General features: G+C 46.8%; 3 protein-coding genes and 1 long non-coding RNA gene across 4 annotated transcripts; all 4 read left to right on the plus strand.

The window, feature by feature from the left end:
- Window positions 1–27,131: 27,131 nt before the first annotated feature.
- LOC133883165 (protein ENHANCED DISEASE RESISTANCE 2-like) lies at window positions 27,132–31,049 on the plus strand. Its single transcript, XM_062322392.1, has 3 exons — window positions 27,132–27,672; window positions 27,769–28,357; window positions 30,756–31,049. The coding sequence occupies exons 1-3, from the start codon at window positions 27,301–27,303 to the stop codon at window positions 30,761–30,763; spliced, it is 969 nt and encodes a 322-aa protein (XP_062178376.1). The 5' UTR covers window positions 27,132–27,300; the 3' UTR covers window positions 30,764–31,049.
- A 20,035-nt stretch (window positions 31,050–51,084) lies between these two features.
- LOC133883243 (uncharacterized) lies at window positions 51,085–52,654 on the plus strand. Its single transcript, XR_009902843.1, has 2 exons — window positions 51,085–51,306; window positions 51,641–52,654. It is a non-coding gene; the product is annotated as an uncharacterized LOC133883243 (long non-coding RNA).
- A 6,625-nt stretch (window positions 52,655–59,279) lies between these two features.
- LOC133931312 (homeobox-leucine zipper protein HOX18-like) lies at window positions 59,280–60,574 on the plus strand. The gene is made up of 3 exons (XM_062378166.1): window positions 59,280–59,755; window positions 59,903–59,982; window positions 60,074–60,574. Exons 1-3 carry the CDS (start codon window positions 59,396–59,398, stop codon window positions 60,318–60,320), a joined length of 687 nt encoding a protein of 228 aa, XP_062234150.1. The 5' UTR covers window positions 59,280–59,395; the 3' UTR covers window positions 60,321–60,574.
- Window positions 60,575–66,080: 5,506 nt separating this feature from the next.
- Window positions 66,081–67,968, plus strand: LOC133883240 (AAA-ATPase At3g28580-like). The gene has a single exon (XM_062322498.1). It carries the CDS (start codon window positions 66,212–66,214, stop codon window positions 67,748–67,750), a length of 1,539 nt encoding a protein of 512 aa, XP_062178482.1. The 5' UTR covers window positions 66,081–66,211; the 3' UTR covers window positions 67,751–67,968.
- Window positions 67,969–72,089: the final 4,121 nt, after the last annotated feature.

A 72,089-nucleotide genomic window follows, 5' to 3' on the forward strand; every position in this document is an offset into this window, starting at 1 on the left:
TTCTCTTAAGTCACAGGCTGGCGATCACGAGCAGCTCGGCCGCGAGGGCTTCAATGCCCCAGTCTCTGGTCGGCTCCAGGGTCCTCGGGCGGTCCTACCACTTAGGCATGAGTGGTCGAGATCACCCGACCCTAGGAGCCTCGTATGCCTCTGGGCACTCAGGCGCTCCGTTAAAAGAATCGAGTCCCCGGGCACCCGAGCTCGGAAGCACATCCCTCCTGGATCGATGAGCCGGAAGGCCGACAGCTGTCCAGTGAGTGGTTATATTCAGACAAGTCTGCTTTAAGTAAATTTATGTCCTCGAGTCACTCTCGGGGGCTCTCGCGGTTTAATCTGTTCGGCGAGGTGGCCTCCTCGCACGCAAAACCCTGCCGCGTGACTACTTTTTCCCAGAACGACAGAACGGTCTGCAGAAAAGAGTAGCGTGCTTGCGATAACGTCTGACCGAAGCCCTTCGTGGTGGTCGTGGTGTTCGGTCCGCTTTTAAGGACCCCGAGCACTACCGAGTCCTCGGGTGCCCTGGGTAATCCTATCGCTCGAGCTGCTCGGGTAGTCCGGAGCTCAGGTCTTGGGGGCGGGCTGTCAGTGCTCGGCCTGGCCCGTTTAAAGCCCGGGCACCACCGGACCGCGAGGACTCTTGGTCACATTCTCGCCCGCACGCGTCTCCCTTCTACTAACTGAGTGGTCGCAAAGTGAAAAAGTGTTCATCAGGCACGGCGTGTTCCGAGCAAGATCAATCCATCCCCCGGGCAAGGAAGTCTGTGTCTTTGTTCTTAACTTAGGCGATGCGGATTCGTGAGAGCTTGAAGGCCGACTGTGCCAGTAACAGCGATCAAGACAACTTCATCCTCGGGGACGGGAAGGTCGGGAACGGCCCGACTGAGTACTCCCCGGGACTTCGAAGTAAAACATCGGAAGAAGCATCGAACACACAGAGAAACTGGAGTTGCGAGCCTAGGGAAAAACAGCCATTTAATATTCACAGGATATTTCCAAGGCATTTTCTAAGGGTTCACTCCTACATCTACAACAAAAGAAAAGAGGCTACAAAAGATCTAGTCGGCGGCAGAGGCGTCGGCTGAATCCTCTGAGTCATCCCCGGGGACTGGCGGCGGCGGCACCTCTCGCCTGAAGCCGGCCGCCACCTCAGCGGCGGTACTCCGGACCGCTGCCCGGGCAGCCTCCCCCTCAACCTCGACCACTCCCTCCCGCGCCGGCTCCAGTGGGAAGTTCGGGTCCCTGCTTCGGTAGCAGGCCAGGACGTGCTCGGCCACTGCATGCGCCAAGCCACGTCCCTCCCGGGCGGCGAGTTCCTGGACCGCCCAAGGCAGGGCCTCGAGGCGCTCGCAGACCTGCTGCAGCCCCAACACTTGCCGTGCGGGGCCGTCGCCCTTCGTGTCGTCGACAAGCCGTCCAAGACCACCCTTCTCCACGGCCCATCGCATCCGCCGGAGTATGTCCTCCAGCATATGCTCAAGGTTGACCCGCGAGACAAAAGAGGTCTCGAGCTTCTCCTTGGCGGCCCGCAGCTGTGCCTCGAGTCCCTGGTCCCCGGCCGGACCGGAAGAACCGCCAGCCGCGGTGGGGGCGGCAGCCTGCTTCGCCTTGGCCACCATCTCGGACAAGGCGCGTTCGCGCGCGGCCAGTTCCGCCTCATGCTTCGCGTTCTCCTCCGCACTGGTAGCCGCGGCGGCCAACGCAGCAGCAGCTTCGCCCTCTCGGCGACTCAGTTCGCCTTCTCGGCAACTCAGTTCGCCTTCTCGGCGACTCAGCTCATTCTCCCACCGGGCCAACACATCCTCCTGCTGGGCCACCGAATCCTCCCGGGCACCGAGACCCGACGCCGATAGCTCATTGTCCACTTCCCGGATGGAGACGTCCTCCTCCCAGCGCTTGAATTCTTCTCTGATCTTCCGGAGATCGTCTTCCCAGCGCTGGAGGTCGGCGCGCGTCTTCTCGGCCGCGCCCTCCCGGCGGGCCAGCTCGGCTTGCCGCTCCTCCGCAGCCTGCTCCCGGGCTGCGACAGCCACCTCCCTCTCCTGCGCCTGCCCCATCCTGGCAAGGGCCTCGGCAGCTTGCTGCCTCGACGCCTCGGCCAAGCGGGCGGCGTCTTCTCGTTCCCGCGCGGCGTCTTCAGAGTTTCTCGTTCCCGTGCGGCTTCCGCGCGGATGTCTTTTAGGAGCTTCTGCTCCCGCGCGGCTGCCGCACGGGCCTCCTCCTGGGCGCCCGCCAGCTGCGCCTTCTCCAGTGCCAGGCGGGCGCGCCCGGCCTCGAGCTCCCCCTCCTTGGCGTTCACCACTACGCCCAGCCGCCCAACCGCTACTTGGACACCTTCAATGGCGGCCAGGAAAGGATCGGCGGGCTGGCCGGGCACCGGTGGGGCCCAGGCTTCTCCGCAGAGTGCCTCCAGGGGGGCCGAGCTCTCCGCAGGGCATTGCACCACCATCCGCCCCGGGCTCTGCCTGCCCGGGGTAGGCTCCGCCGGAGCCAAGGTCTCGGACGGCGGCCGCATTCCCGCATCGGCCGCCCTGTCCACCGGCCCCGGCAGAACATCCACCTCCACCGTTATCCGCCCCCGGGGTAGGTTCCGCCGGCGCCCTTCTCTTGGCCGCCGCCTCCGCCTCTCTTCCAAGGGCCGCCACGTCAATTGGCGCCTCCGCCGTTCCTATGCTGGCCTCCGTCGGCGCAGTAGGCGGGCTCGGCTCTGGCCCCGGTGCCTGTTCTCTCTCCGTCGCAGCAGCGCCTGCGGCCGGCCTACGGGAGACAAGTGAAAATTGTCAAAACTTAGTTCGGGCCGAAAATGCCCATGGAAAAGCAAGAAAGAAGACTCACCGATACCGCCATTTGGCCGCTGGGAGCCTGATGTCCGGGTCCGGCGCCGTCGGTCCGGACTCCTCCCGCCGCCTCTTCCGCTGAGGGCTCGGCTGAGCCACTACGCGGGCCACGGGCGCCGTCGTGCGGGCCTCGGGTGCCGCCGCACGGGTCTCGGTCTCCGCCGTGCAGGTCGCGGGCGCCGATGCAGGCCCCATCCGCACCAGGCGCGGCTCCAGCACCGGAAATGCCGCCGCTGCCGTCGGCGACGGCGGAGAATACGGCACTAGGATCAAGGCCCGGGGACGCTTTCCCCGATCTCCCGGCGCCAACTCCTCAACAACTTCAGTGGCGCCCTCCTCTCTGGCACGGCGGCTGCCGCCTGCGGCGACCCCTTCACCAGCCTGCGCCGAACTACCAGCAACCTCATCGCCAAGTAGTTCCTCCAGCCCGGGGAGTTCGGAGGCCTCAGGACTCCGGCTTCTTGGCCGGTCCACGGGCCCCTGGGCATCGAACTCCGGCAGCCCCGCCATAATGGCCACCCGGCTGGGGTTGGCACAGAGCGCCATCTCCGGCCACGGGAGTTCCGCCCGGCTCATATCCTCCGTTTCGGTGATCACCCTTGTCATCCCCCGCAGTTCCGCAGCCCCCAGATCCCAGCTCGTGCCAATCTGGGTCCTGGTGATGTCCTCCGGCCCGGTGTAGAACCAGCTCGGCCGGGCCCGCTCTCGCAAGGGCGCCAACCGACGGCGAAGAAAGTCCACAACCACCATGACTGAGGTCAGCCCGCCCTCGCGCAGTTCCAGAATGCGCTCCAGCACCGGCTTCAGTCTCGCATCTTCTGGTGGCGGCACCTCCCACGTTGATCGCCGAGGTTCCGCCGCCTTCTCTGGCAATTCAAGGCGCTCGTGGGGGTCGATGTCGACGAAGAACCAGTCCCGTCGCCATTCCTCCCACTTGCTGCGCATCACCTGGGGAATGTAATGATCCCCCAGGCCTTCCCGGAGCCGAAGGTTGCAGCACCCCGCGACGTCCGCCGTGGAGTACCCCCTCTTCTTCCCCACCGGCCGAAGGACGAAGAAGTGGCGAAGCAGCGTCGCCGACGGCATCACCCCCACGAACATTTCGCAGAGATGCGCGAAGACCGCCAACGCCACGACGGAATTGGGGCTTAGGTGCACCATTTGAATGCCGTACGTCTCCAGCACTTGCAGAAAGAAGTCGGAGAACGGCGGCACTAGCCCCGCTGCCACGAAGGAGGTGAAGAGGATGGTCCGCCCAGGGACGGTCGTCGCCGGCGTCAGAGTCGCCGGCTTCACCGCCACAGCACCCTCCTGACCCTCCGGCACCAGCAGCTTCCTAATCTTATCCGCCGCCTCCTCGTTCCTCAGACGAGACTCCAGCAAAATGCTGTCCGAAGTCTTGTCCCGGCGACCTCCTCCAACCCTCGTCATCTCGACAGGATGGGAGGTGTGTTTTTTGGTGGTGAAGAAAGAGAGAAGGAAGAATGCTCCGGTTGCCTGAGAATCCCCTAAAGGCTTCGGAGCACGAAGAAGGCAAGAGCACAAGTGCAAGAGAGCGTAAAAAGGGGAACGGACTGATCCGTTCCCCCCTTTTATATCTCAAAATTCGAAAACTGCCGCCCGAACGGTTCGCTCGGCGAAGCGTCGCCTCGATCGGCGCAACTGTCAGGCGAATCTCCCGCCGATCGTGCGATGTCAGCGGTTGCCAGGCGTATTTTCCTCGATCTGCGCGGCAACCGCGCGTGCCGCCCGTATGGTTATCATACCCTTCGGAAGTTGTGTGGACACGCGTCCACTCATTTTCCCGTTGGAACGTACTTGAGGTCTAGGTCCGCAAGGGCCACCCCTCGAAAGCTTGAAATATGGCGTCCGCGCCAGCCTTGGCCTCGGTCGCGACGAAGGGCCCATTCGCAGTCTCCGTCCCATCGGCTACCAACGGGCCCGGGGGCTACTGTCGGTGTATTCAGAACCAGGGGTCCCTAAGTCCCGAGGCCAGGCCGGCCATCCACCACATGTCACCACCCTGCAAGGTAAGAAGAAGCTAAGTCCCGGGAGAAGGTGCTCGGGGCCGCCGCCTCTGGTTCCCGAGCACCCTAGTTCCCCGATGATCCGCAGAGCCCAAATACCAAGAAGGAAGTGCTCGGGAGAGAGTGCTCGGGGCTGCACGTGGCAGCCCCTGAGGACTCGGTGCCCCGAAGGCCCCACCGAAGTGCTCGGGAGAGAGTGCTCGGGGCTGCACGTGGCAGCCCCCGAGGACTCGGTGCCCCGAAGGCCCCACCGAAGTGCTCGGGAGAGAGTGCTCGGGGCTGCACGTGGCAGCCCCCGAGGACTCGGTGCCCTGAAGGTCCCACCGAAGTGCTCGGGAGAGAGTACTCGGGGCTGCACGTGGCAGCCCCCGAGGACTCGGTGCCCCGAAGGTCCCACCGAAGTGCTCGGGAGAGAGTGCTCGGGGCTGCACGTGGCAGCCCCCGAGGACTCGGTCCCCGAAGGTCTCACTCAAGTACTCGGGGGAGAGTGCTCGGGGCTGCACGTGGCAGCCCCCGAGGACTCGGTTCCCCGAAGGTTCACGCAAGATCATTCAACGACCCGAAGGGTCCCGTCGTCAGGGTGTCATCCAGTCAAAGGCCCAATGCCGCATTTAATAGGCACGCGCGGTCTGACATCCTGACATCCTGACATTCTCAGCTGCCCACGCCCCAGTGTCAGACCCTGCCATGCACTGGCAGGGGGGCGTGGGTCCATTAAATGCACGGGTCCCATCCCGTTTCATCCAGGTGCCTCGGGATAACGTTGCCAGAATCGAAGCGCTCCGCCTGCCACCCTGCCCTGGCAGAAGAACAAGACAGGGTGGGCGCACCGGGCACCTCTGAGGCTGCCCGGTGGGCCCCCTTTATGGCGCTCGAGGGCTTCCACAGTGGCGGGTGGTCGGATGCGCGCCGCATTTCTCCACCGCCCCTGTCACTTCGCCAAGACGAAATGATTGCGCCTTTCTCCGTGGCACCTTGGCATTCGCATCCCCTCTTTCCCATTCAGGATATGTTGAGGTCGGTGCGCCTATAAAAGGAAAGGATGGAGAACACGTAAAAGAGGACCCCCCGACGAAGAAGACCGAAGAAACCGAAAGTGTGTGAAGAAGAGGACGCAGACGCTCGAACCAGCTCTAGCTAAGCTAGAACACGAGAGCCTCAAGCTCTTTGTAAACGGCTCTCCCCTTAGAATCAGATACATCCTTGAAGAATTCCCTTCAAGGATAAATATAGCGCTCACACAGGAGTAGGGTGTTACACCTCCGTGCGGCCCGAACCTGTCTAAACCCCGGTGCACCCATCTTTTCCTCGCATTAGGGCAATCATCTCCTGCCAGCCATCGCATTTGTTTCCGTTCCCGCTTATTTCCCAAACAAGCTTTTCCAGGATCATCCCCCCGGCCGAATCTCTAAAAAGGGGTCTCTCGGGATCACTGCGACAGGAGTTCACCCTCCGACACGATCCGACTACGAACGAACAGGTCGTGGCGCCTTAGCAATCGTTGAACCAACTCCAAATGGTTATTGACCTTGCTGGTGGCAAGATCAACCTGAACACGAGATTCTATTCCTGCAAGCAATCGAAGAACAAGCAAGAACAAGATGAAGGCAAAACTGAATATCAATCGCTCACGAATTGGGGTTCACAATGGCTGTCCACAGGTGGCCGCTGAGCACAACTGCAGCACAGGACGTTTGCACAATGGCTAAACTTATCAAAGAAAACCCAAGCAAAAAAGGGGGCGCAGCCCCTGGCTAAATAGGGGGAGGAGGCGTGAGGAAGGTAGGCGCCCAGCCTGCCCACAAGGCAGGGAATAGGCGCCCAAACAGCCACACGCCATCTCCTTGATCCCCTTTCCTGATTTAGGTGGCGCAGCACCTTCCTGGTTATTTCTTGACAAAACTAAAAACACATAGGTGGCCAGCACCTAGACATTATTCTGGGCAGGTTCATCATGAGCATAGATGGCGCATGCACTTAGGAAACTTCTGGTCCTTCATTCTTCAAAATCATCACGAAGTTTAATTCACGTGCACGAGCTCGAGTGAGTGGTCCTGGTGGCGCCTGTGCTGGTTCAGTTGGAGTAGCCATTCCCGTGTCGGGGTTGATGTCCTCATCATCCTCCCCTTCTTGAATCGAAGTCATCCTCGACGGCAGCTCCTCATCCTCGCCCGCATATGGTTTCAAATCTGCAACATTAAAACTAGAGGAAACACCATATTCTGCAGGCAGGTCAAGTATATAAGCATTATCATTAATTTTCTTTAACACCTTGAAGGGACCAGCAGCACGTGGCATCAGCTTAGACCTGCGCAAAGTAGGAAAGCGATCCTTGCGCAAATGCAACCAAACCAAGTCACCGGGTTCAAAAGTAACAAGTTTACGTCCTTTACTACCAACAGCCTGATTTTAAGCATTAGTGTGCGCAATGTTCTGCTGCGTTTGCTCATGGATGTCCAACATTTGTTTAACACGTGCAACAGCATCTACATGTTGGGCGTCCAAAGGATCAAAGGACAGCAAGTCAATTGGCGCCCGTGGAATGTAACCATAGACAACCTGAAAAGGGCACATTTTCGTGGAGGAATGTGTAGCACGATTGTAAGCAAACTCGACATGGGGCAAGCAATCCTCCCAAAGTTTCAGATTCTTGTCTAACACAGCCCTAAGCATGGTAGATAAGGTTCTGTTCACAACCTCAGTTTGCCCATCTGTTTGTGGGTAACAAGTGGTGCTGAAAAGCAATTTAGTTCCTAGTTTATTCCAAAGAGATCTCCAAAAATGACTTAGGAACTTAGCATCGCGATCTGAGACTATTGTATTTGGAACACCATGTAAACGAATAATCTCATGAAAGAACAATTCAGCAACGCTGCTAGCATCATCAGTTTTATGACATGGTATGAAGTGAGCCATTTTAGAGAATCGATCAACAACCACAAAGATACTATCCCTCCCCTTCTTAGTTCGAGGTAAGCCCAAAACAAAATCCATAGAAATATCGAGCCAAGGAGAAGTAGGGATAGGTAACGGCATATACAAACCGTGGTTGTTCAGGTGTGACTTAGCTTTCTGGCACGTGGTGCAGCGTGCAACAAAGCGCTCCACGTCGCGGCGCATCTGGGGCCAAAAGAAGTGTGCGGCCAGAATCTCCTGTGTCTTGTAAACGCCAAAGTGTCCCATGAGGCCGCCACCATGCGCTTCCTGCAACAGCAAAAGACGAACCGAGCTTGCTGGAATACATAGCTTGTTAGCGCGGAACAAGAACCCATCGTTTACATGGAATTTACCCCATGGTTTACCATCCTTGCAATGCATCATGATGGCCTTAAAATCAGGATCGTCGGCGTATTGTTCTTTCACAGTTTGTAAGCCAAAAATTTTAAAGTCTAACTGGGACAGCATGGTGTATCTACGCGACAAAGCATCAGCAATAATGTTGTCTTTCCCGTTCTTGTGTTTGATGATGTAAGGAAAAGACTCTATGAATTCTACCCACTTAGCATGCCGACGGTTCAGATTGGTTTGGCTACGAATATGTTTTAAAGCCTCATGATCAGAATGAATAATAAACTCGCGAGGCCATAAATAATGCTGCCAAGTTTGTAGAGTGCGAACCAAAGCAAAAAGTTCTTTGTCATAAGTTGAATAATTCAGACTAGCACCGCTTAATTTTTCGCTAAAGTAAGCCACTGGTTTTCCCTCTTGAAGCAAAACACCGCCCAACCCAATACCACTAGCATCGCATTCAAGTTCAAACATCTTATTGAAATCAGGAAGCTGTAGTAAGGGGGCATGTGTCAACTTATCTTTTAGGATGGTGAATGCCTCTTCTTGTGCTGTACCCCAGGAGAAAGGAATGCCCTTTTTGGTGAGCTCATGCAACGGGGCGGCAATGGAGCTGAAATCACGCACAAACCGTCGGTAGAATCCTGCAAGCCCAAGAAAACTCCGAATCTGCGTAACTGTCGTCGGCGTGGGCCAGCTCTGGATGGCGTCAATCTTGCTGCTGTCCACCTCAATGCCCTGTGGAGTAACAACATAGCCAAGAAACGACACACGTTGTGTGCAGAAGTTGCACTTTTCCAAGTTACCAAATAAACGGGCAGCGCGCAAAGCATCAAAAACAGCACGCAAATGTTCCAAATGCTCTTCCATAGACTTGCTGTAAATCAGAATATCGTCGAAATAAACAACCACAAACAGTCCTATGAACGGCCTCAAAACTTCATTCATTAAGCGCATAAATGTGCTGGGAGCATTAGTCAATCCAAACGGCATAACTAACCATTCATATAAGCCAAATTTTGTTTTAAATGCCGTTTTCCATTCATCCCCAAGTTTCATTCTAATCTGGTGGTACCCGCTACGCAAATCGACCTTGGAGAATATAACAGCACCGCTAAGCTCATCAAGCATATCATCAAGGCGAGGTATAGGATAGCGATAACGAATCGTGATATTGTTAATCGCGCGACAATCTACGCACATGCGCCAGGTACCATCCTTCTTTGGAACAAGTAAAACAGGAACAGAGCAAGGGCTAAGAGACTCACGAATGTAGCCCTTATCAAGTAACGCTTGGACTTGGCGCTGAATCTCCTTTGTTTCAGCGGGATTGGTACGGTACGGGGCGCGGTTGGGAAGCTGGGCGCCTAGGATGAGGTCGATCTGGTGCTCAATGCCGCGAATGGGAGGAAGACCTGGTGGTAACTCCTTCGGAAACACATCGGCATAGTCCTGCAAAAGCTTAGTAACAGCAGGGGGTATGTCCAAAGATGGCGCATCATCTAGTGAAAACAGCACATGAGAGCATACAAGCGCATAGCATGGCAGATTATCATCACGTACTTCATCGAAATCAGATTTAGTGGCTAGCAAAACAGGAGCTTTCAGTTTAATCTCGTTTTGTATGTGCGGTTGCTGCTGGTGTTGTTTAGCTCTAGCGATGTCATCTTTTACAATCTGTTCAGGGGTCATTGGATGAAGAATTATTTTCTTGCCCTTAAACATCAAAGAGTAATGGTTTGTGCGACCATGATGTAAGCTATCCGTATCATATTGCCAAGGCCTACCGAGCAGCAACGAACAGGCTTCCATGGGAACAACATCGCAATCGGCATAATCATGATAGGACCCCATAGAGAAATGAACACGTACCGAGCGTGTTACCTTGAGTTTGCTGCCCTGGTTTAGCCATTGAATATGGTAGGGGTGTGGGTGTGGGCGCGTTGAGAGAAACAACTTCTCCACCAGATCCGTGCTTGCCAAGTTGTTGCAGCTGCCGCCGTCAATAATGATGCGAACAGATCGTTCTTGCACAACGCCTTTGGTGTGGAACAAGGTGTGGCGCTGGTTCTGCTCTGGTTGTGCAACCTGCGTGCTGAGAACGCGCTGCACAACAAGACTCTCATACTTGTCGGCGTCAGTGGCAGCCACATGTTCTTCTTCGGTTCCTGCAACGTCAGTGGCAAGCATAGCATATATGGTTTCTTCGGAATCACTAGCTGAAGAATACTCACCATTGTCACGTATAATCAGCGTGCGCTTGTTGGGGCAGTCCCGTATCACATGACCAAAACCTTTGCAGCGATGGCATTGAATGTCCTTGGTGCGTCCAGAGGAAGAGGCGCCCTTTGTTGCTTGATGTGGCGCTGGAGTTTTTGCTGCTGCCTTGTCACTCGGAGTGCCGCTAGGTGGAGATGGCGCTGCTGGGTGTGACACGGCCACAAGCTTAGGGGCTGAGTGGAATGACGTGGTGCGACCTGCAAAAGAGTTAGCATGTGTCCTCGCGTGTCGTCCCTGCACTTCACGTTCAGCTTTGCAAGCAAGATGGAACAAACGAGTAATATTATTGTACTCCTTATAATCAAGCACATCCTGAATTTCACGGTTTAAACCACCCAAAAAACGTGCCATAGCAGCATCATTGTTCTCAACTAAACCACAACGAAGCATACCAGTTTGCAGCTCCTGATAGTACTCTTCAACAGAGTTTGTACCTTGCCTTAAACGCTGTAGTTTATTAAGCATATCGCGAGCATAATATGAGGGAACAAATCTGTGGCGCATGAGAACTTTTAAAGCATCCCAAGTGGTAGGAATTTTAGTGGGATGTTTGCTGCCATGTTCGCGCCACCAAATAGAAGCAAAATGGGTAAACTCACTAGTAGCAGCTCTAACTTGATGTTGTGCAGGAAAAGCATGACATGCAAATTTTTGATCAACAGCAAGTTCCCACTCAAGATAAGCATCAGGATCATATTTACCATTGAATTCAGGTATAGTGAGTTTAATTTTAGAGAAAGAATCATCCTGGTTACGTACCACACGACGAGGTCCTCGCCGGCGACGACGGTCCTGAGCGTCATGCTCGGTGTCGCCACCATAATCAGTGTCGCCCTGTACCTCACCAAGCTGCTGGGACAACTCCTCAAGCCGTGTCATGATGGTGTCGAGGCTGGTGTTGGTGGTGGCTTGGGCGGTTTTTAATTCCTGGAGCGCCGAACCGGCTTCAATTTGTGCTGTTTCAAGCTGACCAAGGCGCTCGTTGGTGACGTGAATGTCTTCAGCGAGGCCATCAACTTGGAGGCGCATTTGTCGCTCAAAATGCTGTATGATGCGCTTGGTACGAGGGGACTGTGGCATGGCGATCGCATCAGCTTGATCCCCCGAGGATCCTGCCATTGTTAGTGCAAAGAACAAGAGAACAAGGAACAAAATAGTATGTCCTACAGCTAGTGGAATGGGTTGCTGAACAGGGCGCTCAAACTAAAACCGTTATCAAGTTCTTACCCGTTCTTACCAAGCCAGCAGGGGTGACCTGCAACCAGCGGTGCAACCGATGAAGCTTGGATAGAGCGATTGCCAGAGGACACAACCTGCACGCTGTAGGGATTTGTGGAGCTATAGGAAAGTTTTACGTGGGAGCAAGGATTAGCACAATCAATCAGCAAATGCAAAGTTGAATAAGAGTGCAAACACGTAGCAAATGCTGCTGGAACCAAGTGAAAAAACGAACAGAATAGAGGCAAAGGAGGCGCGCAAAGGTGGAGAGGGCGCACCAAATCCCTGAACTAGGAAGGGGGCGCACAAGCTAGGATGTTGCTGCCTTCCAAAATCGAAGAGCCTGAATTAGAAAGCTGGGGCGCACCAAATATGGAGGTTCTGCTTGCCAAAAACAAAGATGCTGGATGAAGATATGGGGCGCACCAAATCGATTGCACTTCTTACACTTTCCCTCTTTTTTTTTGATTCTGCACCGTGCCTTTTCTTCTGTCCTTTTTTTTTTTTGATAACCAGATCAGGCGCCCCAAAATTTCCAAGCAGAAATGATCAAAACTTGCCAAAACGAAACCAGCAGGGGGGCGCACAAGATATGCTTTCCAAAACGAACCAAGCACAAATGGCAGGAAACCAACAGCAGCAATTAACTTCCAAAACAAGGAGGGGGGGGGGGGAAACGCACCAGATTTGGTGGGATGGTTCTGATCTGGGTGGAACAGGGGGAGGGAAGAACGTGGTATGGATGAACGAAAGAAGAACGGCGGTGAACAGTGGAGACACGGAGCGACCAGCAACAAGTGACGCAAATGCACGCAAATTCAACAACACAAGATTACTGAATGAAAGTGCAAGGCCAAATGGTTCGGGGACAAGGTTCTAACCTGATTTTTTTTTTGTAGCTTTTCTGGTGGACGATAGGACGATGAACAACTCTCAAACTAAAGGGATAAAACTCGATAAAACTCACCGATCAACCTGTAATCTGATACCACTTGATGGAGCTGGAGTGCCCGATCTTTCGGTGAGAGGGATAACTTCGATTTGTGGAGGAGGTGACTCTCGCGATCCGACTACGAACGAACAGGTCGTGGCGCCTTAGCAATCGCTGAACCAACTCCAAATGGTTATTGACCTTGCTGGTGGCAAGATCAACCTGAACACGAGGTTCTATTCCTGCAAGCAATCGAAGAACAAGCAAGAACAAGATAAAGGCAAAACTGAATATCAATCGCTCACGAATTGGGGTTCACAATGGCTGTCCACAGGTGGCCGCTGAGCACAACTGCAGCACAGGACGTTTGCACAATGGCTAAACTTATCAAAGAAAACCCAAGCAAAAGAGGGGGCGCAGCCCCTGGCTAAATAGGGGGAGGAGGCGTGAGGAAGGTAGGCGCCCAGCCTGCCCACAAGGCAGGGAATAGGCGCCCAAACAGCCACACGCCATCTCCTTGATCCCCTTTCCTGATTTAGGTGGCGCAGCACCTTCCTGGTTATTTCTTGACAAAACTAAAAATACATAGGTGGCCAGCACCTAGACATTATTCTGGGCAGGTTCATCATGAGCATAGATGGCGCATGCACTTAGGAAACTTCTGGTCCTTCATTCTTCAAAATCATCACGAAGTTTAATTCACGTGCACGAGCTCGAGTGAGTGGTTCTGGTGGCGCCTGTGCTGGTTCAGTTGGAGTAGTCATTCCCGTGTCGGGGTTGATGTCCTCATCACCAATTTGAATATCAAAAATCATCTCTAATATATATTTTAAAAATTTATCACCTACAATATTTTTATAATATTTTTATTTTTTCTATCTCTAACAACTATCTTATTTTATATCTTTTATTATTTTTCATCTCTGTTCCAACCCATAGCCATACATTGCAAACAATATACTGTAGCTACTGAGCTTCTGTAAATTTGCCGTTACTCTCCCGGAAATTTGCTAAGCCCGTACCACTGTAGCACTGGAAACTACATCGGTGGAGCGTTTTTAAGGGCTGTGCGCGTGCCATATCACTGTAGCACAGGAAACTATCACCGATGGCATTGGTCTAAAACACCCATCTTACGATTCATTAAGACCTTAAACACTAGTAGTGATACCTGACTGGCGACAAAGCCTGGCTTGCACGCAACCCAAGCGCCAACTTGGTGAGGACATGCACCTTCCTGCCTAGCTGTAACACATTGCATTCTGTGGTGCTGCTGCTAGTGTATTTGCATTTAAGGTGGTGTTGCTGCCATGTTGGTGTGGTCAAGTGCAGCAATTGAAGTTGGTTGGATCCAAGCTTAGCAGTAGAGAGTTACTGGGAGTACCGGTATTAATGGCTGAGTTGGTGATCACCAGCAGTTCTAAGTAATATTACCTTCTCTTAAACATCATTTTAGCTTTTAGCACATAGAATAAAATTATAACAATTTTTTTATACATGATATATTTACCTCTTTCGATTTTCTTCAATATTCAATTAATAGCATATAAGCCACTAATCCACCACACTAATTGAATCGAAACTCTACTTTTCAATAGACTTTAATATAAACACTCTTGTAAAACATCACCTTGAAAAACTAAAACAACATCTATTTAAGAACAAAATCAAATTTCTAAAACGACATCTATTTGAAAACGGAGTAGTATCCCTAACCTATTGGTTATTCCATTCCTTACCTTATTTTTTTTAGTGAAAATGGAACAAAACAACACTATCTCAGAACGGACTATTATGTACGATTGTTAAATCTTATCATAGACATATTTAATTTTTATCTGTTTAAAAGTGTTTATGATATCGAGCTTGTTATAGACGATTAACACTCTGTTAACATATAAACAGTTTTTGTTAATATATATCTATATCTTATGACATATTTGACGATTTTTCTTAATATTTATTTATTATATAACTTTAAAAAAAAAGGATTTTGGGTGTAGAAAAAATTAAAAAAATTGCAGCCAAACCAAGTTGTCATCTCACATATACATTATTTCTAGTAGCAATAGGATATGTCATCACGCAAGTCTATGATTTTGTGCACGAAATATGTGCGGATGTGGCTTATAGTACTTATCATCTCACATATACATTATTTGTAGTAGCAATATGATATTTTATTCTTTTGATCCTTATTATCTGAAATTTTGGATAATTATTTAGGCATCTAAATGACTTCAAATAGAAAGGTTACAAACTATAAAGTTGTAGATCTTGTCGACAGCTACAATTTTCATATAAAACTTTTCTTCATTTGGCACAATTTGGAATTTCATAAAATATTTATCCTACAATCAACAATATTTTTTCTTAATATCAGTTTATGTCTTATGACACATCACAGACGGTTTTTCTTAATCACATCATAGACGAATTTTATTAATATCAGTCTATGTCTTATGACACATCACCAATGGTTTTTCTTAATGTCTGTATGTATCTTATGATATATCATAGATAATTTTTGTTATTATTCGTTTGTATTTTCATATTATATATAGTTTTTCTTAATGTTCATCTGTGTCTTTACTTCACAAATGGTTTTTCTTAATGTCTATCTGTATCTTCACATCACAGACGGGTTTTTTTAATATCCGTCTGTATCTTTAAATTACAGACGGTTTTTTCTTAACTATTTTTTAATATATGTATGTGTCTTATGTCACATCATAGACGAATTTTTTAATGTCTATTTGTGTCTTATGATATATCATAGACAATTTTTCTTAATGTTCGTCTGTGTTTTATCATCGATGGTTTATATCGAAAACCGTATATGACTTCTAACAGACTGAAACGATCTATCATGTTACAGATATGTCTATTTTAGCAATCATCTCTAGATACATTTTCACTAACATATCTTAAAAAATCATCTTATAACACCCCATCTGCTTCCGCTGTTTCTATGGTAATATGACCTCTAACTGGCTCCCTATCCCGCTCGCTAAATTTGGTGGCTCGCTACTTTCTCCCCCTCGCTCGCCACATCTAGCGAGGGGGAGAGGCTCGCCAACTCCGGTTCGCTACAAAGGAAAGAGATGATGGCATGTGGACCCGCTAGGAACATTACTCAACAGCTTTAATTTCTCTTCGCATCTTCTGTGTCATAATGATCTTCTATTACTCCAAAAATATTAGATTTTTTTACATGTTTCATAATCCATATGCAACTTATTTTAATTTGATTCATCTAAAAATACTATATAAAATTTGAAATAAAATTCTAAAAAAAAGTTACTTTTATAACTTCTAACAATTGTCCGGGCCTCAAATAAATTCTCAAAAATCTAAAAAAATCACTAACATCCCTTTTTATGTGATGGAATAATTTCTAAAATTATTTTTCAGCCCTAGATTCATTATATGATGTGTAGATCTTCATAACACTGGATCATATGGTATGTACAATCATACCAAACTAGTCGTTAAGACATTCTCTTGGAAAATGCTTCGGTGCAACCAATCGACGTGTACACCTCTAATCACCGGACCATCCAGCGTGTAGATCTTCAGTCTTCAACAATCCTCTGGAGAAATACTCCGATGTGTATATCCTCTCTGAGCATCGAACTATTTGATCTGTATAAATCTTCTACATCAAAATATTCTTCCAGAAAAATGCTTCGGTGTGTACATCTTGCTGAGCACCAGACTATTCGATTTAGTCTTCATTTTCTCCTCTAAGTAGAAAAATACTCTAGTGTGTATAACTTTTAGAGCACCAGACCATCCAGTGTTAGCAACTTTTTCTGAACTCGTTCAATTCGAACTTTCTTTAGTTTGATTTCGGTGGCTTTTTTATATATTGTATCAATGAGACATACTAAAATATATATTTGATAAATATATTAATCTCGTTAACTATATTATCATCTATCATTAAAAATCACATATATACTAAAAGAGCTATGCTGGCTGTACTAATGCAAAAACATAAGTATTCATGATCTGATGAAGTAGTATCTTAAAATTCTTCTTCTGACTTTCCATACAGGTCATAAATCTTTTACTTTTGATGTGGCCATAAGATAAGCATGCATATTTGTTGTCTTTTCTTGTCATCTTCTCGAAGGAGGCTCGATCTCTAGCTGTCAATCAGCAAAATTGGCACGTCCTAGTTTTTGGGCCCGACCTGTACTTGTCATTCAGTGGCCAGGATCAAGCTGTGCCCCCAGGCAGCCAAGGATTTTTTATAATATTATTTTATTGATAATTGTAAAAATATTAACTAAATTGATAAAATTGCAAGAATATATACTTCTCGGCACACGGAGTACCAACATGTTGCTAATCGGCACTCCACGTGCCAACATTTTATGTGACAGTAGGCCCGATGTCTTATCAGTGCCGAAAGGCATCTCGGCACGCGTAACGCCAACAAGTCATATTCTTACAATTTTATGAATTTAATTATTGTTTTTATAATTTTTCAATAAATTAATATTATTAAAAAATTCTGCAGTAGGTTGGTTCCATGATAGGATAAGGTGCAATGAGTCAAAGGACACACTCTTTTCTGATCCACAAATAATTCCCCAAAGTTGCCTATTTTCTACTGTTAACGAGTGGTAGTATGCTACTGGTAGTAGAATATCCTAAACGAGTTAAGCCTACATTTTATAGTATCTAAGAAACTCAGAATAAGAAGTACTTCGCCGTTTCGCAATGGTCAGCGGAGTGCATATGAAGAAAATAAAATATATAGGCTTTTTCTGAACTCAATTCAAATTTTTTTGAATTCGGTTTCGATGACTTTTTTTATATATTATATCTATAAGATCTACTAAAATATATATTTGATAAACATGTTAGTCTTATTAACTATATTATCATCTATCTTTAAAAGCATATATATATATATATATATATATATATACACACGCTTAAAAGAGCTATGCTCGCTGTACTAATGTAAAAACATATGTACTCATGACCTGATGGAGTAGTATCTTAAAATTCTTCTTCTGATTTTCCATACAGATCCTAAATCTTTTACTTTTGATGTGGCCATAAGATAAGCATGCATATTTGTTGTCTTTTCTTGTCATCTTCTCGAAGGAGGCTCGATCTCCAGCTGTCAATCAGCAAAAGTGGCACGTCCTAGTTTTTGGGCCCGACCTGTACTTGTCATTCAGTGGCCAGGATCAAGCTGTGCCCCAGGTAGCCAGGGATTTTTTATAATATTATTTTATTAAAAAATTATAAAAATAATAACTATATTGATAAAATTGCAAGAATATATACTTCTCGGTACTCCGCGTGCCAACATCCTACGTGACAGTAGGCTCGATATCTTATCGGTGCCAAAAAGGCATGTCGCACTTGTAGCACTGACAAACTCTATTCTTACAATTTTATAAATTTAACTATTATTTTTATAATATTTTAATAAATTAATATTATTAAAGTTGGTTCCATGATAGGATAAGGTGCAATGAGTCAAAGGACACACTATCTTCTGATCCACAAATAATTCCCCAAAGTTGCCTATTTTCTACTGTTAACGAGTGGTAGTATGCTACCGGTAGTAGAATATCCTAAATGAGTTTAGCCTACATTTTATAGCATCTAAGAAACTGAGAATAAGAAGTACTTCGCCGTTTCGCAATAGTCAGCGGCGTGCATAACAAGAAAAGAAAATATGTATTTTATGAGAGAAGAATTGCAGTGGAAATAGTTTCTTTGCCTTGCCCACTTCCGAGCGTCAGTCGCAAGGTAATGCAGAAAATTGTAATAGCTATAACCAAAAAGGTGAAACACCGAAAAAAAAGTATGTTGATCAGCGCTAAAAGGTTGTTCATCATACGCGTTCAAATCACACGGCAAAAAAGCAAAGGTTGCTAGGATTCGTTGAGCAAACAAGAACAAAAGACATCAGAGCGTGGTAGTAACATGCTAGTAACATCATTCAGATAAGAGCTTACTTCACAAATAATTCTGTGTTACAGATGAAGAGTTCGACAAACTCAAACTGGTAATGCTAAACTTCTTCTACCCGTTGTGCCTGTGAAGTCAAAACATGCAACCTATCCAGCAAAAAAGGAGAGTAAAAAAAGAGACATTTTAGAGTGCATTATTCAATCCAGTGGCCACTCTTCCTGCATAAATAAAAAAAATCAAATTTGCCACCAAATTTTAACATGATCGGTGCCTAATCAAACGAATGCGATTCTGCATAGTCCAATGCGTGCTGCCACTTTGCTGACTAGTGTAGTTATTAAAAAACGAGGCAAAAGATAGAAAGAGAAGGAGAGAAAGAAAGAAAGCTGTATGATTAAGCTGTGGACCACACTTTTGGGCTACCTCAATATGGGAGGCAAAAAGATTAGATGAACCATCCACATGCACACTTTACTCATCAATAATTTAAGGACAAAGCAAAAACATTTTTATTGCTGCCACTAGCTCTTCCCCACCATATCTATTGCAGATTTGGGTGTTGAGACTTGAGACTCTGAATTCTTTAGTGCCAAAAAAAAAAAAAAAAACGATAACGGCTGGAAGAGTGCAAGCAAGCAGAGTTCTTTATGCCACAAGGAAATCTAGGGAGGTGAGCAGGACTCGACGTTGCTTATATTTTTCATGTGCATTTGGCAAAGCCATGTTATTATACGAGCTGACCTGAGCCCTAGGATCCCGATTGGACCGTTGAAAATATTTTTGAATTTATTCTTAACGTGGTTGAATAATTTTTTTCCTTGATTGCCCACTGTGCCATCAGGTGGGCCCTAGCTTGCGTTTTCGGTCTTTTGAGGGCAAAGACAATGCATGGGCGTCGGGCCCACGGAATGATACAGATGTTAGCGTACGGCAACACCGTTCAGCGCACAATCAAAACCAAATGCAACTCTAGAATGCACTTGCGCATCCACGTTTATCTCGCTTTTCTATTTCTCTACATGCTATTTATTGTTTTATTGATTCTCATTCATTTAGTTATTTTTATGACTCAGTCTGACTTGTATCTATTACGTCAGGCTAAGTTTAGCCAACTTAAGAAGATATAATAGGATATGTTTAGTTGGCTACACGTGTTCAGCCTATCTTAAAAGAGATCGGTTGTCTGTATGAGTATATATTATATTATAAAGAACTCATTATTTCACAAAATAACATAGAATTAAAAGTATTTTTTATAAATTAGTATATCATATTATAAGAATATTATTAAAAAAATTATTATTGAGAATTTATTTGAGTATAAAAATTGCTAGAAGTTATAAAGGTATGTTTCTTTAGAGAATTTTAATGAAATATTGGCTTAGGTTTTTTTATCAAACTAATTAAAATGAGTTAACAGTGAGCTCTAGTTTACTTATAAAAATATTTAGATTTTTTAGATTACTCTTATACCTAAATAAAATCGATAGTTAAATAAAAAATACACACGTACACGAGCGAGCCAGACCGGTGGAATCCGTGTCCGCAGAGCTTAGCCGTCACAACGATTTTATGGGCACGAACAGGTTGGTGCATGCGCCCAAACTACCAAACACCGTTTCCATACACGTGTGGGGCCTGGCTAGTTCACGCCCAGGCAACCAAATAGGCTATTATTTAGCTTATAATTTTGTTATATAATCTTTTAGTATGAATCTTAACATAAATAAATAGTTTTGATAAATCATATGTCCATATGTTTTAGTGGAATTGTTGTGTTCCACAATCAAATGGGGCGCAGCCCAGAGCAGGATAGATTCAATCACTATTTTTTTTAAAAGATAGATTCAATCACATGTGTTGAAGAAATTAAAAGCAGATTATCCATGTTCATAATGACCTTTGCCTGATTAAATTCGAAGTTCAATCAACAGTTACTGCCAACCCTACACGGGCAGAACACTGGTGCCAAGTTAGTTTTTAAACGTTGTACTGAATATTTCATTTTCAACTAAATCTTGCTTCTAGCTACTACTCACTATTTTTAAACCTAGCGTGGTTTTCGATACATACATTTGATCACTATTTTAAAGAATATATCTATTTAACCCAATAAGTTTACAGAGCTATAAAATATTTGTGAATATATATATATATATATATATATATAGTTTTAAAACTAAATACTCAAAAAGTTATTGATTTTATCGGACCTAGTTCAAAATGTCATATATTTATGATCAGAAAGTAATAGAAATTCGATCTATATGCAATTTTTTTAGACTAGTTGTTACAACGGGAGCTAAAAATTTACATACGATAACATCATGCAAGATTGTATCACGAGGCATGTGGCCCAATGAAGTATTTCGTGGACCATGTGTGCGCGCACGCTATGTAATAAAGTAAAATGCATAAAAAAGAGGGAGATACATGTAGGTGATCTAGGAGCTCATGTATGTATGTATAACTGTTGAGGTACTGCTCAAATGTTGTTCAGATAGGAGAAAAGAAAATACAAGGTTACTGTACTGAAATCAACCTTGGCCGAGTGTAGCCTGTTGCATGGGGCATGAGGCTCAGACAACCCAGTTATTCAATACATGGCCTATGCGGTCACTAGGCGGCCTGTCAACTTAGTGCTCATGGTCTATGTGAGGGCAGCATAGGTGGGGGCGCAGGGCCATACGGGAGCGGGCGACCCATGCGGGGTCTAGTGGGAAAGCAGAACGTTCTGTCTATCTTACGATAACGATTACGTATTTTTTAAATTGTAGAGATAATTTGATCATGATTAAAGAGGTGCGCAAGATTCAAGGTCATGCCGACGCCAACAGCGGACACGTTGGTTCCATCAGCAAAGGTAACTAAATCCTGTCGCATCAGTTCTTGCGATTTGGACGTCCTGCGTTTTGCCATCCAAACCACCAGTATTGACAGACACCTCTCAACCGGAGAAAGACAGCCTCAAATAATCACATCACCGATCAGTGATCACAAGATGACAACAGCACAGTTCTTGATAGGTAACTCTGGAAAACGACTCCTCAAAATGTCATGTACATTACACCAGGAGGAAATATTACAGCTCTGAAGGCAGCACTTTTCCTGTAGGAACATTGGATAGCACAAAATATATATACAGTTTTACCTGATCATGCAGAATTGCAGATGGAGTGTCGTACTCGTACATCACTATAACGCGCAGCACAAGCCACAAGCATATATACGTCTTGGTAGTGGGTCAGTAGTATAGCAGAAAGGAACATAGCAACTCCCAGAGCTCCAGTCTGTCCTTCACACTGAATTAATTAGACACTAATTTGGCATCAACAAAACAAAAACTTGCCAGGCAAAAGAGGTCGATTCCATCTCTCTTTATGTCCAAATTCTATAACAAAAGTAATTTTGTGGTTGAAAGTGGTTCTTTTGGATATATTCTATATAAAAAATAATTTAGTGGAAAAATGAACAAAGAGAAACTAATTTTTTTCAGCTCTCATCATCTGGTTTATTTCAAAGAATCACTCACATATAATCACTCTAAAACTAGAAATATAAATTATCATTTAACAGATTTCTCCTGATTCGTCTTTAAAAACTAGTTTGAGAGCTGTAGACCTCAATGGCACGGCGAAGCAAGTACACTGTTTTCCCAACCACCTGTACGCGGCCCTCTTCAATTCCGATGTCAACAAGCATTCACCTGTGAGGCTGTGAAGGATCAGCCACGCACAAAAGCAAGCTGATATGCAGACAAGGATTCGTCCTCCCTGTCGCTCCTAACAGGGAGGGGAAAATGGCGACCTTCTTGACTCCTGGCCCTGAGTGACTGCGAGGACGTGTCTGGTTGGTCAGCTACTTGATTGGGTCGACGTGATCCTTCAAGTACAACTGCACTTGCCGGATCTTACTGAAACTTTTCGTGCATGTCCTGCAGTTTCAAAAGGGTTCCTTCGCTCTCTGTACGACACTGCTTCCGGCCAATGAAAGGAGAGGCGAGGTAACTGTTGCAGTTGATCTCCTTCGCCTCTTAACCGCCCATGGCGGTTGCAGTGGTACCCATTGGGGGAGAGGGTCTCCCCAACGGACACCTGATCATCCTGTAAATATATGTGCATGATTAATCAAATGAACACTGAATTCTATTCGAATTTACTGTCTCATCCACATTCAACAGTAATGAGGCCGGCCTGGCAGTAGAAAAAAAGCAAGCAGAGTACTTAAACTCCGGCTTGATTAGAGGATTGTGACATAATAACGATGTGGAGTGAAGATCAAGAGGCAAAAGGCATAGTTGCTGGAGAAGCCATGCATCCATGTCTCAACGTATACTATAACTCAACCCATGTAATACTCAGTGGTTACTGATACTCTGCCAACAAACCAATACGCTCATGCTTTCTTGTAATGCTTAATGGTACTCGATCTCTACAAAACTCTCAACAATCCTAGGCAGAGACTAGTACATTTCATGCCAGGATAAGTGCAAGCCCTAATCTTTTTCCCAACAACTGTCCAATGTAGACACTAAACTAATGGGCTTTAATGGGCCGTAAGCCAAATATACAGATCATTGGGCCTTTCGGTTGGACTGTTGAACCTGCGTGTCGACCACTTGGGCTTGAGATTCAATTCTTCTGGTAAGCTGAACTGCTCTAATTTCTGAACCGGAAAGAGATGGCAAGGATCTCCTACAATTCTTGGTTGTCCCTTTACGATCGTGTTCTTCACAAGGAATATATCCGTTTTGCAATGGTGCTGTTAATACTATGACATTCCTTAAAACTAATCAACAAAGAGGATAACCGGATCAAATCCAGGAAAATCCATGCCCCTATAACCTTTCTTGAAATCATTCTGGCCATCAGCAATGAGGCACGGGTAATGTATTCCGTAAGTAACGTCACTTCTGAGACACTCGTAGCAAATATCTCTTTACTCCTCATCTTGTGCCACACATTCTGATCTACCTCACACCACTCCGATCCATTGCCCTTTTCCTACAGACCAAACTTCACTCACAAACCTACGACCTCTTGTACGCATGCGCATTTCAAGTGTTGCTCCTGTGCTTTATCCTTGCGCTGTTGCTCCTGAAAAGCGGACAAAGTATCCAGCAGAGCAGCAAGATTCATTTAACGTGTGTTTGGTACGAGTTTTATAGATTTATATCGTATAAGCAATTTGAGGGAAGTATATTGAATGAAGTCATATTTGTTAAAAAAAATGTTTAGTTGTTTGTATCTGTGTGTATAAGCTAAGCTGAGTTTTTATTTGGTTAATTGAAAATACAAGGTCGTATGAGTTTGGATATAAGAGTTAAGGTTATGATTGGTTAATCATATGAAGATGATTTTATGATATTGACAAGTGAGTTTACTTGTATGGATCAAACTGCGAAGTGAAGCTCGAATCTGAGTCTCACTTCTGAGCTAAAATGAGATCATATATTGCACCAATTAGACCAGACTATAACAATATATACATGCAACTAAACGGGTTTTTTTTAATTCTGTGCATCCGATAACCTACCATAGGAAGATACGGAAAACCAAATACACCCGTACCGCTGTACTTCTATTTCCAAACACTACTACAGAACTAGTCATAAATGTCGTTAGTATCGGTTCATTCAAAACTGACACTGATAGAGTATCACTGCCGTTTGGTAGTAAAATCAAACATTCACCTGTCCATTTAAGAAAAAACCAACACTGATAACTAATATTAGTGTCGGTTCATATTAAGAACCGGCACAGATAGTATCAGTGTCAGTTATTAATACGAATTGGCACTGATAAAGCGATCAGACCCGAATTTTGTATTTAATCGATTTCACTATCGCCATCTTGCGTCCGTCGGCTCGATATTTTCCATCGGCTCGAGTCTCTTGATCATATCCTCTCGTGCCTCCACAGTCTCCTTTCTCCTCTCTCTTGTCCGTCTCTCTCCTCTCTCTCATCCAGTGTATCTCCTCTCTCTCTCTTGGTCTCCTGCCTCCACCCACTGCTTCGCTGGCTGGTTCACGTGGCACAAGCGGCTAGTGGAGCGGCACCAACGCCACACAGCGTGGAGGAGGCGGCCGGTGTGGAGGGCTTAAGCGCGGAGTGGTGGCAGCGAATCTGGGCTTGTTGGGGAGTGACGGCGTCGACGCCGTGCAGCGTGGAGGAGGCGACAGTGGTGGCAGGGGAGCGGCAGGTGGGGGGAGCGGTGGCAGCCGTGTCGGTGGGGGAGCGGCGGACTAGGCTCAGCGGGGACGACGGCGTCGACGCTGTGCAGCGTGGAGGAGGCGGCGGTGGTGGCAGGGGAGCAGTGGTAGCCGTGGCGATGGGGAAGCGGTGGCGACTGTGGCGGCAAGAGCAGTGGCATCTATGCCGAATGGTCAGTCGATATTGATGCTAGTTGAGTATAGTGTTGATTGAAAAATGAATCCTGATACTATTTTTTAACTAGCACTATTATGTTTTTTTATAGTAATGAAAATAATTGTGTGGGCTGGCGACAACGGCGGCCAGCACAGATGAGATCACAGCCCGGTGATCATGCACTCGCTGTTCTCCACCTGGCCCTGTCGCCGTTGATGATTGGCTCAATCCAACAAACCCATTAGCGAATACAGTAGTAAACAAATTCATCAGGAGAGGAAGCAGAAGAAAGATTGAAGCCACACACGCTTGCAGAGATATCGAGACAACCGCTGCAGGAGAGGCAGCATTCCGATGCCAGGGCCTCTATCCTTCTCCTCCATCGCTGGCTTTTCTATTCGCTGTGCTCTGTTCCGTTGGAGTTTATCAGTGGGAGCTGCATGTGCTACCTCACTAATAATCGACCACATATACTGCTTACTCGATTATAGCCGATCAGTGTTCAGTTCAGCCAAACAAGCTAGCGGGCCGTTTCACATATAAAATACTAGTAGATTTTTACATCACCTTTTTCACTAGTATAGACGGAGTACTGTATAAAATACTCAGTAGATTTTCACATAACCTTTTTCACTATTTTTCTCCTATTTAATAAAAACCTATCTGCTCTCGTCTTTCAACCTCCTCCGTCTTATTACCTATTCGTTAGATAGTGCTTGTATGATATATTCATATCTTTATATTTTAAATTTATACTTGATATTACCGCGTCTAATATTTATATTTTTATTTCAACACACGAGTACTTAGCTCGTAATATATGCTATGGCAATCCAATTTCAATTAGATCTATCTAAATAAACATGTTAGACCAACTCAATATGAACCCATCTAAGACACTACCCATAACACAACCCGTGAATCATCGTGTCGTGCCAAGCTAGATGAGAAGGCATTGGGGCGACCAGAGCACGCCATGTTCATGTAGGCACGGCGTGCTACGACTTGGCCAGGCACAACCTGACCCATTGGATATGACCGTGTCTATAACAGCGAGGCTCGGAACAACTCATTAGACACGACCTAATTCACCCGCTTTAGTTTCAATCACATTCTGAAAAATTCACTGTTCGCGTACAGCATCTAGATCGGACACGAGCCTCCGAGACTATTTTAAGCGGTCTGCACATGTTGGTGCGCTGTTTCTTCTTCCTCCTCCGGCCATGGGCATGGAGCACGCGTCCTTCGTCGGTGGGCGAGTCCACGTCCAGTTTCGACTCTGAGAGAGCTTGTCGGATGCAGCAATGGCTACCGTACAGTTATGACTTTGCGCAAAAGTACAGCGTACAGAGTACAGACACGTATGTGCATACACGGCGGCGGAATCCTTTGCGTGCGCGTTCCGCCACTTTTGAGCCGCTCGATGTCTTTTTTGGGCGGTGGATGCCGATACAAACCTACGCTGCGCTGCCGCTAGCGCGTGCGAGAATCCGCCCTGCCCCTCTGCGGTGGCCGGCGGGGATGCTCAGGCCGGTGCAACGACGGCAGATAGCGGAATCGCTCCACCGACGCGTGTGTTTTTTTATCTGTCCTTGAAGGCTAGTCTTTTGGGATGGATCCATCACGTTTTCCTTTTTCTGACTTTACTCTGCTGTTTTCCTTCCTCGTGATCGCAGCAAAGCCGCACGAATTAAGTATTCGGACGGTTTCACTCCTCGATACTGGCTTTGCACGATACGGCGCGCAAAACGACATCGAGTGCCATACGACTTCAAGATAGTCTCTAGAAGAACAAAGCTTTTGCCTGAAAAACCAGACATGGATGATGGAACCATCCAATCAAATATGTGGGTGAAAAATACATTGCTAGAGCCTGTTTAGCTAAAAACTTAAAACGAACGATTTGGGAGCTTGAAAGCAAAACACACTTGCCTTCGCATCTGTCTATGCAGGTCCTGTCGTTTTCTCACTTCATCCTATCCGAAAACACGATACTATCTCTCACTTGAGTATTGTGTATCTTGATTGTTCGAGGAGAAACAACGCATTACATAATCTTCACTTTTACTTAACTTTGTGCAAATTTTATTTCAGATTTTCCTGAACAAAGATTATTTCTGGCTTTGCGTGAGTAGTTTTTAGGTGAATGAACTAGTAAACCTAAACCGCATCAGCATGAGATTGACCACAAATTACCGTAGAGCTGAGGTGTTCAAAAGCAAAGGCACCGCGTGCGATCTTTTCTTCTCTTTCCAGAACACCGCATCTCTTCCGGCCTTCCCCACTGTTTTATAGGCAGCTCCTCCGAAAGCGAAGTCCAACGCCCCCCACCTCCTCCGTTCGCGCAAAAACACCAAGCCCACCCAAGAAAATCCTTTGCCCAAACTGCCCCTCGCCGGCGGGAGGCGATGTGCCCGACGACGCCCGATCGCCGGAATCAGCACGGCTCCGCCGAGGCGGGCTGGCGGGAGGAGGCCGTGGCCGCCGGTTCGCTGCGGCAGGTACACCTGGACCGGGGTACCAATGGCTGGGCCTCGCCGCCGGGGGACCTGTTCCACCTGCGCGCGCGGGGGTACTTCTCCGGCGGAGGGGGCAGGCGTGCGAAGGCGCCGTCCGTCGCGGAGTGGCTGCTCCGGCCCGCCGGCGTCGACTGGCTCCGCTCCCACTCGCGGCTCGACCACGTGCTCGCCCGCGACGACAACCGCGTCGCCGCTGCCTTCCGCCGCGCGCGCCTGAGGAAGGACCCCACCGCCCACTTCCTCCTCGCCGTCAATCTCCAGGTCCCCCAGCCAGCTCCGATCGATCGCATCTAGGCGCGTGAAAACCAAAAGGAAAAGAAAAGATTCGATTTTTGTGACGCGTCCTTGATTCTGCAGGTGCCGGGCCGGCCGGACGCGTACAGCGCGGTGTTCTACTTCGCGGCGGAGGCGCCCATCCCGCCGGACTCGCTGCTCGGTCGCTTCGTCCACGGCGACGACGCGTACCGCAACGCCCGGTTCAAGATCGTGAACCGCATCGTCAAGGGTCCGTGGCTTGTCCGCGCCACCGTCGGCAACTACGCGGCGTGCCTCCTCGGCCGCGCACTCACATGCCGCTACCACAAGGGCGACGACTACCTCGAGATTGACGTGGACATCGGCAGTTCGGCGATCGCCAGCGCCATCCTGCATCTGGCGCTGGGCGCCGTCACGTCGGTGACCATCGACATGGGGTTCCTTGTCGAGTCCCAGTCCGAGGAGGAGCTGCCTGAGAGGCTCTTCGGCGCTGTGCGCATCGCTCAGATGGAGATGGGTGCAGCTAAGTACGTGGAGCCGCCGCCGGATGAGGCGATGTCTGAGACGGCCGGCAAGGCTGGGGCAGGGTTCAGGGTTGGGTCGGCGAAGGTGGCGAATCATAGCCGCCAACAAGAACATGCCGGCCGCAAGGTCGGCAGGTCGATGAGTTGCCAGGAGCGCGAGATTGGAGGTTAGGACGAATCCCCTATGCCATTGTGTTCAAATTACTGTTAAGTACAGTAATGCGATTAGTTTTATCACAATTATGCGATGACCATGAACTTGATGTTAAATTAGAATAAAAGATGCAATTATTCTGCGTTAGCATATTCCAATCCCTGATGATAAGTTCTTGTTTATAGAGCACATGCCCATCTTTAGTTACCGATGTCACTAACTGATATCTCTGGGTGGACTAGATAGTTAAGTATGAGGCAGTTGAGTCTTACAAGGCATGAGAATTATGTCAATGGCTTATGGCTGTTTTATGTCTTCAAAGCATCCTCGATTCCTTGAGAGTAATGCTTATTGGTGTTGGCTGGCACTTTTTTTTTCTCTCAATGTTGCGTTGTCGCTGGTATGCAAGCAATTATTTTTGTTTGATTATTTCATCTAGTATTGGGGTGACAAGGACCATTGCAGTTGTCATTGCTTCTACGTACTGTGCTCTTGGGATCTGATGCTTTTACCTATTAATTAGTACGGCCATTGGCAAAAACAAGAGGCAGTGTGTGTCTTGATTTTGCTTAAAAAAAGTGTCTGGATTGACTTTTTTAATTGAGGTCTATGATTGTAAAATCTTACAGCAATAGTCTCTTGTCAAAATAATCTCATGTCTCTTGGTAATAAATGTGTCATTGGGATTACTCACTCCAGTCACAAATAAGTGTCATTTTAGATTGCGTGCAGTCAATATTTTCAAACTTTGGCTACAAATTACTCTTTATGTATTAAGTTGTATATTTAATATCGGTAGATTTGTCTCGAAAAGTAGTTTCATAATAGTATAACTTTGCTATATTCTATAAAAATATTATATCAAAAAGTAGTAGTCAAAGATGTGTTTTTGGGCCATGTCGATTTCCAAAATAACAATTATTTATGACTGGAAGGAGTATATGGCACTGTACCCACTTCGTTCTAGTAGCTTTAGGATCTACAAAGATTGCAACTTTGGAGATTTAAAAAGTACTCCTCACCTGTATGCACCACAGTACCCTTGTACAAGTTCCTCACTTGGTTAGTCTTTGGCATCTAGAATAGAAGAATAGAACATACCCAGACGAGCTACAGTAGGTGGAAATGTATAACGAAGTTGGAGTCTCCTTATAGGATAACAGAAAGGATAAAAAAAGGTAAACAGTGAAATTTAGATAATTTTGGCCAGAACGGGGACTTATACCGGGCTACATGGGAGTAATTGTGAAGATATGCACTTGCCAATTGCTGTCCCCCATTATGCTCACTATAATGTATGTTATTGTTTACCTTTCCCCTATTCTGTACCCAATAGTGATCCATATTGGTTGGGGAAAGTCTTGCTTCCCTTGTGAAGGACGGGTGGATTCGCTTTGTGTTTAGTTTTTTTCTTGAACAAGATTGCTTTCATTGCTCCTTTGTTTGCATGTGTAGTTGTTTAGTTGCTTGCAGGGAGACACTGGCATGTGTCCACTACATGATTTTTAACCAAATTTGGGACCATCAGTCATTTAGGTGGGTTGCTAACCAACCTGTTGGCCTGGCTTGATAACATCATGCTTTTCGGAAGTTGATTCATTGACATTCCAGAGCAATAACAGTGGTATTCTGGCAAGCAATTACCGTATATTTGTTTCTTAGCTGAACTGTCATATTATGTCCAGTGAAGCCTTCGTTTGTATGCTACATAGAACATATGAGTAAGTCCATCTGCAAAGCAATTCGGTAACACCTGGATCGTGCACTTCCAAGTGAAAGAAAGGTTAGCATATTCCTGTATGCAACCGAACATTACCAATCTAGATGAAAATCTGTAGTTGTGCGTATTTTAAAAGGTGAGAGATTTCCAATCACCATGTGTTGATGTCGCTTGGAAGGAACCGAGCCTAGTGAGAGGTGTGGATGCACACCCCACCACTCACAGGCTCGAGCGTAGGACTCTTCAACTTGCATTGGTTTCCTTTCTTTTGCTTTTTTTATGTCAGTTATAGGATACCTAGTTGCTCTAAGGCTTTCTCTTTCACTTTTTCTGTGTCACTGAGAACACAACACAACTGTAGTACCTTGCTTAGTACTTAGCCTTGCTTAGATGTGATTGATAATGAATGAAATCATAGGACTTGCTCCAAGTCATGTTTTCTTGGTCGTACATAACTCGGCATCTGTTGGTTTGACTTACATGCTTGGCTTTGGATGTTTGTTAATTTATCTCAAGTCATAGTGCCAGACAAAATTGTTCTTTGTTCAATTCTTATTAAAAGGGGCGTATTATACCATCAGAATTTATAGAGAATACTGGAGTATGTAGTGTCTTCAATATACAGCACTGTACATTGCCGTGGACCAAGTATTGCTGGAAATCAAATGACATTTCAGTCTCTGCATTTCAGGAAAATAGAAGGGAAAGATGCAAGTGTACTGCAAAAATCATCCATCAGGTGGAGAAAAACGGCGCGAACTGGAGGAGAAAGGTCGGGTAACACAACATAATAAGCCGGGAGAGACGGAGCCACGGAAGCTCCCTTCATAATGTCAAAGTTCATTTGGCTGTGATCAGAACTTAAACCTGATGGATGCGAAATAGTATATTTCTTTGGTGAGTGTCATAATTGTGATGCCCGGCTTGTCTTCAGTTGCAGCTAACCCGGGTTTCGCTCCTAATTGCAAAATATTTGGCCTGATCATTCATGTCCGCTCTCGTTTCTAAACAAGTGAAGTCCCTAGTCGGCTAGTCCTTGTTCAAGAGAGTGCCGTACATTCACTCGCTCGGCTTCTGTCTCACTTTAATCGTTTCGTAACCTACTGTTCTCTGGAACTTCTGTTGCTGCGATCTGCACAGCAGAGCAACGCTGCTGCTCCGTATTTCTACTCTGAATGTCAGAAATGTAGTACAGCGCTAGTACTAGACAACGCAGAAAAGGAGCTTACACCGAACAGTGCTCGAAAGTCTGAGCACGAAACCTCATGAGGCAAGGAACGCATATCCTGGCTTTGCAAAGAGATCATCCTGTGCCTTTACAGGTGACTGCATCGCCTCGTCAGAAATCATCGAAAGCACTACAGAGGGCCAGCTTGGGGCTGCATGCTTCTGTCAATCCATTCGTCTGCTAGCCCTTTACACGAACGATTAAAGATGGAGAGACCATCAAGATCCATCGATTTCTTTGCACGTACAGAACAGCTCCCTTCCAGATCACATCTGGGCGTTACGGAAAGATCGCATCCGGGGAAGGGCGACGCCGCGACGGACGGCCATCACAGCACCCGTTTTCTATTGGATGGTCGGTCCAGCACTCAACTCCACGAGTCCACAAACTGCGACACATTTCGTCCTCACGACTTCTTAAGCCCAGCACTTGAATTTGACATTCGAGACAGCGGTTGAGCGACTGTGACTAACTGTCTATGGTCACCAGTGAAAGCTTGTCTGGACGATTTTTTTTTTACGTAACCGGCAAGAGAATTACATGTTATATTAAATATTAATGAGAAGGAAAGTCCGACGGATGACTGTACAGGAAAAAAGATCCCCTCAAAATAAGAGGCTGAAAAACAAAACAAAACAAAAGCATATTCTCGTCTAGTTAGACGGTCTAAGTGTAGCGCCCCTGAGAGGACCCAAATAGAGATTTTCGTTTTCGATTCTTTGCGAGATCGAGAAGGTTGTTTGCTCCTTGGAATTAAAGAATTTTCCCTTCCAGATCTCCTAAACAAGGATGATGAGACACCTCAAACTTTTTGAGGAGTCGGTATCTTGAGGGGCTTGGTCTTGAAATTCCTTAAACGAAGGTACAGTTGTTAGTTGCAGATGCGCACGATGATTCATAAAAGACCCGACAGGGTGACAGTTATAACTGTAGATTTGAGTCGTGCAGGCTTTGCAACTGATCGATCGTGTCCGGGAAAAGAAACCTTGGCTGGCCGGCTGGGTGGGGTCTGGACGTGGAAGGCGCAGTCGACCTGTGTGCGTTGGCGATGTCGGCCAGGTGCGCGATGGCGTCGGACGGCGACGGTGGGGAAGCCCAGCGCAGTGTCAAGCCGCCAATTGCCAATGCGTGCGGTCGTTGCGGAATAATGGGTTGGGTTGGATTCGTGTTAAAGTTATATATGAAAAAAATTATAGAATATATGAAAAAAAATAATAAATAGATGAGTATCGAATAGTAAGGATCATACGCAAAGACATATAATATGTAGGGCTTTGCCCTCGTGCCCAGCGAGAGCCGTTAGGCTGTTTGCTGGCCGCCGGATGAGCTGAGCGCTTGTGCGTCACGCCTGGGCCGCGGAGACGATCGTCCTTTCTAGCAGCAGTAGCGTACACAGTCAACTCAAGATGTACAACGATCCTGAAGAAAAGAAGTGATGAAGTGATGGACAACTGAAGTGCTGAACGGTGCACGGGTGCGGTGCAGTGCACACTACTTTCTGTAGTAGTGGAATAGGGAATGGATCGCATTTTCAGTAGCAGTGGCGGTGCGACGCATCAGCAAGAGGATCACCGCCGGACTCGCGTCTCACGATGGGCTCTTCACCCTGGCTGATGCTTTCTCCTTCAAGCAGCCGCTCCGGGCCGAGCCGCCTTCACGTCGCCAAGCTCGTCAACGGGGGCTGCAGCAGCCGAGGCTGCGCCGGAGCCAACAGACGAATAAGATCATGCGCCACGGAGCCAAGCTTGGATGCCCTGGCGTCGGGGAGGTCCCTGGCGCGGACGTGGTTGTCTCTGCACTTTGGAGCAGAGTCTTAGGGTCGTCGTTTATCTCCAGTGATGTGTTTTTTTCCTTCTTGGAGTAAGTCGAGTGCCGCTGCAGCTGTGATTTTTTAACTTCGAGTTGGCGATGCAATAATAAACCTCGTTCCAATCTATCTATTACATTATTATTTAATGAGAAAAATAGTCTCTATATTCGCTTTTAAGTTCACAAAATTATCACGTTAACAAAAAAAAAAGATCTTGTCCACTCATTATTATGAACATCTAGCGGTCTAGATTAAACCAAAAATACCATATCAAATACGATTAATAAATAACTAAATTTAAGAATAAAAGAGTCTATATCAAATACGATTAATAAATACCTAAATTTAGAGTTAAAAATTATAAACAATAGCAGTTTGATTTTTATACAGTTTGAGAAGCAAAATATCTAAGTAAAGAGTTCAAATAAAATAAATGTAATAATAATTAAAATTAGGGGTTAGAATAGAAAAAATAATGATCCATATCAAATATAGTCTTATAAAAAATCAAATACCTAAATAATAAGTCCATGTAATATACAATTAATCAACAACTAAAATTCATAATGAAAAAGATTCAAAAATTCTTACTAGGATAATAGATTAATCAAGACACAACACACATGCAAGGTAAAAATATTCTAATTTTAGTTGAATTGCACCTGACGTACGAATTTTATAGTTGATTAAAATGTATACAAATTAAACCAATATGTGTATACGATTCGGATTCAAGTTTTGAGCATAAATAATTTTTTCCACTAACATAATTTTTATTTCTTCTTCTAATTTATACGTTTTGTAATTAAATCACACTAACCTAAAAAAAAGCTAAAGAGACTAATTTTTAATAAAAAAATTATTACATATTATGATAAAGTATTACAGTGAACCTAGCCACGCTATTAACGTAAACCAACTTGATAGTTTCTTCTTAATGAAACATCACGTTCTAGAAAAAAGAACTTGTTTCAAAGTAATCCACACAGAGCTTGATTGAATCGATGCTAGTTCGGAATGCCACAAATTTTAGAATTAGTTGTCCATGCATGACGTTTTGTTGATTTTTGGGACAGTAATACCATGCGCATCCGCCCGCCGTGATTCGAGATGGACAGATGCAAACATCATGTGCACATTGCACCTATAGTGCTCGCCGGCCGGAGTATGCCGCGCGACCCGAGCTCGGCGGCCAGACAAGATCCGTGCGGTCGCGGGCGACGGAGGCGAGTGTCGAAGAAGGAAGAGGGGATCGGGTGATTACAAGTGGGTGGTGGGCGAGCCGGCGAACTAGTCGATCCTGTTCATTCGTATCACATATTCACATCAGGTGCATGGGGTGGAGGGGGAGCACCAGATACGTTCTCCCTCCTCAGCTTCGGCGCCTGGCCTGGCTCCAGCGAATCGCCGGGCCGATTCCGTGTGGCGCCCTCCTTGTCAGGTGAGGCCATGCATGTCGAGCAGCACCTGCGCCTGCTCGATCAGCGTCGCCGGCCCAGCGTACTCCCGCTTCGCATGCTCCACGAGCCGCGCGTCCGGCGCCCCCATCACCTCCAGCAACTCGCGGACCTGCCGCCGGCTCAGCTCCGCCAGGTACGCCGTGACGGCGTCGCGGGGCCAGACGCCCGAAACGAGCGTCGCGGCGTGCTTGGCCTCGACGCCCGCAGTCTCGTGCTCGTCGCCGCGCGGGCCCTGCCTCTGCCGCCCCCCGGTAGCCCGCTACACGTAGATTGAGTTTTTAAATTATAATAAAATATTTTAAATATTTATTTTTAGATTAAAATAAAAATAAAATCCAGTTCCATAATTCACTTAAGCTAAAATTATTAGAGTTGGAGCCAAGCATGCCCTAACGTGATGTGTTTATGTTTTAGGTTGTATGAACAGTATGCTGAAACTGATATGTAATATGATGCTTGCTTGTGTTTTGTACTTCCATTCGGAGTTCAATCTGGAAATTACTACGTCATTTCGAAATTGGAACCTTTGAAAACTAAAAAGCTCGGTTCGTCCGTCAGATGCACGTTTCCTATTGCTAATGCGAGTTTAGCAAGGAAGAAAACAGTCATTGATACCACATCGCCAAATAAGGACAGGAGACAGTGGCGTTGCTCAGGTAACCGCTCAGGAGGAAATAGTGGACTACTTCCCAGGCTCATCGAGCAGAGGCCTGCTCTCGAGAGATGAGGATCTCATCATGGCAACACTCCTTCCCAAACAAAACTGGACATGAACACAAAAGAAAACGCAATCAGCGGTTAAACGGCACTACAAGATCAGCGATTTTTTTTTCTCTTGGCGAGAAAAGAACTGTGAATCTTGAGGAGTTGTTCGGCTCGGACTACTTTTAAGCTCCACAGCGCAGGGGAGAACCCGCTGCCGTTCAGACGAGCGAACCATGTTTTTCGTCATCGCCGGCATCTCCTCGGATCAAATGAAACGGCAAATCGATCGAGGAAAAAAGACAGAAAATGCAAAGGGAAAACAAGCAAAGCCACCTCAAGACGAAGAGGCAAACAGATTCTGCATATCTTTTAGAGAGACAGAGAGAGCACGTAGAACGAAGGGCGAGCTGGGGCAGATCAGGCGTTCAGGCGGCGGCCGTGGTGGAGGCTGGAGATAGTACTGGTGGAAGGAACCCTAGGAGGGGTCGGGGTCTTATAAGGCCACTGCCAGTAAACGCCCAGGACGTTGCCTTTTATTACCGTACGTGCCATCCATCTTTGGGCTGGGAGTCAGGTGTCAGCAAAGCCCAGCCCAGCCAAGCCGAGCTAGCCCAGCTCAGCCAGCAACCGTGGGCTAGGCTTCAGCTGTGGGCACTGGGCCGACATTGTGCGCGGCCACGGTCAGTCCTTTCGCAGCTGTGTGCACCAGCATGGACCCTTTTATGTGACATGAGCAAAATTGGGCTGGGCTTGCAAACAGAGTTATTATCGACGATTTTTTTATTTATATATTTTTTAATAAAAAATTGTAAATATATACGTTCATTTTGAAATTTTGTTATTCTATATTTTGTCTCCGTTGCAAGGGTGGCATGTACCTGTCGCCGAATGATAGATATCGAGGCTTGTCCACCGTGACAAGTCATGTAGACATGTCGCTCGTTGAAAAGACGAAATGCGTATATAATTGCAAAATTGCAAAACAGATATATATATTTGTAACTTTTTTGGATTTAAATGAAGCGTGTCGAGCCATCTCAGTGCTTAAAACTTTATTATACCAGTCTCTAGATCAGTCGCTGATAAATACAAGTCTTACAATAAATAAAATCATAGTCATACAACAAAGCGTGTGATGAAATAACTCCACCAAACTAATAATACATAAATGATTATGCTACAGAGTGCGAGAAACACAATCCATGATATCAGAGTGCACAACAGGGCCAGCATAGTAAACAAGCCACTCCACAAGCAACTCAGGTGCAGACGCGACCAAAACTTATTTGTCAGCATCACCGTCGATATCGGTGAAGTCTGAATCTTCCTTTGAAATCATAAGTAAGGATGAGTACAAACATACTCAGCAAGTCCCAATCCTTTCCCTACATCAAGGGATATAAGTACATGCATATGGTATACTAAGGGTAAAGCTACAAAGTTAACTTCTGCGGAAAAGCCGAGTTTACATATGCAAAGGGTCTACTTTCATAAGGCGGGTTTTGTGAAAATATTTTGCCATCATTATTAAATGAAGGGAGTTTAATTCATGGTGGAAAGTCAGAAAGGGCCAAGTTTTAATGATGTCAGACACTCCGTCCGCAGCAACTCACGGCACACTACCGAACATATTTCCCCAAAACAGACACACCTTGCCCACTCACTGTCACGTCCCAAAAATTTAATCACGCAATTAGGCAAGCTTAATCGTCATCACATGTGAATCTGTGTGTTTGCCTGTTAAAAGGGGTTCAACATGTCTCAAAATACCTTAAAGATGGTTTTGAGGCACTTAGAGAAACCATAGGTACATTGGAAGCGAAGAAATATGGCGAGAGGAGGCACTTAGACAATTTCAGCACAAAACCCTCCTCACGGTCTGACCGGGGATACCCGCCGTCTGACCTCCAGGTGTCCAATCACGTGGGCTTGCCACGTGTATTCCCATGGTCTGACTGAAGCCCCGCGTAGTCTGACTGCCAGAACACAGCAAAGGCGCCACTTAAGGCCTCAACCGGCCTCTCTCTCCCTCCTCTCTCTCATTCCACTCTCTCCCTTTCTCACACCTCAAAACCCTAGAGAGAGTGAGATTTGTTCGTTCGTCATGTTCCAAGACTGGAGATCGAGGGTGGGAACTTCCCTAAGCTCCCTGAAGGGCTTCACCAAGCTATTTCCCCCTTTCCCCTCACCAGAAAGTGGTTCTTCACCATTTTTCTCCCTCCGTGAGCTTCATCGCCGCTCTGAAAGTCAGATCCAGAAATCGGAGCATTCCCAGAGGAAACCGATCCGTTACAAAGTTCTCCTATGCCAAGGTGAACATCCCCGTACCATGTTCCCATCGTTTCCTATCTCGATCCTGTCATTGTTTCAATTTTTGCCAGGAAACCTGTTTTGAACCCTAAATCTAGATCTACTTTTTAGGGTTTTACTTGTTCGGACCGTGCATGGTGTCCGAACAACCATGTAAAATGTCCCCCTAGTCTAGTGGAGGACATTGGAAGGGTGGTATGTACATGTCATCAGACGACAGGTACTGAGGCTTGTCCACCATGACAAGCATGTAGACCTATCATTCGTTGGAAAGACGACAGGAGTATATAATTGTAAAATTTCAAAACAGTCGCATATATTTGCAACTTTTTTTGGATTTAAATGAAGCGTCTCGAGCCATTCTGGTGCTTATAACTTTATTATACCAGTCCCTGGATCAGTCGCTGGTAAATATAAGTCTTATAACAGGTGGAACCATAGTCATACAACAAAAGGTGTGGTGAAACAACTCCATCAAGCTCAATGCAAAAATGATTATGCTAAGGCATGTGAGCAACAAAATCCATAATATCAGAATGCACAATAGGGCCATCATAATGAACAAGCCACTCCACAAGCAACTCAGGTGCAGACGCGACCAAGACTTATTCATCAGTCTCACCATTGATGTCGATGAAGTCTGGATCTTTCTCTAAAATCATAAACAAGGGTGAGTACAAATATACTCAGTAAGTACCAACCCTTGCCCTACATCAAGGGATATAAATACATGCATATGGTATACCAATGGTGATGAGTACAATCAATACCGTCGATAATCCTCAAATCATACAAGGTCCAATTACAAGAGCATGTGGATGATAATTAGACCACCAGGTGAAATCGTTTTTCGCTGTTAATGCTTCCTTGGATAGATTACTGCTAAATTCTTGTGAAGTTTTATTACTTAAGAACGTGGGAGAAGAATCACAATCTTACCCGGACGTCACCCCTCGAAGGTCAAGTCTACACGGAATCGAGGCTGAGCTCTAGTCATGGTCGTGGTTGAAGTTGTGGCCATGGTCGTGGCCGAGTCTCAGGACAACACGTCAGTAAAATGGGCATACTCTCTCATACGAAGTCCGTTTTAGACGATCTTGGATATTCTGGAAAACTTACGATAAGCCATTTCCAATGGATGAGCTTGACCAAATATTCCTTATAGTTTAATCGGAATCAAATAAATAAGGTGTTGCGCCACCATTTTGGATTTAGTTGGGTCTTGTAATCATGTCGGGGTCAAAGTTCAGATTGTGTACGCATCTTTCCATGGCTACACAACCCTAGGTCAATCTCCTCATATCCCCCTATAAATATACAATAATCGTAATAGTTTGGGCTCAGGTTTAGCTTAGATTATTCTGTTTTAGTCAATTTCATCGTTTATCAGTTTGTTGAACCCTAACTTGAGTACTTCATTGGTAATCAGCAATATTCAGATTGCATCTACCTGTTCTTGTTTGTGTTATCAATTTGCTGGCAGGAAGAGTCTTCTTGGTGAGGTCAACTGCGTCTTTGCACGATTGATAATCACAGAGTAGTGGTGTAGTGGTTGCGAAGGTTTTTGATATGTTCTAATCAGAGCTTTTGGATCATCAATGTCGAAGCTTCATCAAATTGACTTATCATATTACCTACGGAAGATCGGGCATCCCCGCATCAAGTGGTATCAGAGATTCGATTGTCCGTTAGGTAATCTTAGTTATCCCCTTTGTTTAGTTTTGTTTCATTACCTAGAGTCCAGAAAATTGTCTCACAAAAAGATTTAAATCATAGTTATTCCGATGTCCAAACCACTTTGTGCCCTTCGCAATTTTATTTTCAGTTTTCACGTTGTTGGGTTCGAGTCCATCATCGGTGTCTTTGTTGTTGGTCAAATCATTGTGTCCTATTTTTTCTAACGTCTAGTCCTTGTCTGTTATAGTCGTGTAGTCACTCTGACCACCCATTCGGGGTTCGACCAGTCACTCCGACCACCCACTTGAGGTCCAACCATCTAGTCGTCGTGACCAACCACTCAGGTTTCGACCAGTCACTCCGACCACCACTCAGGGTCTGACTATCCAATTTTCGCGACCACTTAGTCAGAGTCACCCACCTTCTCGAATCCGACCACCATTATTGAAACAGAGGTAGCCAAAGTTCAGAGAGAGAGAGAGAGAGAGAGTATATTTTTATTACCTTTATACCACTGCTCTCAAAAAAAGTTTGTGACTCACGTATCTCACTGGTCTTAGAAAAGATAGTAGAAGAGTTTTAAGTTTATATCACATTCGCAAAAAAAAGCAAGAAGCAAAGAGCTTAAAAAAAAGAGAGATAAAGAATTCAAAAAAATGGCTTGTCTGTCTATTTTGTAGGACCTTCTGGACGAGTGTGGGATACAACTTGTAAGTTCTTAAATTTAAAAAAAATAGACTCTCTGCTTTATAGAACTTCACAACCAAGCCACGGGCCCCCGACATATTGACTATCCAACCATAGCACGCGAGCACGCTTGACAGCCACTACAAAACCTAGTGACCAAGATGCCAAATGATCAGGAGGCCAAAGACAACGACCACTAGGCCAAAGTACTCGCTAGGGTGGAGCGCTACTCCCCCTGATAGAGTTATCGAGCCATGTCTTGTTCTGCACACCAAGAACCTGACTAGCATGCAGATAGAATAAGAATCGGCGTTCAACCCCCACGCCTTTTCATTTATGGAAAGGTTAGGTTACATGCTGACTAGTTGTATCCGATCAGACTAACTGTCCTATTGCATGCCTACCCTATCCTCCTAGGCTCAAGCGGCTAGCGCAAAGTTGACAAAAAGGATCCGCTGAACTCTCGTCTCTATTTGCCCTTGAATGAGTCAAGGAACCTCTTGTACTCCTCCTTAGAGTGGTAGTTTACCACTCCGGGAATTAGACAACAACCAGCATAAAGTCCAGGGAAGGTGACCGACGCAAATACCCTGCTGGGGCTGTTGACCGGCACCGATGCACCCAGCAGACATCCCTTCCACTTCATCTCTGACTCTTCCTATTCATTGATCTCCTTCTCCAGAAGGTCCCAATCGACCCCCTCCTCATCATCAGAGATATCGATGACCTCGGTCGAGAGATCCGCCCGGGCGGGAGATCAAGACGGACCAGAAGGGGGTGGCCTTCTTTGGAAGGGTGTGAGCTCGATGGTCACCGTCTTCAACCTCGCAAGCATACCTGCGGCAATCTCCGCCCCCGGAAGCACCATGGTGAGCAAATCCGGAGCTGTAGCCAACTCTGCCCCCACCGAGCCGTCTGAGTTCATCAACCTCTCCAGCGATGAGGGAGGGGAATACGCCATGGCCTTAGGGGCTACAGACACTACGGAGTAGAATGCAGGATGGGATGGAGGCGAATGGACTCTAGGCACTAAAAGCTTAAGGGTGAGAAGGAAGGCGAATGGATGGTTCGAAAGGCCATCAAGCACTGCTCTTTTTTAAACCACAATGACACCCCAACCAGCGCAGCCTTCAAGCCGCTCAAAATTCGAGGTGGCACACGGAAGGAACCAAGAGTCCTTCAGGTCCAGCGGTAATCAATATCTCTCTCTCATACCCTCTTTTTTTCCCTCTCGGGACATTTAAACCTCCCCACGTGACGCGAAGTTTAGAGTTGCACTCCGAGGATTGATGACATCAATGACCACTCTCTAGGTAGACTACGTCCACCCGGGACCCAAGTGGTGTGACCAGGCCCGGCCACAGTCACGAGGAAGCTCTGGGGCTACTGTCAGTGTATTGAGTAAAGGGGTACCCTGGAAAATGAGCCCCGCGAGGGATATAACGGCCAAAGGCGTATATTTGCTAAAATTGGTCGGTCGCACGACCAGGGTATGGTTCCCATGACCAGTACAAGGCATACACAACCAATCTCCTTACACCATCTCATAAACCCGCGATTGGCCTCACTGGTCGTAGGGCCGAATCTGACACAACCTATCCAATCGCATTTATTTGACATGCACTTAAGTGTTTTCCTTCCCCAGGCACCAACTCCAGTGGACGAAGTCATGGATGACACAAGTGGGACTTTTGCAGGTCAACGTGGCGCCGCACGACGGACGGGACATTGTCAGCAGGCAGATCAAGTATGTGATTAAGGACGATCCTCTGTAATGATGGCTTGGGTTAGATATTAGGACGAGTATAATCTTTTATTTGGACCCATACATAAGTTCTCCTCCTCCCTACTATATAAAGAGATGAGGACCCCATTTGTAAAGAAGGAAGATTAAGTCTAGCAGCTAGTTAGAACTATCTCTGTAACCAATTAAGATCCTCCATAACACAACACACAGGACGTAAGGCTATTATCCTCTAGGAGGTATGAATCTGTATAACTCCCTATATCCCTGAGTCCATCGTACGCGCACACATTGATTCTAGAAATGCCGTTCACGCACCCGCTGTCCAGCATACCCTGAAATCATTGTCAGGAACTAACCCTCAACATACGGGTTGTGGTGATAAAACTTGGGTTCAATATGATCAATGAGGGAAACAGATTGAGACTTGACTTCGTTAAAGTCTTTGAGCGGATCCTACTCAAAGTCTTGCGTTCCCGGTTCCTCCTCCTCCTCCTCTTTGATTTTAGATGACTATCAGTGGAAGAATCGTCTAAATTAGAGTTGAAACGGAGGAGATATGGGCTTCAAAAGTTGGCTAGCAAATAAAATTAGGAAAAAGAGAAGTGGAAGAATATTCTCTGGAAAAATATTTTCGAAAAAAGGGAAAAGATATTGTGCTGTAGACTGGATGCAAGGATCCGTTGACTAGAAGAACTCCAGTCTATGGTCCACGATGGACCAGGGGTGTGGACATGCTGACATGGCTGCTAGACTAGGCTAAAGAGGGTGGGGTCGGCTGAGGTGACAGCCAAAGTTGCGGACACGTGTCGGTAATGGGGTGAGGGTCGTCAGGGCGGCGCTGGGACGGTGGTGCCGGGGTGTCCGCGGTGGGGGCTCGCCGTCGCCGACTCTTGACCTTGGATTGGGCCGAGAGGGGGTCCAGGGTGATCGACTCGGCGCGGTGGAGCTGGTGGCAGGCATATCGTCGGCGGTCGACAGACGGAACAGAACCGATAGCTCACCTGAGTTGGGAGTGATGACGGTCGATAGGGGAAACACGCGGAGACTTGGTTTGGGATCAGGTTTTTGGTCGTTGGGAGCGTTCTCGGTGTTCAGGGAAGTGTTATTCATGCTCGGATTGGCTGGTGAGGCGGAAGAAGGGGCAACGGGCTGGCACGAGCGGGCCGCGGTAGAAGAAAAGGAGAGTGGGCTAGAGGGAGGTGAGCTGTGCCGGGGAAGGAAGAGAGTGGGCTGGGTCTGAGAGAGATTGAGCCAGAGAAAGAAAAAGGTTTGGAAACTTGATTTGAATTGATTTCTTTTGCAAAGGTTTTGGATTTGGAATTTTTCTGAAAATTGGGATGTTACATTAAATTAAAAAATATAAAAGTAAAGAAATCTTAGTCAAACATTCTTTGGACAGACGGATCCACCGACAACTGCGCACGGCCGGCGACTGTAACAGTGTAACCTGCGCGTAAAACAGGCGCAAATCTCATCATCAGTCACACAAGAAAATTTTCCAAAGAGTTGCCGATTAGCTTTGAACCGCCGTGATTCCTCAGCACTCAGCGGAGAACCTGAAGGCGCTCGATTAGCAACGACCGGAGCCCGCCGGCGTGACAATCTCCGCCTGCGCCACGCAAATCTTGGAGCGCGAGCAGCAGCAGCCCAAGATACGGCGGAGACAAGGACGGGGCACCAACCGCTCCCGCACGTACGCATCGGCAGCAGGCGAACAACGACTTGTTCGTCGAGGCGTCGATGGAAATGCAACCCTTCTCCATCAGCGACGTCTCTGTCGCTCACTTGAGCTTCCCAGAAAAAGGGCACACGAGTACACATCGAATCATCTCTTCCTTTTCAATTCGGGTGGTGGTTGTGTGGTGTTCCTCGTGCAGCCAGTAACAGCCTCCCTCGGTCCCTCCCCTGATTGCCTGCCCAATCAGTAATGTCGTTTAAGACATTTGGACGGCCCCGGCCGGAAATGATCGACCAGCTTAGCCGAGAAAAGCTTGGGCGAGTGGGTCAAATGCTGCACTGATTAGTGTTGTATTAAATCTGACTGAACCTTCTGGGAACGACCACAGGTGAGGTGACCTGGTACTATCGACCCAGCTACTAACATGTCGCAATCTCTGCATTTGTTGTTTCAGAAGAAGAAATGTTATATCCGAAGCAGTACTCTAGGAGTAAATTTATGGTAACAGTTCTTCAGCTGAAGACCATTTCATATGTAGGCTCAGACTGGCTTGTAGGAGGTGACCTGAAAAACCATAGCAGTTGAATTCATAAGACTATAGACAAGTTCTACTCGGTGCCACTGGATTACTCCAACACGTGCTTTTATTTTGGATAGTAGAAAGTTCATTCCAGCCGCCTCTGTATTTTGCAATGCACATAGCCTGATCCTTATTACAAATTCACTATGAAGTTGAGGTCAAGGGATAAAATAAATCATTAAATGACTTAATATGTCAAACATGGGAGAGTCATTATTAATCGTTACAAATAGCTCCATAGCAATGACCTCTAATGTGAAGCATGCCTCACGTATTTCCCCTTGGTCTCCTAATGTTGCAGCAAATGCTCAGAAGCGAAACTAATAGATACCTCCTAAAATAGTTTGCATAAAAAAATTATGTTTTACTTTATTAAACACCATATCATTTCAACAGAGTGCCGCAGCTCCCACCAATTTTTTTTCTTTTTCTCAACACCCCTAAGATAATCGCTAAGCATATGAGAAATATCCCTGGGCAGAGGTAACCCAATAGCAATTTGAACTAATCGCTAACTTGATCTAGCAACCTAACAATCAAAGAATAGATGATGCATAGTCTCATTATTATTGCAATAGGGACACTTTTTATTACCATCCTAATTTTGCTTTGCTAGATTATCCTTAGTTAAAATCACGTCATGTTGTAAGTACCAAAAAAGATCTTAAGTTTAAGTGGTATTTTTAGCTTTTATATAATGTTATGGAAGAAAGGTGTATCCCGGTTTAGACACAGAAATATAAACAAAAAGAGACGTTGTATTGACATTGTTCAGGACCCAGCTGATTCAAGTTTATACTGTACTCATTTACGACCGCACCCCCTCCTCTCTATCCAATCAGGCCCTCGAGCGTTGCATTTTTCTAGAAGTTTTTTTCGAGATAATGTGCATTTTGATAGAAGTGCACCAGGCTAACAAACCTTTTTGTATTCGCGCTAATTTTATCGTCATTGCAGCATGCACATTTCCTTTGTCCAATTCATGTGCTGCAACTTATAGCATATATTCTGCTGTCCAGGTGAATTATGTGAAGGCCAACTTTGAAAACCTGAGCCAAAGTGAAATATTTATCGCCTCTCCGAACCGAAAGAAAAAAATGAAGCTAAGTGAAATGAGTAGTATTATATTTAGGCGAAGACCTCGTCGATCGACAGCTTCAGCACCCTCCAATTGTTCACTGTTCAAACCGCAGGAGTTCGATGACTGAAACGTACGCATCAAAGGGCTTGAATGAGGAGACCATTGTCTTTGAACGAATCAAGCTAATCAGCATATATTATCAATTTATCATGAGAAAAGAGGATGGGTTTATCGATCGACGACAGAAGCTTGGCCATCAAGGTGAAACCCTTCTTTTTGACCGCTTGAATTTGGGGCAAAAGATGGGGAGATCTCAACCACCTCCGCCGTAACATTGGCATGCACCACACACCACACAGGAGCTCAAAATCATGAACAAATGATAGTAGTTAGCCTAGTGAATTAGTCGTCTTTTGAGACCATTGTCTGATTCTCTGAGATTTTATTCTGATCAGCTGGTCACCATGAGAATTATAGTGGAGAACTTCAACCCTTTCGCTTGCGTGATTGCTTTTGGCGATTGATTTTTTTTGGGAGAGGGGGGGGGGGGGGGGGGGGCGGGGTACGTGCCTGTGTTGCGGATCGCATTTTCAGCAAATGCGGCAACCGCCGCCGCAGGAAAAGGACTGATGTGCTGATGATGCAGAGCTCACTGGTTTGTGGTTTGCCTTCAGAAATACGAACAAGTACAGTAGTACGGAGGCTGCATGACAGTCTTTTCCCAGAGTTTGAATTATTGCAGCTATGGAAAACCTCAATATTTTTCCTAAGAAACTTCAATAATTACTGCACGTTTTGGATTTTATAATCTGATACGCTACTCAGAATCAGGTACCTGATGAGCAATATTTCCACGAGGCGGCTGCTTGCAAACGCTGCACCCGTATATCGAACAGTGAGAGGCTAGACTGGGTCACGTATGGCTGCAACATCTTATCAATGGTTTATTCCTGATAAAGTGTTTGGAAATCGAGGCCAGATATTCTTATCATCCAAGTGGGTGATTTGTTCTGGATACTAGTTTTATTGAATTGGTTAAACAATCGAGATATTTCTAGTATACATTTTATAGATTTCGGACGTATTAGGTACCGCGGATTCGATTACATAATATCTAAAGTTGTTAAGTATGCACACGGTATACCTCGTTCGTATATGATATACCTCTTATGTCTATATAATTCATAATTACATATTCGATAATAGCCCCTTAACTCTACTTAGCAAGGAGGATTTTTACAAGCATCTTCTCGATTACCACCAAGTCCAAGTCTGGTTGAGTAAGGTAAATCGAACTCACAGCCAAAAGAATCGAATAAGAATATGCTCTATTCGAGTATCGAGTGGAAACACCTTTGGGTTGAGCGTCTTGTTATTCGCACTCGAGACTCGATAAGGGGCAGTAATATCGACTTCTCGACATCCGTCTCTTAGTAGAGTTAAAAAAAACCTTTTGAAATTTGAAGCGATGGGGATGGGCACATTTAACGCTTGCAGAATGTATACGGGCGTGCAGGGGTTCGCACGACGCCATCATCCCACTTTTCACACCGATCGAATCGCCACAGTTTTTATCCGAAGCGGAAACAATTTTCGAGTCTCATCTTAAGACAAGACCATTTAATTACCTGATGAGAGAACTTCACCATCATTGCCTTAGCCTTGTTGCCTCCTCTGCAATCTCGCCCTTCGAGCTAATCTACTAATGTTTGCCTTCTACTTAAAGACATCATCTTTCATTTTGGATCTTATGGCGGAAACTCCCGATTGGGCGATTTTGACTTTGGGAGTGCTCAACGCTATCTCCTACAAACTGCGGCATCAAGAAGATTTCTCCTTCTTCCATTGTGTATGCACCTCATGGCATGAAGTACGTAGGACAGCGGAATTTGCTCCTTGGATCCTGAAGGGACCGTTCGTGCACAAGGATGGCTTGGTGGAGGTTCATCGCCTGGGAAGTGAAGCAGTTTTCAACATTCGTTTTTGAGGTTTAGTCAGCGACAACTGGGAGATGATCGAGGCCTCGAACGGGCTCTTGATCGTCATCGAGCGAGGGCGTCAGATCAAAGGTAGGGTAATTAACCCAGTGACTGGATGGTTCTATAATCACCCATCACTTCCCTACGATGCGTTCTGGGTGAACCTAGAGGGGTTCGCAGTGCGTAAGGATGGAAAATTATTCATCATCATTGTTTTGAGGATGTGGTGCTTTGATCTTCAGATGACGAAGGGAGTACACATTTATCTTATCAACGGACCACCATGGTGGTTTCAGATCTCTAGTAACAAGTTTTGGCGGCGTATTTCAGATTTTCTAGATGGAGTAGCTTCAGGGGATCTATCAGGAGCTGTGGCGACATTGGAACAAACGATGCCCGAGTTTGAGATCTGGCAACCTGGTCTGAATGGTTCTCGACTGCTCTTGGTTGAGTCTCGCGTATTTTTCCTGAAGGTTGGCGAGCAAATTGATGATCCAGCTGAGTATAATGCATAGACGCTAGTTTTCCTCCATGCATTCAATAATGATATTTGAGAGCCACTAGAATGGGATGATGTTCCTTGGGCGAAAGAAAGATTAATTCTACTGGGCATGACCTCCAAAGCCGTACTATTAGTACCCGGAGTTACCAACCCTGGTCGAATTCTTCGCTTACCACAGGGGCGATTATGACATGCTTGAAGTTTCCTATCATGAAGAGGCTTCCAGGACCATAAAATCCCTTGAGGGGAATTTCAAGTGGCATTATTGTAAATGGATATCACCGAACCTTTCTCCTTAGTCGAATAGTAGGCTTTTGTTTGATGGTTGTAATGAAACATTACTGATATTTTGCCTATCTAATATGCTATTATCAGTATTCCCTTATCGATGAAATAGAGTTAGCATGAGTAGGTGCAATCTTGATCCATAGGCATGTAGACCACCTTCGAGACTTATTGATCAAATATTCATTGATATCTGAAAACTTAACTAAACAAATTTGTTAGATGTATGGATCTTGAGTTACTACTCGAGGTAACCACAATAATAAGGAAAATACTTAGTGTAAAACTGGAAATAGAAAATAATAATGACATTTTGCAAACTTTCACTGACATGGGAACACACATGGGATCAACTAGAACTTCATAACCTTTTTAGCCATTAGGCATGAGATGTCTTAACAATCTCTTATGTTGTTATGCTTTATTAGGTGTAGTTGTTCGTCATCAACTCAACATATGCCTCTATTGGCTCTTATCCAAAGCAGTCGATGCAAAGTCAGATAAACTTTTGCAAAAGACATATACAAAATTTATGAAAAGTATGATATTGTTATGTATCCCTGACTCTATGGTCGAGGAGAAGATTACTCGATCTAAGAGTAGAAAGGAACATACATGTGTTATTGAGAGCGTATGGTGTTGTAGCCCTCGACTATCTACTCAATGATTGGATTGAGTAAGGAGTAAAGCCATGGCATCGAAAGTATGTGATGTAGCCCCTGACTTTCTGTTTGATGTGATAATCAAGTCAGATAGTAGAGCATATGCACCAAAATATACTTGACGTGGCCCTTGTTCCTTTGTTCCATGACTGAATTCGAGTAGAAAGTGGAGCATAAGTACTGACATTATACGATGTAGCTTCCGTTTCTCGACCACATACTCGATGACTCCAGCCCCCGAGCAGGTAGTTGAGATTATATTATGGTCATCGGGTGTATTCGAATAGCCGGGTAGGTGAGCATTAAAAACCCACTCCTGCTCGTGCTCATTTTCACCACAGCTTTCGATTTGACGTGCAATAATGATCGCGTATCCCTCTTTGTAGAGATTGGACAAGTTGCATCATCTTAGCGATGCCTCGACTTCCACCAGACGTGCTACACGATCGAGGTGATCTTGAAAACACGATCGCTTCAGATCTTGACGGCTCTATTTACACAGTGCGACCCGTTCCCATAGCTATAAATAGAGGAGACCCAAGGCCGTTCGTTTCTCACCCTGTCTCCTTCCTTCTTCTCTACTTGTTATTCCAGAGAACTCAGAGAGCCTAAAGCCATGGCCTCCACTCCACCATCATCCCATGAGATAAGCCTAGAGAGTGAACAAGCAGGGTTCCTCTCCCCCAAGCCCTTGTCCATGGTCCCTCCTAGGGCCATCGTTGTTTCCTCTGATGACGAGGAATCGAATGAGAGCAAGGGGGATGAATAAGATGAAGGGGATGGAGATAGTGGTGATCTTGACAAGATCATCGACCAGGTCACCGATGAGGTCTTCGGCGGTGAAGCCCCCGAACCTCCAATGGTAGAGACAGTGTGGTCGTCTTCTTCGTCGACAACCACTAGATCGCCTTCGTGCCCTGCAGAGGGCCACAGCTCCAGCAGGGTCTTCGCCTAGGCCACTCTCCCTAGCCCTTACACTGGTCGGCATTCGGTACCTGGTACGATCAGCTACTATCCAAGGGATGAGTATAGAAGGTTCCTTGACTCGTTCAAGGGGGAGTAGGACCTGCACTTTTCTATAAATGAAACTTGCAGAGTTGGACGATATACCATGAATGCTCGAGTATCTCACCGTTTGGAGCAGATAGATGCACTGATCCAGGTCGGGCAACTTCGACCACCATATAGGGTCCTTCCCACTTATGTGATAACTTATGACATCTAGTCTGTTTCTGCACTTTTCATAGAACAAGATCCCCAATAGTGAGTTTCCTGGGCTGAATCTTTTGACTATGATACCTACGTAACGATTGTTGATACTTAGCCGCTCGAATTGATGCGCGTTCACGATACTCCTAGAGTAAATTGATGTCATCCACTCGTAACTGCTCTTGCCCTTCCTCTGAGTAACTTTCCACTAGCAGTGATCCAAACTATAACTTAGTCAGGGGCATTGACTCTGCTCCATAAACTAAGAAGAATAGAGTTTCACCAGTGACCCTGTTAGTCGAAGTACGAACGACCCATAGTACCAAGGGAAATTCTTTCACCTAGCATTTTGAGCAAGCCTTTAGCCTGTCGAAGACCTGAGTTTTGATGTCCTACAAGACTATACCATTAGCATGTTCAACTTGACCGTTACTTTGTGGGTGAGCTACTGAGGAGAAACAAGTTTTGATGCCAAATTCTTCACAGAACACAGTGAAGGTCCCGCTTCTAAACTGGCTTATCCGTAATTATTCGATTCGGAGTACCAAATCGAGTAATTATACTCCTCATGAACTTCTTATCCACTTCTGCGGTTATCTTCCCCATGGGTTCGGCCTCGATCCACGTAGTGAACGTGTCGATAGCCACAAATAGGAACTTATATCAACCTTGGACCCTTGAGTACGGTCCCATGATATCCATGCCCCAGACAGAGAAAGACCAAGAAAGAGAATTTGTTTGTAGAGCTTGGGTTGGTCAAGTGGTCCGCAATCCAAAAAATTGGCAGCTCTCACACTTTTTGACTAGCTCAGAAGCATCCTAGAGGGCAGTTAGCCAATACAATTCTTGGCAAAAAGCTTTTCTGACCAAGGTGCAGTAATGTAATACTGAATTTCTTGGAAAAAAAAGAGAGAGTTGACCAGTTTTTGACTTTTTTATCCGTTGCTCGGATGACCGATCGGAGATCGTGGTTGCGATCATCTCGTCGAGACGAACCCATTTTGCTATTCATATGTCCGTTCCGGGCACTCTGAGACCCGTAGCGAGCCCAATAAATCTAGGCCGTTCGTGGTTTTGAAAAAAAAATAAAAAAGGGATAAGTGTCGGATGGATCGGTCCTCAACCCGATCCATCCAGACACTTCAAGCGTGCCGTCTCTTCTGCGCTCACTCTCTCTCTCTCGTTTCTCTCTCTCTCTCTCCTGCCGAGTCTAGCCGCCGGCCGACCCGCTCCTGTCGCCGTTCCCGCACGCCGGTCGCCGCCGAGCTCCCGCGCCCGCCGGCCGCGCCACGCCGCCGCAGCACCGCCGCCGCGCCGTGCTGCTGCTGCGGCTGTGCGCGCCGCTGCGCCGTGCCCGCCGGCCACCGCCGCTGCACCGCGCCCGCCAACCGCCGCCGCCGCTGGCTGCCTCCCCCTCTCTCCCTCTGTGTTGCCGTGATAGCCCAGCCGGCCGAAGCAGCCAGCGCCTGCAGAAGAAGAAAGCCAGGAAAAAAAGGAAGAAAGAGAAGAAAAGAAAAGAGAGAAAAGAAAAGAAAAGAAGAAAAGAAAAGAAAAAAAAGAAAAGAGAAAAAAAAAGAAGGAAAAGTTGGAAATTTTGGAATTTCATCGGATTCATTGTCAAACTTTCGAAGGCGAATTCTCGGTAATTTTCTGGACGTTTGTGGTTTGATTAAATCAAATAAGTTAATTCGAGTCGTATCATTTCATGTGATCAATAGTCTGATTCGTTTCGATAATTGTTATTGATTCGAAGATACGACATCCGAGTCGAAGTATTCGATCATCAGAGCGAAGTCTAATTAGTAAGAATTTTAGTTTGACTCTGAATTGGAAATAGTGTATCATTTCATGTGATACAGTTCTCTATTCAGTTGTCCGGAATATCGGCGTAGACGCGATGTTTTCAGGCGTAAGATTGACGCTTCATATTTTATGTGTTTTAAATGTGTTTTAGTTCTAATAGTATGCCTGTACAGGTGGTACTATTTCCGGACGTTCTTGATCGAATTTTCTTCATCGTCGGTAAAGGCAAGTGAATGTATTGTATGACTATGCTTTAACCTAATATTGGGTTGCCTACATTCTTTAATTACAGTGCATTCATCTAATCTGAATGAATGATTCTGGGCTGAGTACTATGTTGTTTACGTTTCCAGAAGTTTACTCGATGATTGATTTATGAAGTGCAGTAGGCACGATATGCCATTCTGCAGTTGTTCATTAGTGTTGTATGCAATGTTTTTTTTTAAGTCTCAAGCATATTCCGGAAGTTATGTTGGTTATGCTTGAAGCACGTCATACATATACATCTCATGCATTGGAAGTTTGTCGTCGTCTTCTGGCCGCGACCGTACCGGTACAGTACCGTATGTCACCCAAGGAGGGGTACGGTGCACACCCTTACGTTACCCGAGGAGGGGTAAGGGTGAGAAGAGCATGTCATGTGCATGGTTATGTCTTCTTGTGAAATTCAATGAATTATTCATATCAAATCTTATTTCATTTAGTTAGCGTGTATATAGATATATATGCGGCTCTGAAGGCTTATACCAACCGAATGTTAAAATGTTTAATGTTATCGTTGGACTTGCTTAGTCATAACTGTTTCTCCTAGTGTTGGCGGTCTGTTTCATTACTAGTTTCTATTTAGAATTGTTAGCACATTCAACTGTGGCTAAATAGCTTTTTGTTAAAATACCTTTCACTTGCTGAGATTTTCGAATTTCACCCGTGTTTTCTTTGCAGGTATGTTTAGATGTTGACGTGCATTTTGGGGATGTATCTCAGTAGCTGCACACACAAACTTATCACGATGTCGATAGCTCAACCGGTGTATACAAATGGTGTGTCTGATGGTCTGTTGTTTGCTTTTGTTTATGTTGTGGTACGACGCTGGTAGCGTCGTGGCGAACTCTATATATGCTGGTTATATCTGATTCTGTCTGCCTGAGATTTCTCTTTTGGTCAGTTATACCTCTCTATAGAGGAAATGCTGTCAAATTATCCTATTTTCATATAAATAGGCTGAGTTGTAAAGTAGGGTGTTACAAGTAAGACGCATGATTACCAAACATGCCTTCATAGATAATTTATTGCCCTCTTCCTACATGATGCACTTCATCAAGATTCTGTTACTCCCCTTTCGGTAGAGCTTGCCGTTTACCAAAACGTAGAGCTTGGACTTACAAGAAATTTTCTTTGCATATGCATCATCATCAGGGATGCCTCGACCTTCAAGATAGGTTTGGCACGGAGTCATCCAAGTTGGTTCACGTTCGATTAGTGCAGCATCCGTGTCTGTGAGTTCTGCCTCACTGACTGGACCAGACTGCTGGTCGAGTTAGGCAGCATCCGTTCATTGAACTGTCAGGACAGATGGGTTGAGGGGTTTCTCAACGAAGACTCCTATGGGTACCAGAGCTTGGAAAGAAGCGAGTCTAGCAAGTTCATCCGTATCGGAGTTGTCACTCCTCCTGATGTGCGTTACTTCTAACCCTTCGAACTTCTGCTCGAGCTTTCACACCTCGTTCAGGTAAGCTGTCATGTTGTTGTTCGAGCACTGGTATTCCTTTTGTACTTGGTTTACGACTTGCTGTGAGTCCCCTTTCACGAGAAGTCGCTGATTCCAAGTGACTCAGCTATACAGAGCTCGTTTATCAGTCCCTCATATTCTGCTACCTTGTTGAAAGCTTTAAAATAAAATTAAACAACGTACATGAGTTCGTCGCTCGTTAGAGATTTAAGTACAATGCCAGACTCCGAGCCTTGAAGCATGAGCCATCTATCAAAGAAGAGTGTCTAGTGGTCTTCGACCACACTTTGCATTGTTTCTTCAATGCTTGTCCATTTGGCGATGAATTCCGCTAGTACTCCCAACTTCACACTTGTGTGTGACACATATCTGATATCGAACTCATTGTGCTCGACCGCCCACTGCGCGATTCGTCTACTAGCCTCCCTATGGTGTATGACATCCTTCAGCGCATACGTCATCATGATGCTGATCTTGTGTGTTGAAAATAATGTCATAGCTTCTGGGAAGACATCAAGATTGCATATAACAACTTTTACACTTATGGGTATCATAGCTTAACGTCATGTAGGACTTCTCTCACATAGTAAACAGTTTTCTAGACCTTGGCCTTTCTCTCGGGGTTTTCCCGTTCGACTACCAGGACCGTGCTTATAACTTATGGGGTAGCTACAATGTATAAAAAGAGCTCTTCTTTTTCATTAGGTGGTGTAAGAATTAGCAGAGATGATAAATACCTTTTTAAATCCTGAAAGGCGTGCTCCGCTTCTTCCATCCATTCGAACTGGTCGTGTTTATTTAGCAGCTTGAAGAAAGGCATCCCTCACTCGCTCATCTTAGAGATGAATTGACTAAGAGCTGCAATACATCCTGTTAGTTTCTAAACTTCTCTCAGTGTTCGAGGTGATCGCATCTGGTCAAGAGCTTTGATTTTTCCAGGATTGACCTTAATGCCTTGACTTGACACTAGGAACCCGAGAAGCTTGCCAGACAGAATGCCAAACGTGCATTTCCCGAGATTATCATCATACGATACTTCCTGAGGTAGTCGAATGTTTCCTTGACATCAACAATCAATGCATCTTCGGTTTTGGGCTTGACTACAATATCATCGACATACGCTTCTACGTTGCGCCCAATTTGGGGTTGTAAACAGTTCTGAATACACCGTTGATAAGTAGCACCAGCATTTTTAAGCCAAAAGACATCTTTACATAGCAAAACACACCGAAAGGAGTGGCAAAAGTAGTTTTTTCCTTATCCTCTATTCCCATGCTAATTTGATGATACCCTGAATAGGTATCTAGAAAACATAGTAATGCACAATCTGTTGTGGAGTCGTCGATCTAGTCGATGCGAGAAAGAGGGAAAGAATCCTTAGGATATGCTTTGTTGAGGTCGGTGAAGTCAACACATATTTTCCATCTGCTATTGGGTTTCTTGACGAGGACCGGATTCACCAGCCATGTAGGATGATGAACCTCTCGAATAAAGCCCACATTTAGGAGTTTGCTGACCTCCTGCCTTTCTTCCTGTCCTCCATAAATCTTCACTGCTTCTGCACCACGGGTTTAGAGTCAGGCTTAACAGCTAGTCAATGCTTAATCACTTCCCTAGGTACTCCGGACATATCAGACGGTTGCTATGTAAACACATCTTGGTTTACCTGGAGGAAAGTGATAGGCTCAGGTTCCTATTTAGGGTTGAGGTTGCCCCCAACCTTAACCATCTTAGCTGGTTCAAACAGGTCGAGGGGCATTGCCTTGACAGCACCATCACCCCTTTTGTTGTCGGCACCGTCGCTGGTCTCACCTTCGGAGGAATTGTTAGACTTGAAAGTATCAGTAAGACTTACAAGCTTGGAGTCCTTGGTCTCAACGGTGGCTTGATGCTTCTGACGCTTGAAATCCACACCCTTAGAAGTGGTTTCCGCTCAACTAAGGTGTTCGACCACGTCCATGCTCTGCTTGTCACATTTGACTGTTGCACACTAATCTCCCCTGATAGCTATGATGCCTTTAGGGCCCGAGATATTGAGCATCTGGTACACATAGTGCACTATTGCCATAAACTTATTTAGCATTGGGTGGTCTAGGATCACATTGTACTTCATCTCAAAGTTCGCGACATCAAATGTAAGCTTCTTAGTACGGAAATTATCAGGCGTGCCAAATGTAACTAGCAACTCAACCTGGCTTAGGGGCATGGTCAATGAGTTGGAGTTTATGCCACGAAAGGCTCGACTCCCGCCTTAAACTCCGACCTCTGAACCCCTTATCTTGTCTAGGGTCTTGGCAAAGATGAGGTTAAGCGAACTACCCCCGTCAACCAAGGTTGAGAGACTATGATATTGAGGATAGTCGGTTGGACCACGATTGGGTATCGACCAAGGTGTGGAACTGCAGCTAGATGATCAACTTGATTGAAAGTGATCGGAACCTCCGACCACTTGAGGTATCGAGTAGGCCTAGTCAAAGCCTAATTGACCTCTCATTTGACCGCCTTGTACTGCCTCTTATATTCATACGTGGTGGATCCTCCAAAGATATGTGCCAGACTTTGGTCGGCCTCGTGGAATTTGGGCTCGTCACAGTTAACATTCAGCTTGGCTTGTTTATTGTTATGCTCGGCAACAGCAGCCTTGAGCTTTTCAACAATCTTCTTTTTGATGACATGGCATTCGTCAAAGTCGTGTTGGTTGGTACGATGAATGGGACACCACTTCCCCGCACCTCAACTCAGTCCTTTGTTGTCCCCAGTGTTGCGCGACTTACTCCTGTTGACTGCGGCTATGGTCGTATCGAGACCCTTGCGCTTGTCGTCGGGTTTATTCTTCTTCCCCCCGTTCTTCAAGGACTCGGACTTGTCGGCCAACTCGAAGAGCTCTTTGACCGTGTGGATCTTCAGAGTAGCCATCTTCCCAAGTAGATCTGTGTCTTGAACGTCTCGCTTGAAGGCGATGATGATGGACTCATCGGATATGTCTGGGATCATATTACGCATGTTGCTAAACCGACGAATGAAATCTCGGAGTGACTCGTCCTCACCCTGGTTCAGCGGATGGAGACTGTTCTCTGTTCCCGAACGCTCGAATGTGCCTTGAAAGTTGGCTATGAACTGAGCCTTAAACTCATCCCATGATCGGATCGAGTTAGGAGGTAGGTTCAACAATGAGGACTTGGCAGGTCCATCGAGCGTGGTCAGCGGATAATTGGCTTACCTTGATGTCACCGCCCGCTACTCGAATTACCATGGTCAACAAATAATTAGCCATTATCCTCCCATCATGCTTCTGGATTGGGCCCGTCTTGAACTTCTCTGGCCACCATATCGAACGAAGCTCGTGTATGGAAGCTTCACAGCCTCCATCGAATTCTTCAGGAAGAGGTGGGGGAGGACTATCACGCCTATTCCTTTGAGTAGGGGAGTTACGTCGACCATCTCATCCTAGAGATCTACGGTCGTAATAACGGTGGTCGTCCTTTTGACGTTCCTCATGACGGTTGCCTACCACTGTACGTAGATTGTGCCAATCGTGAGGGATGCGGTTCCTCTTTTCTTCCTAGTTCCTACGCTTGTGAATAGGGCAATTACAGCCTAGCCCGCAGGACTGCGCTCGACCTTGACCGTTCGAGCTTCTCATCTGGGATCCCTCAACTTGGGGATGCTTGCGTCCATGGCTCCTCGAGCCGGCGCCTTGCCGACTGAGACGCCTAAAGTTGCTAGGATTATTCTCTCGAGCAACTTGGATCTGGGCCGCATCGAGTAGGGTCCTTACTTGATTAACTATAGGGTTGAGGGATTCATTGAATCCAACTTTGGAATGGATCTTAGAATCAGATGGGCTCCATGGATATTAGCATCCGTAGTGCTGAAAACATCGCTTCCCAGACTTGGCTGTGGTCAAGATGATGCTGCTTCGTGGTTGCTATCCTGAGGGAGCTTGTTCCTCGTTGATTGAGCCGTTGGCGGTGGAGATGTGCTCACCGGAATTCATCGTTGAAGACCAGGAGGTACCTAACCTCCCACGATCCGTGATGGAGAGTTATGTCAGGGACACGTAAAGCTCCAACTGCAGATGTTTCTGGGGGTATTTCGTCAGCAACACCGGTACCGTGAGCAGCGGTCACCGTTGCTAGATCCTTAGGAATTTTCATGCCATTGTTCATCATGGCATTTGGATCTACCACCATTGGGTTAGTAGGTGGGATATCAGCTCCTCTGGCCATGAACATGAATCAATTTGTTCGGTTGCTCTAGCTGGCGATGGAGTCGTCATCGCCACCCTTGTTGGTGTCCATGCATTGGAGAACATTAGACTCATTGGGATCCCACTCGAGATGTCCCACCTCGCGGTATGCGTCCAATTGCCTTGACTCGATAATACCGGTGCGGATCAGTTCACTTTGATGGTCCCAGTGGAACATCATAGTTTCGAATGCAATCTCTGATCTGGCTAGGGGCGATTTGAGGGTGATCGCTGTTGACCCGAAGTGTTCGTAGAAGCCAACGTCGGAGAATCTGGTGCCGATGTGGACTCGAGACATAATCGATCCTAAAAAGTAGAAGACCCCTAACTGGCATGCCAACTGTCGAGTGTTTGTTCCTGACAATGTGTCCAGAAATAATGGGGTTACCTTCGTGGATCAAAGATCATGTATGAAGCGAGACACATGCGATATATACATGTTCGAGCCTCCGGTTGGAGTAATACCCTACGTCTCATGTGGATGATTTTATGTATATATTCACTCGAGTATAGACAATATGGCTAAACTATTACAAGAAGTAGATTGGATCTAATCTAACATAAAGCTAAAGTCATCGAGTTCCTTCTGCACCAAGGTTCTAATGCCTGCCTCCAATAGTCGAGAGAAAAAAGAGCCTCTGGGGAGGGGGGGGGGTTCTGGGTCCCCACCTTATATAAGGGTGATGTACCGTCTCTTATCCAGTTGTAGTCGATAGAGAGATCTTTTTCTTATCGTCTAAATAGATAGATCTGTCCTGAATACTAGTCTTCTCGAATTGGTTAAGTAACTGAGGTCTTCCTATATACACCTTTTGAATTCCGAGCGTATCAAATATCGTGAATTCGATTCCACAATATCCGAAATTATTAAATAAGTATATAGTATATCCATTCATGTATAATATGCTTCTTATACGTATATACTCATAACGTATAAGAAGCATGTGACATGTTCTATGCGAATAATTAGCAACAATTCAACACCCTCACGATCGACGTGACTGCATGAGCGTACAAAATACAGTACTTGGAAAGGGATGAACATGAAGCATCCTCATTTGATCGGTCGGCTAGACACTGTAGCCAGATACAATGGCTTGGAAGTTGGAATCTTAATTTACACTGGACATAACATTAAAAATCCATTTTCTGTGGATACATCCATGCATATATGTATAGATGTTTATCATTTATGTATTAACATGGATTCACTTACAGACTTAGCGGTACTCCGAAAATTATCATGCAGTGAGCTAGACCATCCATTTGCTTGATCGCCGAGACTAGCGAAGTACGTGTTACACTCGAGTTTACGACCTACAGTGTCTTCAAAATTCGGAGTACAAACGACATATTTTCAGAGAAGACAAAAAAAATTATTTTTAGTTCACACCTAATAGCTAGCTAATTACCATTTCAACCGCTCTATGCTAGTCTCGACTCATTCGCTCGGAGAGAGATAAATATCAGAGGCTTTTAATTACTATCGTCTACAGTTAAAATCACGCTCAATTATTCCACGTATCCTCTTAAAATGTCGTCGGTTTCAGGAACCATCGATGCTAGCATACATCTGATGCCCGGGAGACCAGGAAACGGGCCTCCTGGTCTTGATCGGATCGCTCCTTGTCCCTTCCATCTCTTCAGTCCAATCGGAACATTAACTTGCAGTAGCAATCGATCCCAGTAATTCGTCTCCCCGTACAAGCAAACGCCCACTCCTCGTAATTGACCTGAATATTGTGTCTTCTTCAATTCACACACGAAACTGACCCTGTCCGGCCGGCCATTGTTTCGCAGGTACGATCGAGACTCCTACACCTATAAAGCAAGGCTAACCGGCCTTCATACGCCGGCTACTTACACCCTGCCTTCTCTCTTCTCCATTGCAAACTTGTTCTACATAGGAGTCTATCTGAACTCTTGTACACCATCTATACCGCTAGTGGCATGGAGGAAGAGGGTTTGAGTACATGGCTTGGCCTAGGGATAGGCAACGGCGGCGGCAGCGCTCTGAGGCACCGGATCGACGACGGCGAGCGGAGGTCCTTGGTGCAATTCGACGTGCTGTTCCCGCAGAGTGTCAAGGAAGGGAAGGGACGCGATCGTGAACAAGCGGTGAACAAGAAGGCCGAGAAGGGTGCAAGGAAGAGGTTGAAGATCACTGATGACGGCCGCCGTCACGGTCCGAGCCCGAGCGACTGCGGTGATGACGGTGGCGACGGCGCCACCAGAAAGAAGCTCCGGGTCACGAAGGAGCAGTCGACCCTGCTCGAAGACACCTTCCGTGCCCACAACATACTATCCCATGTATGCATGCGCTCCATCTTCCATCAGTTCGGCATGTAGAGGTGTAACACATCTCATGCACGCATGTAGTTATTACATATTGTTCAGTTCCATATGATCTTCTGCTTATAAGGCTGGCTGATGAAAAGATTGTTTAACGTACGACAGGCTCAGAAGCACGAGCTCGCGCGGCAGGTGAATCTAAGCCCGAGACAGGTGGAAGTGTGGTTCCAAAATAGGAGGGCCAGGTATGCAGACTAACTAATATAGGTCTCGGCGATGAGATTCTGCACGTGCTGCATGCTTTGAACTTCCGATCTTGTTCTGCAAATCTTTCAGAACAAAGATGAAGCAGACGGAGGTGGACTGCGAGCTCCTGAAGCGCTGCTGCGAGAGCCTGACCGGCGAGAACCAGCGTCTGAAGCACGAGCTCATGGAGCTGCAGCGGTCGGTGGCGGCGGCGGCAGCTGGACTCTACGTCCGGTTCCCGCGGGCCAAGGCGATGGCGAGCATCTGCCCGTCCTGCGACAAGGTCACCGTGATGAGCGGTGGCGAGACGAGCAAAAGCTCCAGCTACTCATCCTAAACGGTTCCACCTACTTGATGCGATCGATGAGCTAGCGTGCTTTAATTTCGAGGCTTCTTCGTGTGAGTTTGTGTAGATAAGCGTGCGCGCTAATAACTTTTGATGCCCTTACATATGGCCTGCACGCTGTTAGAACATGCATACAACCTTGCTATATATTGGGATGATGAAATCATGGTTGTTTTCAGTTAGTATAATTTTATCTTACTCTTAGTTATCGAACAAATTATCTAGTCACACCGCAATTATTTTGTATGTTCTTATTGAAATTGAGGTCTTTTTTATGTCTCATTTAGTCATTTTAACCAACAGGCAACAGTGCTATCTAATCCTTTGCATGGCATCGCGGGCTTGCGGCATCTCAATTTGAATTCTTTGCGTTTGTTTTATATTTGCTCATGTTGTTTCTTCGTACTTCTGCTGGTTATAATACCTCCTGCTAGTTCTAAACATATTACATCCTTCGCACATGCTGAGAATTGAGCTACTATGCATTCGCGAGTTGATCCCAAAAGCTAATAAGCTGATGGGAAAGATCGATAATTCATTTAGACTTCAACAGTGAGAGTGCTATTTCATGTGTACGTACTTCATAAGTAAAGTTAGTAAATCCTCACAAGACAGCGTGTCATGTTCGGTTTCATTTTCCTTTTGGTCCAACTGCGGACTGAGTTTTTTCTCTTGTTAGAGCGAAAACTAATTCCCTTCTATCAAATTGATCAGAAAAGCCCAATTATAATGGACTACATGGCCTGATCAGCCGGCTGTAGGTACGCACAACAACATTGGACGTTTTCAGATACATTACTGACCATGCTTCAGATACATTACTGACCCTGCCGCTAAATTTGTTGTGCGTACCTACAGCCGGATCTCTACCAAACGTCACGTCCAGATATCTGTCGTCCACATCACGTTCATGAAAAACATCTTCTCTTTCGCCAACAATGCGCCATCTGTGAAGAGTTAGGATGTCATCCAAAAAGAAGAACACTAAGACCACAACACAGGCAACCGACTCCCCGTCCACACCTACCTATGTGAAGATCCATACGACCACCGTGACCAAGCGCACGCTACGCCGACGATAGCCTCCCAACCGGGGGGAATGAGGGCCCTGTGACCACCACCAACCTGGCCACAACCTTAGCTCCGACTGACGCTAGGGGGCCTCCCGCCTCGGAGGCCCAACAACAGCATAGCGAGGGCCCCGCTGCGTCCCTAGGGCTGCAGTCGACGTCGTCGCTGTGAATGCTGCCCCGGGCAAACAGCAGTCACGCGTGGTGGCCCTCCAGGCTCAGTTGGATGAGCTGCAAGCGACCCTATGGGACACGTAGCAACTTGCCCACATAACCACCGCCACTCCTTAAATGGCCAATGCCGTCCTAACCCAGGCTCCAGGGGCCGGCGAAGGTTTCGTCATCGCGACCCATCACCACCATGCATCCCCCACAGTCGGTGTGCATGCTCCGAAACCTCGGGTTCATCGTCGCGAGGCTCTGTTACAAGACTACAACTCTCCCCTGCAGTCCACACCCTTCCTGGAGGGTTTCAGGATCTCGAAACTACCAAGTTTAGGGGCGATTAAGACCCAGACGAGTTTGTTCGCTCGTACGCCCTCACTTTAGAAGCTAATGGAGGCGGATAGACCACCATGGCCAAGTGCTTCCCTCTCGCACGAGAAGGGATAGCCTTCCGATGGTTCTGGATGCTAGAGCCTGGAACTATTTACTCATGGGCCTAGCTCCAGAACCTCTTCTGCAACAATTTTCAAGGCACCTTCGTCGAACTGGTGAACTTCGGGAGCCTGTTCAACATCTAGCAGCAGCCAAGCGAGACCCTCCAAGATTACTTCCAGAGGTTTTTCCGAACCATAGTCTAGATTAAAGGCATCTCAGAGTCGTCGATCATCGACGCGACAACCAAGGGTCCTCACATGCCTTTCTTCAATCGATTGCAACGCTGCCCTGTGCGCTCAGTGGAGTCCCTCATGTGCAAATTCGAAAATTTTGCATGTGTGGAGGAATAGTGGCTCCAACGGGGGCTCGTGGAGGCAACCCTGACCCCCAATGTCGAACCCGAGAAATCAACCACAAGTAGGGTCCTCACATGCCTTTCCTCCTCCTCCATCAATAAAGAGGGGCTATGAAGAGGCTAATGGCTTCGGAGTCTGCAAGGTATGGACACGACTGTGGCATGATGTCTACAATATTAATGAGGGCCTAGGGCTCCGAACTGGCCCCATTCTAGGGGCCACAGCCGTGTGCGCTCTGAAGCCTTCCCCAAGCGGCATCGCGCCCTTGGCTAGCAACCTAAGGAGTGGTACTGGTGCACTCTACATAGTTTGTGCATCTGTCCTTGTTCTTGCCACTTGAGAATTCTGACAGTAGAGGACTGAAAGAATTTCAAACATCTAGCTTTACAATGATATATCTAGATTTTTTTTTGTGAAGGGTTGGATTTATATTAAAACGGGAGAACAATACATCCCTATTTTATAGAACAAACCTTGGAGAAAAAAGAAAATACGTTCAAAATCAACCAGGTCATCTTCCTCGGATAGAACATTGATGCCCGGAGGCTCGCCGTTGTTTCATTTCAGGACTCGCCATTTGTTGAGACCGTATAGAACACTGGAGCCCAGAGAAGCCTGCAACCGAAGCTGACGAGGGACCCCGACCTTGTTTGCCACAAAAGCCCAGCAATCAAGTCGTCTATATTGGTTCAAGACACAAATCCACCGCCATCGCTAGAAGCAAATGGCAGGAAGCAAGGACTGCAACCGTTGATGTAACCGATGACCCGGTAAAGGAACCCACCAAAGGGGATGCTATAGATCTTCAGCCCAATCGCGTGAAGATGGAGAACAGCGAACCTGCAAGGCATGGCCCAGGAGCACGCATCGACACCGTCGTCATCGCTAGGTCTGCCCTAGAGGGACAAAATCCTCTCTAGGCCTTCACCGGAAGGCACATCACCAGCAGGTACACCTGCAGAAAGGAACTAGAGGAGGCAAAACACCCTCGGCCACTTGAGTAAGCCGTATAGCCCGCACGACACCTCCGCCACAGGCAAATCTAACCCTATCCTACCTAAACTTAAGGTAAAATAGAGGATATGTACACCCGCCGCTGATCTCGCAGCTCTCCTTCACCTTTGGCGCCGGAACAGCCACCGGAGGCGACGAGAAGCCGATGAAATCGACGACGGAAGCCAAACCGCCCTTCAGTCGTCCTCTTGAACTGTAGCAAAGGGGAAAGAGAAGTCTACTGTTTAGACTAGCTTTTAGTTTTGTTGAACTGCGCTTATCTCAGAAAATGAGGATAACTTTACAGAGCCGAATGAATGAGCTGCTTGGACCTTCCATTTCTGTCAAATAACTCGGTTTCCCATGCTCTTCCACCGTCCGGACTCCCTTTCCTTCCTATGTTCCCCCGCGCAGGCCCGCCGAGTCCTAGTGGGGCTAGATTCCGTGATAAGTTCCAAGAAATGGAGGAAATGTTAGCGTGCATCCGATAGAAATTGAACCCGCAAATTTACCAATAACCTGATACGGTCAGCCTATGACCCTTTTAACAGGGACTGCCACTAGACATAGGTATTACTCCGGGGGCAGCAGACTCCCAGCATGCAAACAAGCAACTCCAAGAGCTCAAGCCTAAAGCCTTAATCAGCAAGTTACATAATTTACACCGTGCGTGCATGCGAGTTCAGATACTCATACGCTCATATTCATAGTAATTACTGTTTTTTGTTAGAGAAGGGGCCGCTGTAACTTTGGAGCGTATACTGTTTTATTCTCCTGGAATAATCGAGAGGAAGCCGAAGATACAAGTCCGACGATTGTCTGCTAGTCGGCGAGATGAGAGCAGGGTACGAGCGGTCGAGCGGCAACACTCCAACACGCGAAACTTTAGAGGACAGCTGAGCCCACTTACTGACAGGCCACAGTCCATCGGTGACAACGTAGGATATCTCCAGCTCTGCACGTCCGATTCCGATGATCCGATCGCTTGGCCAGCCGACAACAGGGACGACGTAGTGCAGCTAAAGGCGAAAACGACGGATTGGGCTGTGCTCGACGACAACCGCACCAAACAGTTCGTTCGCCGTCGTTCCCTTTCCTCCATTGTTTTCCATCTCGGCACGCTCGTGATGTGGACGACACTTTCGTTCCGTGCTAATTTGGAGGCTAATTCATGTTTTGTTTTTGCTAAAGTGCTCCTGCAGAATATGAGCTGATCAGAAGGCTTCATTTTTAGAGTATAAAGCTAGCTGTACTGAATATGTGCGCAGTATTGGCAGCAAGTGCTGAAGTCTGCCGGTGGCTATTGATGATGAATTTCAAGCTCCACACGAACTTTTGTCTCTCTTCCAAGCCATGATGAAATTAAAGCTAATCTTGAACATGCATGGTTGGTTAATCGGTCAACAGGGAGGTCAAAACACAGTAATTCGGTTATCAATTGCTCTTGGTTTTGAGGGGTCACCGTTCACATGTTTTAGAAGCTAGTCTAGAACAGATCATATATATGGCCGGGAACCTTCTTCCTCTCATTGAGAGTGAAGCCATCAGTTGTGCACCAGTCCCCACAAACTACGAATCCTTGCGCCTATCCAATGTGATGCTGAAACAGCTACCTCTGCTACGCGATCGTGCACACAAACGATAGATTCGAAGGAACTGCTCGGTCATGGTACAGGCGAACCAAAATGCGACCTATGATCGGTGCATGCTAGTATCTAACAATTGTTGGCGTTGACGCTTGACAAAAATATGTGCTAAAGTTTTCCAAGATGCGCTTTGTCGTTTGCTCGTAGAGTTTAGCATCAAAAGTAGCTTTAGGGAAGCAAGATCTAGTCAGTGAGATTCCTCTCAGATGACACCTTCTGCTAGATCAAAATCGCCTACCCAACTAGAGTACTAAACGCGATTGATCTCCGCATGGATTTAACAGTGTTTTGAGCAGTTGGATGTTGGAACACGTGACACATTACAGGGAAATACAACTAGGTATGCTTTTAGGCACTCTCACCTATCCACTGGTACTCATCAATTCATTAATTTACTTATTTAACATATGATTTTTTCACTACCTTTTACACGAATCTTAGCATAAATGAACAGTCGGATAAACCATATATGGGCATGCTGTATTAGAATTTTCATGTTCACACATTCTAACATGGAGTTTGCACAAAGCAAAGGAGGTCTGGGTAACTTTCATGCATGTATATATGCATTCCTCTCAAGTTTCAGAACGCGTCAAATGAAGCACTGCTCAACACGAGTGCAATCGGATGGAATCATCAGCGGATCTCTATTTTTGTACGCACACCCAGTTTCCTTCCCCGTCGACCTCACAATTCACCATCAACGCCACATGCGTCGTGCGTGGATCTGATGTGCCTCGTTGGCTTGGCCTTCAAGGTCCAAAGGATGCATGAACCGTCGCATCTCCGGCTCACTGCGGCCTCACCTGACGCACATACTCGTTGCCCGGCAGGTCAAGTCGTCTCACCCAGTAAAGCACGCGAAATCTGACGGAAAAAGGCAAAAAACGACGTCGTAACCCCGCGAAAAAGCCGTGCCGCCCCGGCCAACCCTCTACCGCCACATCTCCCTCGCCGACGGCCGACCTGTCCCGCAGAAAGCCAAACCACTCCACTCCACTACACTCCACTCGACCCCACCCAACCCAACCTGTCGTCGGTCCGAGTCGGCAACGACGCACGCATAAAAGCCCAGCGCACCTCCGCGCGACCACTCCACTCCACCGACTCCCACTCCCACCTCGACAAAGCACGCCGATCAGTCCCGCCCTGCACGAGGAGTGGTAGTGTGAGCGCGAGTGTGTGGCGAGGCAAACCAAGAAGCTAGGTGTGCGGCCATGGAGATGGTCCTGGACTGGCGCTCGGTGGGCTCCCTGATCGCGACCGTCATGGTGTTCCGCACCGCCGTGCGGGACTTCCTTCCGCCGGAGGCCGAGCTGTACCTGCGCCGCTTCCTCGCGTGGGTCGCCGCCGCGTTCCGGAGGCCCACGGGCACCATCCTCATCGACGAGGCCGACGGCGCCAGCGGCGGCGCCAACGACCTCTACGACGCCGCGCAGCTCTACCTCGGCGCGCGCTGCCTCGCCAAGGCGCCCACCGTGCGCCTCCACAAGCCGCGACAGGCGCAGCGCCCTGTCGCGTCCCTCCCGGACTCCCATACCACCAACGACACCTTCCAGGGCGTCCGCGTCAAGTGGACCTCCACTGCGCGCACCGTCGAGCGCGGCGGGCCCGGCGGCGGGTACAACCCGTACAACATGTTCGGCCGCGGCGGAGGCGGAGGCGGAGGCGGCGGCGGCAACGACCAGCGCAGCCTCATGCTCCAGTTCCCGCGGCAGCACCGCGACCTCATCCACAACCACTACATCCCCCACCTCATCGACGAGGCCACCAAGATGCGGCTCAAGTCCCGGGAGCGCAGGCTCTACACCAACCGAGCGACCGGGCCTGGCGACGACCACCACCGCCTGTGGACGTCGCACGCCTTCTCGCACCCGTCCACGTTCGACACGCTCGCCGTCGACCCGGACCTCCGTGAGGAGATCCGCGCGGACCTGCTCCGCTTCGCGGCGCGGCGGGAGCACTACGCGCGCGTCGGCCGCGCGTGGAAGCGTGGGTACCTGCTCCACGGCCCGCCTGGCACCGGTAAGACCAGCCTCGTCGCGGCGATCGCCAACCTCCTCGAGTTCGACGTCTACGACCTGGAGCTCACGACGGTGCCCACCAACTCCCACCTTCGGCGCCTGCTCGTGTCCACCACGCCCAAGTCGGTCGTCGTCGTCGAGGACATCGACTGTTCCCTGGACCTCTCCGACCGCAACAAGAAGAAGAAGGGCGGCACCAACGCCACCGACGAAGAGACGGCGCAGCTTGCCATGCTCTCACCAGCCGCCGCGATGGCCATGGCAGCGGTGGGGCGGGAATCCATAAGCCTCTCCGGGGTGCTCAACTTCGTGGACGGCCTGTGGTCATCCTGCGTCGGCGAGCGCCTGATGGTGTTCACGACCAACCACCCGGAGCGGCTTGACCCGGCACTTCTCCGCCCGGGCCGCATGGACCGCAAGATCGAGCTCGGCTACTGCTCGCCTGCCGCTCTGCGCGTGCTCGCCAAGAACTACCTCGGCGTGGGCGACGAGGGCCCCGAAGACGACGATGACGACCCCGACAGGGTGAACAACCTCATGGCCGAGGCTGAGGGCCTGCTAGCCGCCGCCGAGGTGCGCATCACGCCCGCCGACATCGCGGAGGTGTTCATGGGCTGCGACGGCGCGGGCGCCGCCGCCGCCCTGAAGAAGCTCGTGGACGAGCTGAGGCGGAGGCGGGATGCAGCCCCGGCCACGCCGCCGGAAGCATGGACAGAGGACACGACGGATTAAAGCCAGAGACGTGGCGCGCAACAATGCATGGCTACTTAATCAGCTCTCACTACTTTGATGCGCGATCGATTAAGGTGGTTTCATCATGAGTTATGACGGTGCACTGCGACGCACTACGTCGGGTGTTTGTCTTTGCTTTGTGCTGGGTTCAGTAGGCCATGGATGCTTATTAACAAGTCAGTCACGACAATAAGACATGACAGAGCTGGTTCTTTGCATGCTGCTTGCTGCAATGGTTTATGTTACTAGATTTCTTTTTCAGCACACGTGTAGAGTTCTAAAAGGCAGGTCGACTGGAAAGTTATGGCCTCTCCCTTCCATAGTCTTTACGTGGTTTTTCTGTGTTATTTGAGAGCTAATGCTACCATCTAGACATCCACTCAGGTCAGACGTGCATGTTGTAAACTAAAAAAATTCTAATATCTTGTTTTTAAAGTTTACTTATAGTTCAATCCACTCGTAGAACGAGCTCATATACATATAGTATTTTTTTACACTTATGTTACCGTTTTGTGTAAAAAGATTAATCCATAGATATTATATTTGAAACACGAATAGTTATAAATTGATCTAACATATCTAAACTAATAAGTTGAGACTAATTCTATTAAATTAGAACACTTAAGTCACGCGAACGAACCTGAAACCAAAATATTAATAAAACTGAGTATTACACTCTCCACTTTGAGGTTGACGCCTCGATAGCTTACCGTATGACAGAGCTGGGCAGGTTCATTGCGTGCTGCAATGGTTTATGTTATTATATTTCTTTTTCAGCACATGTGTAGAGGTCTAAAAGGCAAATCGAGTGGAAAGTTGTGTCCTCTCCCTTCCATAGTCTTTCGTGCTTCTTTTTCTTTAAGGAGTTGTTGGGGAGCTAATGCTACCAATACGAGCCATCTGGACATCCACTCAAGTCGTACGGTTACATTGTAAACTAAAAAACTTTTTTAACATCTCACTTTTAAATTTTTTTACGGCCTAGCCTACATGTGGGGTTGTCGAGGATTAATTCTTAACAATAGTTTTGACGTATACCGATCGATACATGAGTGAACGATGTTTGTAGTGTGCGTGTGTTTGTGATGAACTCAAGAACACAGGGATTATCCAAATTCAGATTTCCTTAAGGATAACAACCCAGCGTCCTGTGTATTTTTTATCAATATTTGTGAACCGGTTACAGATGAGTTTTCTGACTCCTATCTCTTCCCACTTATAAATCAGGTTCTCCTCTCTTTATATACTTAGAAAAAAAAAGAACTTACAAGTAGGTTCTATTTAGCATACTTATATCTAGCTAGATATTCTACTCTTAGATTATTATTATAGAGAACCGAGTGAATCCAACTTGACCTAAGAGCTATGCCTATCCGTCCCATCCGTGGAACATCGCTGCACCTGCCTCCCTCGGTCACTCGTCCTATCCCATCGTCGTGCACCGCAAGTTCGTCTATCAAGCTGTCCCGTCGTTGCGCTCCATGAGTCTACCTGCAAAATCATCCACTTGTCTGGTCATTCCGCAAATCATGTCTCATCCGTCGTATGGCGCAAGTCGGTCCGTAACACCCCATTCCGTAGCAATTAATGTTACGGGACAAGGCATTACCCATCTGCGCTAGTCATGACTTTGTTCACTGGAGAAGGTGCTTCGAGAAGGAAACCACTTGAGTAGACACCAATAAATACAATTAGATAGGTTAGGTATGGGCATCTCGTGACCAGTAAGAGCTGGTCGCGGGACCATATTATATCTTAAGGAGGCTGACCGCGCAAGCCTTGCATTGGTCGTGCGAGCAAAAGATTGATCACTCGATGGGCCAGGGTTCAGGAAAAATCCTCCACCGGCCGCCACATTCCTCGAGGGGGCCGTTAGTTAGAATGCCCCCTTACTCAATATTCCGACAGTAGCCCCTAAGCTTTTCGTAGTCGTGGTCAGGTCTGGTCGCACCACTTTGGCTCCGTAGGTACATAGTCCATCCAGAGAGTGGTCGTCGACGTCGTTTAGCTTTCATATTTTGACTCTGAACTTCAAGTCACATGAGGAGGTTAAGCGTCTTGAAAAAGATAGAGAAACATTGATTGCCGCTGGGTTCGAGGTACTTTCGGTTCCCCATGCGCATCCCCTTGGATTTCGAGCGGTTCGGATGCCGCGCCGGTTGAGGTTCCTCAGTACTTCTGAGAGTGAGGTGTTTTAGACGAGATAGGTATAAGAAGCTAAGGTGTTGGTGTCTAGACGCAACCATGCATGCACGGTTTTTTACCGGGAAGCAGCTGTAAGCCCCCAAAGTAGTAAATGGTAGGATCAGGGATATTTTCCGTTATAGTTCCACCCTTCACCTCAGGCGTGAATCAATAGCTGGCCGGACTATAAAAGTAGAAGTTTACCTAGCCAACCACCCATTGAAATTTTTGCAAGGCAATAAGGCAACTCTTCTTACAGATCATGGCGTCCTCCTCTCATTCCTCGCAAAGAAGGTCGATGATCTTAGAGGATTTGGCAAGAGCCAAATCACCTCTAACGATGGCTCCGCTCGCTATGGTGCCCACGGGGGCAGACATCTCAAAGTCCTTCTTGTGGGGTTGGAGCTAGTCGTCATCATGCTTGCCTCGTTGCAAAGAGGGTCTCCTCCTATCTCTCTCGCTCGATCTCCAGCCCGTGCAGTTGCCCCGGTTGAGATTATCAACATCTGCGATGATGAGAGGGGGATCGACTGGGACCTTCTGGAGGAGGAGACCGAAGGAGAGGAGAAGGCGGAGGAGGTGCAGAAGGAGGGTCAATCGGGTTTGCCGCTGCTGGTCAGTAGCTCCGGTAGGGTCTTCGCACCGGCCACCCTCCCTGGCCCCTATGCAAGCCATCGTTCGATTCCCAGGGTGACCAGCTACCGCCCCAAGGAATAGTATAAGAGGTTCCTTGACTCGTTCAAGGGTAAGTAGGGGTCTGCATACTTCAGAATTCTTGGAGGTGGTGTATCTTCACGATATGCCAGAGTTAGGCGGAACCTTTCATCAACCTGGCTCTAGCCATCTGAGTTGAGAGGGAAAGAACAAGCATGTAACAAGATAGTTAGCCAGATTAAATATAATCAACCAACCTGTAACCAATCTTTTCCATGAATTAAAATGTTCTAGCCGTTTCTTGTGGCCTCGCCGATGGCTAGAAGACCACTCGGGCGCCCTGCGGGTTTTGGATTGTCTGGTCCTAACCACTGTTCGGAGTGTTCAGAGAGTTTTTCCTATGCTGTCGTGGATAGTAGGCTCCGACTGGTCCGCCCTATTCGCTAGTTAGGATTTCGAAGCTTGGGACGACCCTTAGCACGGTAAGTCCTTCGGGGGCGACCAACGCCAGTCCGAGTGGGGACTTGTGGCCTTATGGTCGTTGTCCCAAGTTGTTTGTACATTTGACATTGTGCGAGCAGTGATCCCACACCGTTCATGAGCCTTCGACTATCTGGTCATTTTAACTTCATGGTCGTCAGGTCCCATAGTGGTCGTCGAGCGTTGTCGCGTGCAGTGGTCGAAGAGCCAATCTGGTGGGGGTCCACTGGTGGTCATGAAATCCTTCAAAACAGAGTCTGGTTTTCTGAAAAAAAAACTTACAAGTTATATTGCACACTCGCCCGGAAGGTTCTACAAAATAGAGAAACATGATTGTCTCGGAGTAACCCTTTACATAGAACTTGCGCAACAGGACGATATTCCAGGAATTGTGTAATTCACGGCCATCCTCCATGGCTAACTTGACCGAACCAGGTCGGGTGACATCAACCACTCTGTAGGGCCCTTACCACTTGGGGGAGAGTTTATTCCGACTGGTCTTATTCTGAATTTGCCTACAACTAGTCTTCGCTCCCGCACCTTGCGGTTGTGATAGTGTATGAGGCTTTGCTGATATCAAACAGCTCGAATTATGGCACACTCACGAAACTCTTCGATTAGGTTTACATCCTCCTCTCGTCGCGCCATCTGGTCGTTGTCCTAGTAGTTGGCCACTCAGGGTGCTTGAAATGTGATCTTAGAGGGAAGCATTGCCTCTGTGCCAAAAACAAGGAAGGAAAGGGGTTTCGACCATAGCCCTACTGGGAGTCATTCGCAGCAACCAGAGTACTGTGGGTAATTCGTCCACCCAACATCTTGAATAGCTTTTAAGCCGATCAAAGATCTGTGTTTTGATCCCTTGTAGTATCATCCCATTAGCACATTCGACTTGTCCATTGCTCTGTGGGTGTGCCACTGACACATAGCAAACTTTGATCCTGATGTCTTCTTAGTAGTCCTGGAAAGCACTACTGGTGAATTGAGTCTCGTTATTCGTGATTATGCGATTTGGACTGTCAAA

Source organism: Phragmites australis, chromosome 10, assembly GCF_958298935.1.
Source record: "Phragmites australis chromosome 10, lpPhrAust1.1, whole genome shotgun sequence".
NCBI lineage: Eukaryota > Viridiplantae > Streptophyta > Magnoliopsida > Poales > Poaceae > Phragmites > Phragmites australis.

Coding starts and splice junctions, on each gene's coding strand:
- LOC133883165 (XM_062322392.1), top strand. CDS start 27,301: ATGTGCCCGACGACGCCCGATCGCCGGAATCAGCACGGCTCCGCCGAG. Junction 27,673..27,768: donor TCCTCGCCGTCAATCTCCAG/GTCCCCCAGCCA, acceptor TTGATTCTGCAG/GTGCCGGGCCGGCCGGACGC.
- LOC133931312 (XM_062378166.1), top strand. CDS start 59,396: ATGGAGGAAGAGGGTTTGAGTACATGGCTTGGCCTAGGGATAGGCAAC. Junction 59,756..59,902: donor CCCACAACATACTATCCCAT/GTATGCATGCGC, acceptor AACGTACGACAG/GCTCAGAAGCACGAGCTCGC. Junction 59,983..60,073: donor TTCCAAAATAGGAGGGCCAG/GTATGCAGACTA, acceptor CAAATCTTTCAG/AACAAAGATGAAGCAGACGG.
- LOC133883240 (XM_062322498.1), top strand. CDS start 66,212: ATGGAGATGGTCCTGGACTGGCGCTCGGTGGGCTCCCTGATCGCGACC.